This window comes from Macaca nemestrina, chromosome 2, assembly GCF_043159975.1.
Source record: "Macaca nemestrina isolate mMacNem1 chromosome 2, mMacNem.hap1, whole genome shotgun sequence".
NCBI lineage: Eukaryota > Metazoa > Chordata > Mammalia > Primates > Cercopithecidae > Macaca > Macaca nemestrina.
In genome coordinates this window covers 102671574-102729739 of record NC_092126.1, presented here as the reverse complement: position 1 = coordinate 102729739, position 58166 = coordinate 102671574, and the positions used below count along the sequence as shown (strand labels likewise).

The 58166-nt window shown below is 42.5% G+C and overlaps 1 pseudogene; it reads right to left on the bottom strand.

The window, feature by feature from the left end:
• Positions 1-18013: 18013 nt before the first annotated feature.
• Positions 18014-49682, bottom strand: LOC105480612 (rho GTPase-activating protein 7-like; annotated as a pseudogene).
• Between the last annotated feature and the right edge of the window lie 8484 nt (positions 49683-58166).

Below are 58166 nucleotides of genomic sequence, written 5' to 3'. Positions count from 1 at the left end.
AAGTTGCCTCAAGTCAAACATTTAAGAAGTGATACCTGGCCCTGCAAGGTGCCTCACACCTGTAATCCCAGCACTTTGCAACGCTAAGGTGGGAGGATCACTTGTGGCCGGTTCAAGACTAGCCTAGGCAACATAGGGAGATCCTATCTCTACCAAAAAAAAAAAAAAAGTTTAAACAGATTAGCCAGGTGTGATCAGTTTGTTTAAACTTAAATTAGCTGTGTATGTAGTCCCAGCTACTCAGAAAGCTGAGGTGGGAGGATGGATCCTTTGACCCCAGGAGTCTGAGGCTGTAGTGAGCTATGATCATGCCACTGCACTCCAGCTGGGTGACAGAATGAGACCCCTGGCTTTCAAAATCAGCTATCTGGAGTCCAACTTCAGTACTCTTTCCTTGTGTTACACAGACCCAAACATCATGAATGTTCTTAGGCCCCATCAGAGTGATGACACTGAAGTGGCAGAGACTTCCAGAGTGTATTAGTCCGTTTTCACACTGCTATAAAGAAATACTCAAGACTGGGTAATTTAGAAGAGAAAGAGGTTTAATTAACTCACAGTTCCACATGACTAGATAGGCCTCAGGGAACTTACACTCATGGTAGAAGGCGAAGCAGGCACATCTTACATGGTGGCAGGCAAGAGAAAGGGAAGAGCCCCTTATAAAACCATCAGATCTCATGAGAATTCACTGTCATGAGAACAGCATGGGGAAAATGGCACTCATGATCCAATCACCTCCCTCAACACCTGGGGATTACACTTTGTGATGAGATTTAGGTGGGGACGCAGAGCCAAACCATATCACAGGGGAATAAGATCATGGGTCTCCCAAATTGACCATGATCTGGCTCCAAAGCAGTGAGATTCATTGAAAACAAGGTTTTACAACAGGAGCTGACAAACATAAGCCCACGGGTCAAATCCAGCCCACTGCCAGTTTGTGTATGGCCAGTGGGTTTAAACTACTTTTATATATTTAAATGGTTGGGGGAAAGCTCAAAAGAAGCACAGTCTTTTGTTACATATACAAGTTACATGAATTTCAAGTTTGAGTGTCCGTAAATAACATTTTATTGGAACATAGGCCCATTGTTTAACTATTGTCTGTGGCTGCTTTCACACGGCATCTGGGGAATTGAATACAATCTATTCTTGTTATTCGCAGCATTTATGTTCCATAAAGTCACCATTAATACTGAATTAATGAATACTGAACTGTTTCTCCTAGAGGAAATATAGGGTTAGTTTCCTGTAGGCCTCCGGTTACATTTTTGTCTACTGATCAATACGTAATTATATTTTATATGTGATTCTGTTTAAAGGGACTTTGTTTAATATATATTGCTGACTTGTTAACATGAAACTCATGGAAACAGCACTAGAACTCATGCCTGAATGAAGCTCATCCAACACACGGGTTTTCTCCTTGAGGCACCTCACAGCTTCTTGTGCTTAGGAACTCTAGGCAGGACCTCAGCACTATACTTGGGAGTCACTGAAATGCAAAATCACTCACAGAAAGCACAAAAATGCAAAACACATGGGACTAAGTAGATCCTGAGCAGGCGACTTATTTACAGTGCAAGAGTTGAAACAAAAAGACACAACATTGCCCTGTTCAGCATCAGCTGGAAACGTGGGTGTCAGGTGACATATGTTTTTCCAGGAATGAGTGCAAAGGAACCATGTGTATTCATTTTGAGGTTGCAAATAAATTTTAGTGACTAGGTGAATTCGGAAATACAGAATCCACGAATAATGAGGATTGGCTGTGAATCCACGAATAATGAAGATTGGCTGTAGTTGCAGCAGAGACTATACAGATCACAAAGTGTAAAGTATTTGCTTGTGCCCCTTCCCCTTTAAAAAAAAAAAGTTTGCCAGCCCCTGCTCTCCAGATTGTTCAACCTTTCCTCCAGGGGGAATGAAACAGGCACTGGAAGTCCCGAACCTCCAAGGAGAATGAAACAGGCACTGGAAGTAACGAACAATGCCCAAACCAGAGGGAGCTCATAAGGAAAAGCAAAACAACTTCAATTATGGGGTAGAAACTCAAGTAATTAATGTGGAAAGAATTTTCAAGCTCTAGAGCAAAACGGAGTTTCTGCTCTTCGCAGATTTTCTGTTATTCATTCACAAACATTTATCCAATACCCTCTAATTGGCATGACTCTGTGCTGAGTGTTGTAAGTCTTTTAGAGTTACTACTTTAAACCGTAACATTGTTACTTGATCAGTGTTATTGAGAACTGAAGCTGTTTAGAGGAAGGATAGTTGGAAGGAAAGAAGACAAAAACAGATTGGCCAATTTATTACTTGGATCATCAGTCTCTTGAACTGATTATTTTAATTTTAAAAAGTTTTTATTAGTGCAAATTTATGGAGTGCATGAGAGATTTTGTAACATGTATATAATGTGAAATTGATTATTTTAAGCAGGTGTTTTGCTAAACGTATTTTAAATGATATGATTTGGCTGTGTCCCCACCCAAATCTCATCTTGAATTGTGTTATAGTTTCCATAATCCCCATGTGTCATGGGAGGGACCTCCATGCTGTTGTCCTGGTAGTGTGTAAGTTCTCAGGAGAGCTAATGGTTTTATAAGGGGCTTTCCCTCCGCCCCCTTTCACTCTGCATTTTTCCTTGCTGCTGTCCTGTGAAGAAGGACATGTTTGCTTCCCCATCCACCATGATTGTAAGTTTCCTGAGGCCTCCCCAGCCATGCTGAACTGTGAGTCAATTAAACCTCTTTCTTTTATAAATTACCCAATCTTGGGTATGTCTTTATTAGCAGCATGAGAACAGACCACTATAAAAATGTTTGCTTGTGATGACTTAATTTTCAAAAAGGAGTTGAGACAACTTAAACCAAAGCACATGCAAAACTCAGGAGGGAGGCAAGCAGGATAGACAATAAGGTCTGAAAAGTAGTGTGGCACAAGCAGGCAGGACACACAAGGGGCCATGGAATTATTTTATTGCATTTCCATTTGGATTCTGAGACTCCCATCTCAAAAAAATCCCAAGGTGGGGGCAGGGTGGTAGAGTAGGGAAGATAAAATCAGTAATGAGAGTAAACTCAGGGGGGAGAAAGCTTTCTAAAGCTGTTACAAATAAAAGCCTTTTTGGATGAGAAGTTTTTTCTTTTCTTTTCTTTTCTTTCTTTTCTTTCTTTTTTTTGAGACAGGGTCTCACTCTGTCACCCAAGTTGGAGTGCAGTGGTGTGATCTTGGCTCACTGCAACCTCCACCTCCTGGGGTCAAGTCATTCTCCTACCTCAGCCTCCTGAGTAGCTGGGACCACAGGTGTGCACCACCAAGCCTGGCTAATTTTTTTTTTTTTTTTTTTTTTTGTATTTTATGCTGAGACATGGTCTCATTATGTTGCTCAGGCTGGTCTCAAATTCCTGGGCTCCAGCGATCCACCCACTTTGACCTCCCAAAGGCCAAAGCATGAGCCACGGCATCTGGCCTTGGATGTGAGGTTTCTTAGAATAGACGCAGGAGGTGCAGGTGCCCCAGCTCCACAACTTAAGCAGGTCCAAACCAAATGCTTCATGCTTTCTACCCTGGCTCTTGGAGCTTCCCTCATGAAAATGTAACTCTGTCGTTTTGTTTGGAACCTAAGTATTAAGTACCTAGGTGTTTGGTTTACTGATGTCCAACTGTATCCAAAGAAAAATCCTAAAGTACTAAGAAGAGAGAATGAACTAAATAATTTTTAAGTAGTCCTTCCGAGGGAACTTTCTGTCACGCAGCTTTTGGATAAGAGTTGGTGGGCATCAGTTCAAGGGCTTAGAGAGACGTTGTTTTGTGTCCTTATTTGAAGAATGATCTGTAGACTTGAAACCTTAATATGTTGCGTTGGAAGGCGGGGAGGACCTGAAGGCAAAGTCAGGAATTTCTCAGGAAACAGTTTGGGGTCCACCCTACCCCCGGAACAAGTCAGAGCTTTATTCTCCAGAGAGGACTAGAGGTGATTTCATCCTGGAAGATTTTCAAAACTCGCGTCCACCACCCCATGAAAAAATTCCATCAATGCCCGCATTTGTATGGACAAAAAGGCATGTGTCTCCTAAGCCCCTTGTGGAGACTGGTGTGCCTGAAGCCCTTTTATGCTGACCTGACTCTTGGTCTAGGTGACATTTCTCCTTCCTTTTTCCTGACATGGAGACAGAGGTTCAGATAGTTTAAAGCACTAGAATCCAAGAATTCTGATTCCACTTCATGTTTCTATTAATCATATCCTGGTACTCTCAATTCCCCATGCTTAGTGATATCAAAAGTATGGCCATATGTGGAATATTAACTGGGTAACAGCAGTATCACGCTGTTCCCCGTCCACCTTACAGAAAGCACAGGCTGCAGAACTGTGAGCTCGGCCTCCACAGAAATGGAAACTCTCAAGCTCTGCCATGTGGTCGTGACAATCAGTGCAGGGGGTCAGAGCCTGGGGTGACCCCAGAGAGCTAAGGTTCCTACTTAGTCTTTGGTCTCACGATGTGGATTTCACCTGAGAAGTGTCATAAAACAAATTACTGAATTGGGTATATCTACCAAGAAACGCAGTCCTCCCCTCTCTCCCTCCCATCCTGACACTCCACAGGGAGCCTCTGCTGATTTCTCAGCAGCATGGTACGCCTGTGATCAACTACATGCTAAAAGATAAGGCTGAAAATGACCAGACAGTAGACTGTGAGCACATCCACGCCCAGGATTCATTTGAAGGGGTTTGTCAAGTCTGGAGGTCTCATACTGGCTTGGTGGAACTCCAGATTCCCCTGTGGAGTAGACTGGAGAATCCAAGTGTGAAACCACATTTTTGAACTCAGATGCAGCCGCCTCCCTTGACCCTGAAGGTTGATATTTGGAAGCACTTACAAAAGCACAAGGAGGTGTGAATAGCAACTGGATTCTGAAAGCAAAACCTCCTGCCTTCAACCTCATTTGCATGCTTTTCTCCCCCAGATTATTGCAACCAAATTAATTCTCTTCACTGCTCCTGGCTCCTTCTCTCAGAGGTGAGGCATTAGGTGAAGATAAGGGAGTGTGAGGAGACGCCCTTTATCGGGGAAGAGAAATGGAGGATGGAAAACAGGGTGGTGATTCAATTACATAGAGCACATTTCCTGTTCTTACAGACTGATGGCTGACAGTTAAAACAGATTAAAGGTTACCTTTTGAAATCACCCCCTCAAAGTCTGGATTTCTATTTGTGAGCTGTTAGCGCTGGGTGAAATAAATATCTTAAGACTCTGTTACTTGTTATTTTTTAAAGGAGGAGAGCTTGGTCAAGTAAGTAGATAAATGATTTGAGAAGTCAGTTCTTGCACCTACTAAGACACACCTAAAGCAGAGTCCCCCAGGAAGACTGCTGGAGTAATTTGAAGAGGAGACCAGGAATGCGATTACATACAGTTCTAGTGCATGGGTGACTGAAACCTTAATTACAATGAAGGAGAAATATACTTTGTGAGCATTTGGAGTTGAATCTTCCTCTTGCCCTTTGCCAAGAGGAAAAAGAAAAAAAGTAAAAGTAAGGAGAAGAGACAGCAAACACTTTTGTCCACACCTGTCCTAATTTAAATTCCCTCCAGGACCCACTAGACTTAGCTCTGAGAAAAATGCGTATTTAGATCAATTGTCTCACAGGGTCTAAGTAGAAAAGGAGAAGAAAGATACTCAGAGTCCAGTTCCTTCTCCACTTCCTGCATCTTTCATTAAGGAAGAACTTGTTGGCCTCTCAAGATTCACTCTCATGGTATGGCTGTAATAAAAAAATCAAAAAATAATAGATGTTGACATGGATGCGGTGAAAAGGGAACACTTTTACACTGCTGGTGGGAATGTAAACTTGTGCAACCACTACGGAAAACAGTGTGGAGGTTCCTTAAAGAACTAAAAGTAGAACTACCATTTCATCCAGCAATCCCACTACTGGCTATCTACACAGAGGAAAAGAAATCATTATATGAAAAAGATAGTGGCACACGCATGTTTATAGTAGCACAATTTGCAATTGCAAAAATAATGGAACCAACTCAAATGGCCGTCAACGAATGAATGGATAAAGAAAATGTGGCCGGGCGCAGTGGCTCACTCTATAATCCCAGCACTTTGGGAGGTCGAGGCGGGCGGATCACAAGGTCAGGAGATCAAGACCATCCTGACTAACACGGTGAAACCCCATCTCTACTAAAAATACAAAAATTAGCCTGGCGTGGTGGCAGGCACCTGTAATCCCAGCTACTTGGGAGGCTGAGGCAGGAGAATGGCGTGAACTCGGGATGTGGAGTTTGCAGTGAGCCGAGATTGTGCCACTGCACACCAGTCTGGGCGAAAGAGCGAGACTCTGTCTCAAAAAAAAAAAAAAAGAAAAAGAAAAAGAAAGAAAATGTGATGTATATATATCATGGAATACTACTCAGCCATTAAAAAAAATAAAAACATGAAATAATAGCATTTGCAGCAACCTGGATATAACTGGAGACTATTATTCTAAGTGAAGTAACTCAGGAATGGAAAACCCAACATTATTTGTTCCCACTCATAAGTGGGAGCTAAGCTATGAGGATGCAAAGTCATAAGAATGATATAATGTACTTTGGGGATCAGGTGAAAGGGTGGGAAGAGGGTGAGGGATAAAAGACTACAGATTGGGTTCACTGTACGCTGGTTGGGTGATGGGTGCATCAGAATCTCAGAAATTACCACTACAGAACATAACCGAACATCACCTGCTCCCCCAAAACCTATTGAAATAAAAAAATATTTATTCTATGGGTTGCTGGATTTTGTTTTCTAACTAGATGGAGGTTTCAAGTCAGCAAAGGCCATGTGTCACCCTAGAGCCTTGAAGGCAGTAGGTGTCTGTGTTTGCTGGGTGCTGCAGGATGGTCCTTCAAGGCAGGAAAGAGGTTTCCTTATTCAAGTTGCCTCAGACCATGAGGTGGCCCTCCTTCCCCACTGCTTTCTCTTCATCCTCTGTCTTCAGAGGCACGTCTGATTGTAAAGCAGATTGTCTTCTGGTCCATATGATTTTGGAGCCCTGGAAACATGCCAAGTACTATGCTAGGTGTTGGGGACAGAGAGAGGAAGAAGGCGATGTTTGCCTTCAAAGAGGCTATTGTCTAGGAGCAGACCCAGACCCAAACCAAAACAAAGTAACACAAAACAAAAGACAGACCCAGACAATAAAAAATAATGCAGAAAAAATAACAGAGCGAGCCCAGAGGAAGGACACTTAGTCCCTACCCTGGGGGGTTTCTTAGAGGACCCATCACTTGAAGAGTCCCTTGGAATTAGCTAGGGAGGTTTAAATTTTTCCACTCACCTCTTTGACAGAAGTGTTTGGAAGTTTCAGCTGGCAGGACTCTTCCTCACCACAGAGGATGCTGGTGGGGCTTCTGGTGATGCCGCACTCACTCACAAGGACAGTGAGTCAGGGCTGAGCTCTTGTTGTGGGGTCCCAAACTTGTCACCTCTCTGGATAACATTTAATTTTGTTTTATATTTTAATCTCTAGAAACTTCAGGTTTTGAAAATTGATGTCTGTCAATTAAAGTGCATTGACTAAACCAACCTAATTTGCTTTCTCAGAGTTTATAAAGAACACATATAACTGCCAATCAAAGCTTTTGACTATTATAGGATACCCAAAGGAGAATGCGGTGCCTTATGAAATCAACAAAATGTTCTAATTACTGCAGGCAGCCCTTTTGTGCTAGGACAAGATTTGCACAAGCCTGCTCTTGTCTTTCTTGTTTTTGTTTTTGATATTTTAAAGATACTAAAGAAAGCAACCAGCTCTTTCACGCTGGTCAACTCTAACTTCACTTATCAGGGACTGTGCCTGAATATTAGACAGCCTAGGATAATGTGTGACTTTTTATTCATGAGCGAGAACACTTACTCCATTTAATTAAGTTATTTGGTTGACACCAGTCATTCTCTGTTCTCTTGTTTTCTTTTTCTTTTCTTTTTTGAAGACAGAGTTTCCCTTTGTTGTCTAGGCTGGAGTTCAATAGCGTGATCACAGCTCACCACAGGCTCAAACTCCTGGACTCAAGTGACCCTCCCACCTCAGCCTTCCAAGTAGCTGGGGCTACAGGCATGCACCACCATACCCTGTTGATTTTTAAATTTTCTATAGAGATAAGGTCTTGCTCTGTTGCCCCGGCTGGTCATAAACTCCTGGACTCAAGCAATCCTCCGGCCTTGGCCTCCCAAAGTGCTGGCATTACAAGCATGAGCCATTCCACTTCTCCACGACGCCTCCAGCTTCTTCATGGAACAGATCCAAATGGCATTCATTGTCTCCAATAAGCTAGGGAATTCAGGAACCTAAAACATCAAGCTAAGAGAAAAACAAGCAAACTTAGGTTCCTGATAATTACCAAGAAACTCATGTCCCTGTCTTGTGACCCTGGAATCTTTTATGAGGTGACTTCCAGGCAGGTAGCTAGCACTCTGATCCCAGGCAGCCTGGTAGCGACCTCTCTCTTCTCACCCTAGACCAGAACATCTCCGCATCATCCAGGGCTTCAGCTACCCTTTACTCTTCCAAACCCTTGCCTTGGCCAGGCATCTGCTCCCAGGAACTCCTGTCCCCTGTTTCCATGGCCTGGGTCAGAACTCCACTTAGACCTCCTGCAGAAGCCTCAGTAGACTCCCACTTTAACTCACCACCCTTTTCCTTCATCTCAAACCTGTTTCTCCTCCTGCACTGCTTATCTCAGACAGCAGCATACCCTTTCACATGGGGGGTTCAGCTATGATCTGGAGTACAATGCTTATCTCCCATCTCTCATTGTAAAAGGGCTGCTGCTACACGCCAGGGATTCTCCCTCCTCATTCTCTCTGTTCCTCACCTCCTGCTGTTTCTTCCCCACAGCACTCTCTCAGTTTGGGCACTTACCATCTTTTGTGGGTATTAGGTAAGGCTGTCTTTGCCTAAATCCTTTCCAATGAATCCAGCCTCCACACTCCTTGCAGGCTTTTCTTTTATTTTTATTTTCTTTATTTTTTTACAGGCAGGATCTTAATCTGCTGCCCAGGCTGGAGTGCAATGGCATGATCAAACTACTTCCTACCTCAGCCTCCTGAGTAGCTGGAGCAGCTGGGACTTATAGGTGTGTGCCATCATTCCTTGCTAATTTTCTTTATTTTTTTTTTTGTAGAGATAGGGTCTCACTAGATTACCTATCCGGATCTTGAACTCCTGGCCTCAAAGAATCTGCATGCCTCAGCCATCCACAGCTCTGGGATTACAAGTGTAACTTGGCCAGAATTTTCTTTTAAAAACTCAGATCCACTTCTTTGTGGTTGGGCTTAAAACAATAACAATTTATTCTCACAGTCTAGAGGCTAGAGTCCAAAATTAAGATGTCACCTGGGGCTGGGCTGTGGCCTACCAAAGTGCTGGGATTACAGGAGTGAGCCATTGCACCCGGCCTCAGTGGTTCACACCTGTAATCCCAGCAGTTTGGGAGGCCAAGGCAGGCGGATCACTTGAGGTGAGGAGTTGGAGACCAACCTGGCCAACATGGCAAAATCCCGTCTCTACTAAAAATACAAAAATTAGCCAGGCGTGGTGATGGTCACCTGTAATCCCAGCTATTTGGGAAGCTGAGGCAAGAGAATGGTTTGAACCCAGGAGGCGGAGGTTGCAGCGAACCAAGACTGCACCACTGCCCTGAGCCTGGACGACAGAGCCATAGCAAGACCTCATCTCAATAAAAGAGATGCCACCTGAGCATACTCCCTCCAAAGGCTCTGGGAGAATCCTTCCTTGCTCTTGTAGCTGCTGGTCGTTGCTGGCAATTGTGGGCGCTCCTTGGTTTGCAGACGCATCCTTCCAATCTCTGCTTCCTCATCACATAGACTTCTCCATGTGCCTATGACTCCATGCATCTGTGTCGCTTCTTAGATGGAGACCAGTGATTGGGTTTAGAGCCTACCCCATCCAGTGTGACCTCATTTTAACTTGAATTTTTTTGTTTGACTTTTTTTCATTGCAGTTTTTTTGTTGTTTGTTCATTTGTTTGTCTGTCTGTTTTTTGAGATGGAGTCTAGCTCTGTTGCCCAGGCTGGAGTGTAGTGGCGCCACCTTGGCTCATTGCAACCTCCGCCTCCCAAGTTCAAGCGACTTTCCTGCCTCAGCCTCTTGAGTAGCTGGGATTCCAGGTGTGCACCACCACACCCAGCTAATTTTTGTATTTTAGTAGAGACGGGGTTTCACTATGTTGGCCAGGCTGGTCTTGAACTCCTGACCTCAGGTAATCCTCCTGCCCAGGCCTCCCACAATGCTGGGACTACAGGAGCGAGCCACTGCACCCGCCCTCTTTGCAGTTTAATTTTAAAATTTTTAATCATCATGGGTTCATAATACAGTTCTAACTCTATGCTTCCCTCCTTCAAAGCTTCTCAAAGCTTCCCGTTTGCCTGACCCATGACAATCAAATTCTTTAGAATGGTATGCAAGGCTCCTCTCAATCTTCCCATCTCCCCTGCCTACTTCTGCAGGCGCTTCTCCTGCTGAGCCTCCAGAACTGCCTCCTCCAGCCACGCAGGACCCTCCCTGCTTTGTTGCCAGCCTAGACTCCTTCAGGCTACCTATGCCCCCAGCTTGCGCCTGCTTGAATTGCCTCCTGCCCCTTCCTCCATCATCCTTCAACACCTAGTTTAGGTGTCCTCTCTTTTGCTGGGCCACTGGGTAGAGTCTCCACTAAAACACATGGCATTGAAATTATTTCTCTCTCTGTCTCCTTGGAAAGACTATCAGCACCTCCAAGTCGGGAGGGTTGACTTACATTTCTGTGGCTTTCCTCTGTTGGTTCATAGCGGCTACTCGTTTGTTGAATGACTAACTCAGTAAAAAAAATCTAGAAATCCAGTGCTGCTAAATTCCAGAGACTCCATAAGGAGAGGAAGCTGTCGGGCCTTTCCCACCTCACCCACAGGGAGAGCCGCGCAAGCTTGACTGGTAATAATCTTGGTTCGTATGAATCTTATGGGTGTGTATAGTTTGTTTTAGGCATGTGCTTAAACTAAGAAAGAATAAGAAACACATTTAGAAATAAAAATACATAGCGATCATTATGTGTTAGAGTACTAATTTCCTTTTTTTTTTTTTTTTTTGAGATGGAGTCTCACTCTGTTGCCAGGCTGGAGTGCAGTAGTGCAATCTTGGCTCACGGCAATCTCTGCCTCCCGGATTCAAATGATTCTCAGCCTCTGGAGTAGCTGGGACTACAGGCGCCCACCACCACACCCAGCTAATTGTTTGTATTTTAAGTACAGACAGGGTTTCACCATGTTGGCCAAGATGGTCTCAATCTCTTGACCTCGTGATCCACCCACCTTGGCCTCCCAAAGTGCTGGGATTAGAGGCATGAGCCACCGCGCCTGAGTGAGTACTAATTTATTTACTGTTATTACCTCTATTTCCTCGAGAGCACGCAGCTAGTATAAATGGTGGTTTGACCCCAGAGAATCTGGCTTCAGAGTCCACGCTCCTACCTGCTACATGACATGGTCTCTAGTAAAACAATAAAGATAATATCTAACAGATACTGGGCCTTAGCGTGTGCCAGGGGCTGTTCCTAAGTCTTTATGTGATTAATTTCACAGGGAACCCTGGAGAACTTAGCCTAGCTGTACTTTGCTTTCTCCATCTGTAACACAGAGTAATATGACTTCCAATCTCATTGTTTCTTTTGTGGTGAGGGTTAAATAAGATAATACATGGAAAAATTAGAATTGTGCAGACCTACCTGCTTAAATGAACGTTATTCATGCATCCCAGTAGATAGTCATAGCTTTAGGGGAGTAAAAGTAGAGAGAGAGGACACATCGATGGCTGGTAGGAACTAGGGCCCTGCCCTAGGAGAATCTGGGTTTCCAATGAAAGTCAGACCAGGGCACCTTGGTGGAGGTAAACCCTGAAAGAAATGACTACAACAGAAGTGCTTATCTACTATGTTGCTGGGCAGTGGGGAACCAACCTAAAGTTCCTCCAGAATAACTGCTGTCATCCAAACCTGACTTCTAACCCATTTATTGCTGTCATTTAAAACCTTCAGGCAAGGTGTCTGGGTGCGGTGTTTCACACCTGTAATCCCAGCACTTTGGGAGGCTGAGGTGGGCGGATCACCTGAGGTCAGGAGTTCGAGACCAGCCTGGCTAACATGGTGAAACCCCGTCTCTACTAAAAATACAAAAATTAGCCGGGCAATGTGGCACCTGTCTGTAATCCCAGCTACTCAGGAGGCTGAGGCAGGAGAATTGCTTGAACCCGGTGGCCGGAGGTTGCAGTGAGCTGGGATTGTGCCACTGCATTCCAGCCTGGGCAAGAGAGCAAGACTTCATCTCAAAAAAACAAAACAAAACAAAAAATTCTTTGGGCAAGGCAGTATGGTGGCTCCTGCCTGTACTCTCAGCTACTCTGAAGGCTGTGGTGGGAGGATTGCTTCAGGCTAAGAGCTCTAGGCTGCAGTGTGTTGTGATTGTGCCTGTGAACAACCACTACATTCTAGCCTGGACAGCATAGCCAGATCTCATCTCTAAAAACAATAAAACAAAATAACAAAAATAAATAAAATCTCAGCCTCTCTGAGCCTGCTTCTACTTCTAGAAAATTAGATGCTTAGAGTTGGCCATCTTGAAAGTGCCATCCAAGTCAACATTCTCTGATTCCATGACTCCGAAGTCTCTTGCATAGGAAGAGCTTTTTTTACCCTGTCTTTCCCTGCTGTTCCAAAGGAAGGCACGTTCCTGACTTTGATACTCTGCGTATTTCTTTCCTCATGGCACCTTTGCTATTTCCCTCTCCACTGGCAAATGTCCTTTGTCTCCAAAATTCTGCATATGAGCTCCTGAACTTAAGAAAATGTTGCTCAAGTGAGATCACTTGGACACAGGAAGGGGAACATCACACACCGGGGCCTATTGTGGGGAGGGGGTTGGGGGGAGGGATAGCATTAGGAGATCTACTTCATGTAAATGACGAGTTAATGGGTGCAGCACACCAACATGGCACATGTATACATATGTAACAAACCTGCACGTTGTACACATGTACCCTAGAACTTAAAGTATAATAATTATAATAATAATAATAAAGAAAATATTGCTCAAATCTACTTTCTGTAACCACCACCCTGTAGCTGTGTCTTCATCTGTCTAATTTATTGAGGCCCATTGGCTCTCTACATATCACTCAACTGCCTCCTGCCGTATTCCCTCTGTAACGACTTCATACAGCTCTCTCTTCCTAAAGGGGGCAAAGGATAACGAATTTCTCAGCCTATCTAGCAGAGATAGTCTGAATACTTTTGTTTTATTTTATTTTCATTTCTTTTTTTTTTTTTTTGAGACGGAGTCTTGCTCTGTAGCCCGGGCTGGAGTGCAGTGGCCGGATCTCAGCTCACTGCAAGCTCCGCCTCCCGGGTTTACGCCATTCTCCTGCCTCAGCCTCCGGAGTAGCTGGGACTACAGGCGCCCGCCACCTCGCCCGGCTAGTTTTTTGTATTTTTAGTAGAGACGGGGTTTCACGGTGTTAGCCAGGATGGTCTCGATCTCCTGACCCCGTGATCCGCCCATCTCGGCCTCCCAAAGTGCTGGGATTACAGGCTTGAGCCACCACGCCCGGCCTTATTTTCATTTCTTAAAAGATGGGATCTTGCTCTGTTGCCCAGGCTGAAATGCAGTGATGCAGTCATAGCTCAGTACAGCCTTAAACTCCTGGGTTCAAGTGATCCTCCTGCCTCAGCCTCCTGAGTCGCTGGGATTACAGCTGCATGCCACCACTCCTGTCTAACTTTTAAAAAATATTTTGTAGAGAAGGGATCTCACTGTGTTGCCCAGGGTGGTCTCCAGCTCCTCTTCTCAAGCAATCCTCCTGTCTCAGCCTCCAAAAGCACTAGGATTACAGACATGAAACATTGCACCCTGCCAGTTCTCCCTTTTCAAAGGGAACAAAAGATAAATAATTCCTTAGCCTATCTAGCAGAGATAGTCTGAGTACTTTTATTTATTTGTATATTTATTTACTTTGAGATGAGTCTCACTCTGTTGCCCAGGCTGGAGTGCAGTGGTATAATCTCGGCTCCCTGCAACCTCCACCTTCCAGGTTCAAGCGATTCTCGTGCCTCAGCCTCCCGAGTAGCTGGGACTACAGGTACTCACCACCAAGCCTGGCTAATTTTTATATTTTTAGTAGAGATGAGGTTGCACCATCTTTATCCAGGCTGGTCTTGAACTCCTGAGCTCAACTGATCCAACCACCCTGGCCTCCCACAGTGCTGGGATTATGAATACTTTTAAATTAATAGAAACATAAGGTAATTTTTCTTACTTGCAAATTAATGGGAGCCTAAGAAACTATAAGAAACTAAAAATATTTTTTTCTTTTTTTGAGACAGAGTCTTTGTTTTGGCTCCCAGGCTGGAGTGCAGTGGCACAATCTTGGCTCACTGCAACCTCTGCCTCCCAGGTTCAAGTGATTTTCGTGACTTGGCCTCCTGAGCAGCTGGGATTACAGGCATGTGCCACCACGCCTGGCTAATTTTTGTACCTTTAGTAGAGACGGGGTTTCACCATGTTGGCCAGGCTGGTGTTGAGCTCCTGACCTCAGGTGATTTGCCAGCCTTGGCCTCAGCCTCCTAGAGTGATGGGATTAAAAGCGTGAGCCACTGTGTTCCACTGAAATGAAAATTTTTTTTTTTTTTTTTTTTTTGGTCTTGAGAGATCCAGGGATAGGAAGGGAAGGTATATGGAGGTGTGAAAGATGAAGAGAGAAAAACAGGGAAGGGACTGAGGGAAGACACAGGGAGCAGGGACCATTTGAGGCCCCAGGAGGGCCCTGGAGTCCTAAAGTTGGCTTGAAGGAAGCAAGAGAGAAAAAGTCACGGAGAGAAAGAAGGCATTTGTGTGAAGAAACATTGGCCAGATAATGAAAGTCTGAATACCAAGAAGATGAGAAAAGAAGGCCTAGAGTCAGTGTGAAAATTGAAATAAATCGTATTCTCTCAGGCAGCCTAAGAAAGGGAGTCTGCCTGGCTCTTTTGGTGTCTTCAAGCGCAGAGGTGTGATGTAGACTTAGGAATTTTTGCGAGTCTATTTTGATCATGAGAAACCTTGCCCCAGGCGGTGCACTGTGGCTCACGCCTGTAATCCCAACACTTTGAGAGGCCGAGGTGGGTGGATCTCTTTGAGCTCAAGAGTTCAAGATCAGCCTGGCCAACATAGCAAAACCCGTCAAAAAAAAAAAGAAAAAAGAAAAAAGAAAAAGAAAGAGAAAGAATAAGAAACCTTATCCTGGTCCTTCTTTTGTTTGCTTCCTTCCGGGACTGAACTGGTTCTTTTTTTTTTTGCTTAAATGAGAGTTTTGTTTTATTTGGAGGATGCTGTTTTTTATATTTCCTGATTTTATCTCTATTTGTTCTTTTCTTGGGATTAAATAGGTTTAGAATCAGAGGAAACTAGGAAGTGAATGAAAGTAAACAAAGGAGTTAGCCTTTGAAATGGTTTTCTTTTTTTTTTTTTTTTTTTTTTTTTTGAGACGGAGTCTCGCTCTGTAGCCCGGGCTGGAGTGCAGTGGCCGGATCTCAGCTCACTGCAAGCTCCGCCTCCCAGGTTTACGCCATTCTCCTGCCTCAGCCTCCCGAGTAGCTGGGACTACAGGCGCCCGCCACCTCGCCCGGCTAGTTTTTTGTATTTTTTAGTAGAGACGGGGTTTCACGGTGTTCGCCAGGATGGTCTCGATCTCCTGACCTCGTGATCCGCCCGTCTCGGCCTCCCAAAGTGCTGGGATTACAGGCTTGAGCCACCGCGCCCGGCCTGAAATGGTTTTCTTATTAGGTCTCCTATGTCATGAAATGGCTCTGTTCAAAAATCACCAAAAAATGCAGTTCTGAAATTTAAATGCCCACCGGTCCTCTGAAAGGCAGCTTGACCTTAGGCTGAATGAGCCACTGAAGTCATTCATGCAAAAGGGATCTCTCAGAGTAGAAGGCCACTGGGTTATGGGATATGCCCGTGGTGGCAAATATTAATCTGATCCAAGAATGTTTGTGGGATTAGGTTGGCTAAAACAAAACAAAAAGCAACCCAAAATCCCCACCAAATCAAGAGCTTTACCCTCATCCTGCCTTACCAGCCAAATCTGCTTTCTTCCAGAATTTTAGTATCTTCTTTCCTTTCCATCAGGTCGCTCAGAAACGTATTCTATTTTCAGTATTCTGCAACTTGGGGTGAAATATTCTCTAGCTCTTTGAGATAGTTCAGCATTTTCTTCTTTCTTTAATAATCGTTACAGACTGTGTGACTTAGAATTTCCTGCTTTCTTGGAATGATATTAATGATCTATTTATATGCTAACGTTTTGAAACACTGCAACAAAATAGAGCTCTGCTTATCTTTGTTATTGAAAAAAAAATACATCCTATCTGCTGGCCCCGGAAGTAAGGAAAACTGTTTTCTCTGGGACAGATGTTAAATCCCCCATTTCCTTGGTTAATCACCTCCTGTGCTGAGTGCTTGAGAGAGCCAGGAACTGTCCCTGTGCTGCAGACTTGGGATTGTTGAAGTGAATGGCCTTGGACAGTCTTGAGATTTAAAAAAACAAAGTTTTTAATTTTTAATTTTTGTGAGTACATAGTAGGTGTATATAGTTACGGAATACAGGAGATGCTTTGAGGCAGGCATGCAATGTAAAATAATCACATCATAGCGAATGGGGTGTCCATCCCCTCAAGCATTTATCCTTTGTGTTGCAGACAATCCAATTACACTCTTTAGGTTATTTTAAAATGCAAAGTTATGTTATTATTGATTATAGTCACCCTGTTGTGCTATCAAATAGTAGGTCTTATTCATTCCTTCTAACTATTTTGTTTTTGGACCCGTTAACCATATACACTTTTCCCCACTCCCCTTCCCAGCTTCGGTAACAATCCTACTACATCCATTAATTCAATTGTTTTGATTTTAAGATCCCACAGCCTTCAGTTTTAAAAGCCTTAGAAAACTGCTTTTCACGGAGAACACTTAAATTGTGTGCCAATAGAAGTTATTTCACATTTCTTTCTGAGAGGCTTCTAGCCTTAACAGTTATAAATAATACGTGTACACACTGAAAATAAGAAAATGAATACATTACTTCCTCGAACAATTATACTGTGTAATATGAGAAATATTTGAAAACTGTGGAAAAGGTGGAGCAGGTTAAGGAATATAACAAAGATCCTTTGGAGGCGAAAGTCTAGAAACCACTACGGAAGATGTGTCTTTGTCTCAGAATTGTTACTGCTGACTGTCGGGTACAGACCTCTCTTACCGAACCTGGATCAGGAACTCCTTCCATCAAAGCTGACTCTGGGCTCTGAATGCTGCTGTTGAATGGCCAGTCTTACCAAGATGAAAAGAAGCCATGATACCAGAGACAGGGGAACAGACACACAAAATGACAGGAACAGACAGGAACAGACCACAAAATGACAGCTGTGGTTGCTGAAACAGCAATGTCTGTGAGAGTTGCAGTGAGCCAAGAATAGTCTGAATTATTAGGCATTCTTTTTGGATCAGCTGCATCTTTATCTCTAGTCTGGAGATGTGTAGATTCCCTAGCAGCAAACAAAAGAGGTTATCCAACTCTGGCTTGAGAAATGTGGGGGCTGGTCATAGGTGGTGGAGATGCCATTTTAGTCTTGTGGCAGGCAGAATGTTGAGTTGATGTCATCTGACCTGAAATATGGCCAGTTAGGTTTTTACAAATATTTACTGTATTTCTGTTCATTCCTTTTATTTTCTTTCTCTTTCTCTTTTTCCTTTCTTTCTCTCTTTCTCTTTCTTTCTTTCTCTCTCTCTCTCTTTCTTCTTTCTTCTGTCTTCCCTCCCTTCCTTCCTTCCTTCCCCTCATCTCCACTCTCTTTCTTTCTTCTTTTTCTTTTCTTTTTTTTGAGATGGGGTCTTACTTGTTGCCCAGGCTGAAGTGCACTTTTCAGAGAAAAGAAAGAAAAGCAGATGCATCATTTAAGTTAGAAAGCATGGAAATAAAATGAGAAACGTCTGTTTGCTAGTTCAAATGCATAAAATCTACCATTTCCTGTGGCTTTGAATTCACAGCCGAGCTACCATATTTGCTTTGCTTTAGAACTACATTTTCTAAGGGATCCAAATTAGGAAGTGGTCGCTGGAAGACAAACAAACATGAAACGCTACTTTATAAACACCACTCTTCATGAAGTCACCAGGAAACAATGATGCGTTCATTTAAGGCATTCTTTGCATTAGACAAAAAGTCTGAATTTCCTTCATGACCCTTACCATATTAAAAAAATCAGAATCAGAACATACCTTAAGTCAGCTCTGCACATTTAGGTGAGTTTGGATTTTCCTGGCCCACAGGGTTCAATCAAATACCTGAACAAGAGTACATTAACCCTCACAACCACCACAGGAGCCCGATTGTGATCCACAGAGGTTAGTAAAAGGGCACAGGCTACTCTGGGTAAATTAGTCCTCCAGGTTCCGTAGAGACAAAACCAGAAGCGGAATGCAATTTCATAGAAGCCAAGTTTAAAATCGTGCTTCACTCTTCACTATTTGCAATGGGGTGAGGGGTCAGGTTCATTGGCCGTGCTGTATGACCCAGGTCTAGGTAAATGGCATCCTCTAAACTACTTGCTATGGTGTACATGTGTTCCCCAAAAATCATGTGCTGGAGACTGAATACCTAACACAACAGTGTTGGGAGGTGGGGCCTAATGGGAGCTGGATTAATGCCAATTATAAGAGCTTGAGGCTGGGTTCCGTGGCTCACGCCTTTAATCCCAGCACTTTGGGAAGCTGGGGAGGGAGGACTGATTGAGCTCAGGAGTTCAAGACCAGCCTGGGCAACATAGTGAGACCTCATCTCTACTAAAAATAAAAAATATTAGCTGGGCATGGTGGTGTGCCCCTGTAATCCCAGCTACTCAGGGGTCTGAGGTGGTAGGATTGCTTAAGCTGTAATCATGCCACTGTACTCAAACTTGGGCAACAAAGTGAGACCCTCTATCTCAAAATAAATAAATAAATATATAAATAAAAATGGCTTAAAGCTGCACATTTGCTCTTTTGCTCTCCCTTGCCCTCTCTTTGCCCTTCCACTATGGGATGACGCACTAAGAAGACCCTCACTAGGCTGGGCATGGTGGTTCATGCCTGTAATCCCGGCACTTAGGGAGGCTGAGTTAGGAGGATCGCTTGAGCCCAGGAGTTTGAGACCAGCCTGGACAATATGGTGAAACCATGTCTCTACCAGAAACAATCAAAAAGTTAGCCAGGTGTGGTGGCACATGCCTGTAGTCCCAACTACTTGGGAGGCTGAGGGGGGAGGATTGCTTGAGCCTGGGAAGTGAAGGCTTCAGTGAGCCATGAGCGTGCCACTGTACGCTAGCATGGGTGACAGAATGAAACCATGTCCCCAAATCAAACAAACAAATAAACAACCAGATGCAACTCCTTGATCTTGGACTTCTCAGCCTTTAAAACCATGAGCCAAATAAATATCTGTTCATTATCAATTGCCCGGTCTGTGACATTCTGTTAGAGCAGCATTATATGCACAAAGACACGATACAAAGACTCCTGAATGAGGAACTCTGCACAGAGCCGCTGTTACAGAGGGTTTATGTGCTCAGACAGTCTCCTCTGAAAAAAGAGTCAATCTGAAGTGCAGCTTAAAACCATTTTTTCTATTTCACAAATGTCTTGGAACACAGACACCTAAAGGAGCACTGGCTGTTTGAAAAGGTCTGGACTTCCCACGTGACATTTCCTCAAAGATTTTTGGAATTCTTCTTTCAGTAATATCTCGAGAGAATTTATGAATTACACATAAATCAGCCTTAATCACATCTCTCTTGGGATTCAAATGTTATTTCCTGGCTTATTCATTCACTAGCTGTTTCTGACAAGAAAATCTATCCTAAAAGAGGCAAAAATCTGCTACCAATGAGCATATTCATTGGAAGGCACCTCTCTTTCTGAGCTCAGTTACCAAGGAGTTCAAACCATTCTCAGTGAGGAACACATTGCTAGAATAAATGTAGATCTGTTTTCCATATTTGAAGGTGTTCACTACTTTTCTGGAGGCATATGTTTTGTTTTGTTTATTTAGAAACAAGGTCTTGCTCTGTTGCCCAGGCTGTGGTACAGTGGCATATTCACAGCTCACTGCAGCCTCAAATTCCTGGCTTAAGGGATCCTCCTGCCTCAGCCTCCCGAGTAGCTAGGACTACAGGCATGCACCACGACATCTAGCTAATTTTTTTAAATTTTTTGTGGAGATAGGGTCTTGCTATATTGCCCAGGCTGGTCTTGAACTTCTGGTCTCAAGGGATCCTCCTGTCTTGGCCTCCCAAACTGCTGAGATTACAGGTGTGAGCCATCATATGCCTGGCTTCTACTTTAAATAATTATACCATCTTGTAAGATCAGTGACATATAGGCTTGGTTCATATATGGAGTCATCCTTGTCACAAAAAAACAATTTGGAAGTGCTCACCTTAAAACAACGTAGTCTCGAGCAGGATGAGGTGCCATACTGTTTTGGACATACTGGTAAATTTCAGTTTGGCAGTATGTCCAGAATTTCAATCACTTTTGAATCCAACAGGTCTATGTCCCAGAGGTGCTGTTCTTTAAGTAGGCGCTTTAAGATTTCCTCTGGCACAGTAGGGACTTCAATGGTTGACCTCCAAAGCCTCAGAGGGGGTCCTTCGCTCACCTGGAAAAAGGATATATTTTTCAGTGCCAAGGCAATCCATACACACCTAGTTTTGAAGTCAAATTGTTAAACTAACAATTTTAGTCACGTATAATCAATGTTAATTGATTATATAAATCATATAAACAATATAATCAATATATAAATATTGGGGGGTTAATAAATCTATGACTTAAATAGGCTGCTATTCCTAGGCTTTAAGAGCAAGCCAGAAAGTGAACAAAAGCTGTTGTCAACTCTGGTCAAAATTATGACATTTGGGCTGGGTGCTGTGGCTCATTTCTGTAATCCCAGCACTTTGGGAGGCTGAGGCAGGTGGATCATCTGAGGTCAGGAGTTCAAGACCAGCCTGGCCAACATGGTGTAACACTGTCTCTACTATAAATACAAAAATTAGCCAGGCGTGGTGGCAGGCACCTGTAAGTCCAAGTACTCAGGAGGCTGAGGAAGGAGAATCACTTGAACCTAGGAGGTGGATTTTGCAGTGAGCCGAGATCACACCAATGCACTCCAGCCTGGGTGATAAGAATCACTCCATCTCAAAAAAAAAAAAAAAAGATGACATTTGTTTTGTTTTTCTGGGACCTGTATCAGGGTGCATGCAATAAAGAAATATCAGTCACTGGCCGGGCGTGGTGGCTCACGCCTATAATCCCAGCACTTTGGGAGGCCAAGGTGGGCAGATCACAAGGTCAGGAGTTCCAGACCAGCCTGGCCAATATGGTGAAACCCCATCTTTTCTACTAAAAATACAAAAATTAGCCAGGCATGGTGGCAGGCACCTGTAGTCCCAGCTACTTGGGAGGCTGAGGCAGAAGAATCGCTTGAACCCGGGAGGCAGAGGTTGCAGTGAGCCAATATGGTGCCACTGCACTCCAGCCTGGGCAACACAGCGAGACTCCATCTCAAAAAAAAAAAAAAAAAATCATTTGCACTCATTTCCAAAGCCTGCAAGGCCACCCAACCTACTCCCATTGTGTATTTATTTTCAAGACGGTACAGGCGGCATCAACATATACCTCCGACGGACCTATCCTGCTGAGCCTTACAAGATGCCTCTGCCCTCAAGAGGTTTACTAGTCCTAACTGGAATTAATTTCCCCCTAAGGATCCCTGCTCATTAAAGGGCCAAGAGAACAGTAAGAACAGAGAAGAGTGCAAAGGGTTTCTGACCAAATTATGGAAAAATCAAAGCGTGTCATAGGATGTTCCACAGCTCAATGCCATTAGCAAAACTCTAGGGAAGTCTAGTGTGAATCTGTGGAGCCAAAGGACTTCATTAGAAATAGTTGAAATCCTCTCCCAAGTGTTACACAGGATGAAAATTACTCTTCCTTTGCCCGGTTTCCACTCTCACCAGGGGCATCTGACTCACCCGGGTGCCCAGCTCTACAAGGCAGGGTGTGGGCTACAGATCCCCAGAGAGATTAGTTGGCAAAAGCATGTTATCTCTGATGGACCCAAGCCTCGACACCTGGACTCAAATAGCTGACAACAGGGTGAAGCCTTACCTTCTTATAGGACAGCTCAGCCTGCTTCGAAGTGGAGTAGCTGACCCAGTCTTTAAACTTCTCTTTGACTTCTTCAACAGGCCATCCACACAGTCCTGGAGGAAGTGTTGGTAGTCAGCTGAGTCATCATTTCCCAGGTGCCCGAGTGCCTCCACAGTGAGGGGCTTCAGCTCTTGTTCAGTATAGGAATTACGACATCGGCTCATTTCCTTGGGAACCTGTGCGGAACATGACAGACAGAAAGGAAGTGAGTCTGCCTGTACTCAGTCTCAATGCCCATCAGTGGAAAAGGCTGGGCAGGAACAGTGGCCTGGTCCTTAAAGCAGTGCAGGCATCTTTCCGCCAGAGGTGGGCTATAATGCTGACTTCACGTGGTACCATGAGGATATGAACAGATCACCTCCATAGATGTATCTGAAATTGTATTCCCATGTAAGGTCTTCTTTGGAAAGTTAGAGTAGGGGAAGTGAATTACATTGATCAAAGCAGGTTTCTCAAATTCAGAAGTGGATACAGAAGTTCAATTCCAGATAATTTGTTGCCTTTTTTTTTCCTTTTTCTTTTCTTTTTTTTTTTTTTTTTTGAGGCAGAGTCTCATTCTGTTACCCAGCCTGGAGTGCAATGGCAGAATCTTGGCTCATTGCAACCTCCACCTCCCTGGGCTCAGGTGATCCTCCCATCTCAGCCTCCCAAGTAGCTGAGACTACAGGTGCACACCACCATGCCTGGCTCATTTTAAAATTTTTTTTTGTAGAGATGAGGTCTCATCATGTTGCCTAGGTTGGTCTTGAACTCCTGAGCTCATGTGATCCACCCGCCTCAGTCTCCCAAAGTGTTAGAATTACAGGCGTGAGCCACAGCGCCCGGCTGCTTTTCCTTTCTAAGTAAAGGGACAATTTCATTAAACATGATTAACTCTAGCTGATACATTATAATATATGTAAATAAGACATTCTTGGCTATTTATACCATCTCCAGCTGTGGAAAAGGTCTTCAGGTAAGACATGAACAAGTATCAAGCCTAAGACTTCGTACCTATTCACATTATCCTTAATAAAGGAGCCAACCTTCTCAATTCCTTCCTGGAAAAGCTTCTTGCACTCAGCGATCATATGGGCCAGCCCTTGAGTGGCAGCTAGGTTTTCATTCAAATCTTTCTGATCTGGTTTGCCCAAACTTTGTTTTCTTTGTATTACCCTAGATAGAAGAAATACAGGAGGGGAACAGTTCAAATATTTATATATTTTTCATCCAAGTATTATTCAAGGAAACCCAAAGAAAAGAGAAAAAAAAATTTTCACTGGAACCTGTTTATTGTTAGGTGGATTAAGAACGTTTTTACTTTGCTTACCAGAGTATCTCAGAGTTTTGTCAACAACACACAAAAAACATTAAAGAGATATGCTTTTGATAAAATCAAGGTGATTAAAACTATTTTATTAAATAGGTTACTATTGGGACCAGGGCAGCTTGTAGGGGCTGTGTTTGCATGGTGGGGGAGCAGCTACTGAGAAGTGTGGGAAAGGAGTCCCTGGGAGTTGGGGTAAACGGTGTCACTGTCTTTACCTGCCTGAATACACAGGCCCCCTCCCACAGGTGAGGGCTAAGTCCATTGTTTCCTTGAGCTTTTGTCTTCATCTTATTTGATCGCTCTCCTCTACTCATCTCTAGTTCTGTATCCCATTGCAGCTGGATTGCCCCAGTCAACTTTAAGAACTATTTAAATGTGGCCGGGCACGGTGGCTTACGCCATAATCCCAGCACTTTGGGAGGCTGAGGCAGGTGGATCATGAGGTCAGGAGCTCAAGACCAGCCTGGCCAACATGGTGAAACTCCATCTCTACTAAAAATACAAAAATTAGCCAGGCATGGTGGCGCATGCCTGTAGTGCCGGCTACTCAGGAGGCTGAGGCAGGAAAATGGCTTGAACTTGGGAGGCAGAGGTTGCAGTGAGCTGAGATTGTGCCATGCACTCCAGCCTGGGTGACAGAGTGAGACTCTGTCTCAAAAAGAACTATTTAAACATACATTTAAACATTGTACAATTTTCAGAAGCAATCTAACCTTCACTAGCATAACTAGGTCCCAGGCCTCTAGCTAAGAAATACTTTTCAAGTTCCTTTAGAGCTGAGGAAAAGGATCAGTTGGATGGATTTAGTCTGTGGGGGTTAAGTCCAGTGAGACTATTTTCTCATGGACACCAATAGACCAGTCTCAGGTATGTCTTTATTAGCAGTGTGAGAATGGACTAATACAGCGGTCTTTCTTCCTTGTTTCAAGAAAGACTCCCACAAAACCACAAATACAGAGAGTCCTAGAAGAATGCAGGCTGCCCCCTCTGTGTACGCACCTGTCATGCAGCCCGTACCTGGGAGAGGAATTCTCTCTTCAGGGTGTTGAGATGGAAGAGGGAAGGCGCTAAGCACATGGCCAGGTTGGTTGGGGTCATCTGGTTTTCTCTTATGGCTGCTGTGACATCGCTCAAGAAATAAAGCAGGGTCTACAGAACCTCCCGGTGCTTGTCAGGCAGCAGCATGATGGCAGCCTTGATGGCCTGCAGGCGCTGGTCCTTGGGCACATCTGCACGACACCAGCACTTTCCCCATCAGCTTGGTGAATTTGCATGGATAGTGCAAGGAAATGTCCCAAAGCAAATATCGGCATCAAATACCTCAGCCCAGTACTGAACAAGCACTTGTAGAAAGTGTACTAGAGGTTAATATGGTAAAAGTTATGAATTGCCACTGTCATCACTACCCTCAAGTATTTCCTGCCTCGTGAAGGAGTGAAAAAAATTTTAAACACCCACGATACCCAAACACTCTTAAATCCACCTCAGAGTTCGGCTCTAGAGGATGCCTGTTCTTTTAGTTTACAGAACAGTTTTTTCTTTCCGAAGCATGAGAAAAAAAAAATCCCTAATTTACCAATCTCAGTTATTGAAAACACTATACACTTTTGTTTAGTGTCGATGAAAAATCTTATCTGAAATATGTACAAGAATGTAAGAACGGAGACCTCTCAGCCTTGAGTACAAAATGTTCAGTATCTCTGGAGATTTTCATGAGTTTAACTGATTTCTTCATCCTTGAAATGGGAAAAGTAAGCTGCTAAAATATTCAGTTCTGAACTGAATTGAACTGAAAATGTTCAGTTTAATTAATAAATAGAATACATTGAATTAGTAATATTTTAAGTTTTAGAAAGCATGCTTGAGAGGCTGTTATAAAAATGCATATGAATATGCAAATACATAAAAATGCAAATAAACCCATAAACAATCTACATGTAGAAAATGCTGATCCCAATCTTCAGGTCTCCTTGAATAGACAACTCTTTAAAAGAGCATGTGGTGGAAAAAATCAAGTCACTCAAATGTAGCCCCATAGGACAAACTGATTAAACAGCTCCATGGTTACAACACATAACAAATACCTTGGCAAGGAAAATGTGACCTGTGTTTTTATAAAATATGAAAGGATGAAACAACTAATGAAATAATCTAGACCAGCTCCATTTCTTATAAAATAAAGTCCACTGTGCCAGTCCTAGAGACAATTTGAGCGCTAAGAGAGGCTGCTTTTAAATTACATTGCTGTAATACCACACCGAGCCAAGAAAAACACAAAGCTGTAAAAGCCATAATCCTGATCTTGATCATTAATTTAGACAACTGTTTTCTTTAAGCTTTACATAGTAAGAAGGGCATGGGTATTGTTTTCCCAAGTATTTCTGGCAGCAACTGAGATGAATAACATAAAAAGATTATTTATTCATTTTACAGCAAGATAAAACACACAGACACCTGTGAAATTTTAAATCCAACAGCCCGGCAAGAGGGATGTGAAGCAACTGAAATTTCTGTAGACAAGGTGGAGAGAGAAAGAGATCCTGGTACCTGATCTTTATCTGAGTGCTCAGATAACACTGTTCTAGAAACTAATGAAAGCCTAACTTGGATCTGCTGGTAAAAACGTACAATTGCGTCAGTCATTAGAGACTGGGAAATTTATTTTCGCATCATTCAGTAACTATACAGAAACCTGTTCCACAAACAAGGAGGCAAGGAAGAAAGTGATGACGTGGGTTTCCAAGAGGTCACCATGCAGACCCTCTTGTCAAAAGAACGCTATCAAGGCCAGGTGCGGTGGCTCGCACCTGTAATCCTAGCACTTTGGGAGGCCGAGGTGGGAGGATCACTTGAGGTCAGGAGTTCGAGACCTTCCTGGCCCACATGGTGAAACCCTGTCTCTACTAAAAATACAAAAATTAGCCAGATGTGGTGGCACCCTCCTGTAGTCCCAGCTACTTGGGAGGCTGAGGTGGGAGAATTGCTTGAACCTGGGAGGCAGAGGTTGCAGTGAGCTGAGGTCACGCACTGTACTCCAGCCTGGGTGACAGAGCCAGACTCCATCTCAAAAAAAAAAAAAAAAAAATGCTATCAAGGAAGCTACAAGCTTCAGTGGGTCCTATTTTTCCCCAATGCCAACAATCAAGATCAAAGGACACTCACATTGGTAGATCTGTAGAAAGGTTTCTGAGAGTTTGTTCGTCATTAGTGGCTTAGGAAGATCTCAAAAATACTGCTTCAGCATGTCTGCCACGTCATAAGCAGACTGTTCTTCATAGTTGACACAGTCTACGGCACCTTCATTCATCTGGCGCAGAGCCTGAATCCAGGACTTGACCCCCGATTTTCTGAAGAGCCCAACCTGTCGGAAGAGCAACACTAAGTGTGGGGTACATTCACATGGATGCAGTGTTCACACCACGCAACTAGAAGAAGCTGCATGTAATCCAAGCTCCCCTGAGTGCGTGGACCCACAGGCAGCACTCTCACCTGATCCAAATAATGGTTCTGGAGGTATCGCATGGCCTGCTGGATGCTCTGAGGCAACGGCTGTCCTGTGCGCTGCACACTGACCATCAGTGGGACCCTGAACACACTCCGGTCCTTGCAGTCTGGAACCTTGATCCTCTTCATGAACTTGGGCACGGCCCTGTTAAAGAACACAGAGATGGTGGTGTCGGGGGAGACATGTTAGCTTGTCTGTCTACACTTGTCCACTTCTGCAGGTAAACCCTGTGGGCTCCAGATCTGTGCTAATATGGTGGCTACTTAAATTTAAATTAAAATGACAAGTTCAGTGCCCCATTGGCTCTGGCCACACTTCAGGTGCTCCTTCGCCTTTTGTGCACAGTACCTACTGTATCAGCTTGTGCAGATAAAGAACGTTCCTATCATCCAGACAGTTCTCCCGGACAGTGCTGTTCTAGATCTTCTAAGAGCTGGAGTTGTGAGGTCTAGTCTCATTTCCTCAGTTGGGAGTGTCCTTCCACCTTGAACCTGGAGAACTAGGGTCTACAGTCTTAAGGAAGCTGATGGATTTCCTTATAGAATGGCAGTATAGGAAGGAACAAGCAGAAAACAACGTATAATACCCTAATTAGGTGCTTCCAATAGATTGTGAAAACAAGGTCTCTTTTGTCTTGACAAAAGGATAAGAATCACTTCTGAGTTCTTGATGAGATCCAAAGCATTTAGGGTCAAAAGATGCAGGTAATACATGATGGGAAAACAGCAATGAGAGCCTAACACAATGGGAGCCAACTCCAGAGCTCAACAGTGAATGACCTGAAGTCAAAATAAATTCTCCTGCTGATGACCCGCAGAACATTACATTTTTAGGTTTCTAAAGGAGGATGGAAAAGGAACAATGGGGGTTTTGTGAGCCGACCCCAGGCTCCCCGGTGTCCTGAAACCAGGTCCACCCCAGCAGTATACGCAACAGCAGGAAACCCATGTCATGCATTTCAGGCTGTCAAGCAGAAATTCCAGCTCTCCAAATGACCTCTCTGAACAGGACCCGAAAGGGCAAGGCCAAACAGGAAAAGAACCTTGTGTAGGATTCCTCCCTGCTCCACAGATCCCATCATGTGAGGCTTTTACAGTTAGTTTTGAGTCACTGGAAACGCTGACCAGAACTCAAGAAGTATTATGGACTTTCAGATTCTTGAGGGTTTGGTGGCATGGGGGTAGGCAACTCAAAAATGAGAATCTAAAATATGCAGTTTTAAATAGCCAGCAGGGAAAATATTACTCTAAGCACAGAGAAACTCTAGAAAAGACAGACCGCTTAGCTTTTTGAATGCTCACCAGCAGCCATGGCATGTTACTGTTTATAGCTCCAGGAAAGGTAAAACGAAAGAGCAGAGTTAAGGTTGTATTTCCATACAGTTAAGTATATATTGGTATCACGGCTATAAGTGTGCATAATACTCGCTTTGTTGGGGGAGAAAAGCCCGATGGCGGAATGTGAAAAGAACACGTTACGATCCCCACCGAGAATCTGAAGCATGTGAGGATAAACCGGTCAATACTTATTTCTGTCATTCAGAACAAACAACTTCTGTATTTAGCAGAGCTCACATAAAAACAACCTTTGAACAGGAGGTGCTTTGATGCTGAAGTTAAACCCACTATGAGTCCTAAGGAGAGGAGGAGCTGAAGACAGAACAGTTTCCTTACTTTGCCGACTTTCTCAAGTAACTTGCGTTTGCTACAGTGTGCTACTAATAAAATGGGTGGCTTCTCCATTTTTATCAAATACAGTAGTTGTGCAACTGGATAATAAACACTCAGATTACTGAAAAGACTTAAGGATTCCCAGCTGACACTGAAAAATGCACCGAGATAACAATCTAGAAACATTTCTCTGCTTTGCACTGATAGCAGAAAAATTAAGATGTATCCAAATTAGGTAATATCCATGACCCATCTAGCCTTACAGTCTACCCCTCACATTCCATATACTAAGGAGCTATATTTTTCAAAGTAATTATCAACAATTTGTACAATGCATTTCATCTCTACATTTGAGTCTATAATATGTTAGAGTAGTGAATTCCTTAAAATAAGTATTCACTGTTTGAGAGTCTTTGCTAGAAAAAAAGTAACCTGAATTATTTAGCACAGGTAGATTTTTTAATGATGCTACAAATATTTGCATTGCATCCAAAATGATTCTTTTTTCTTTTTCTTTTTTTTTTTTTTTTTGAGACAGAGTCTTACTCTGTCGCCCAGGATGGAGTGCAGTAGCCTTATCTCAGGGCTCACTGCAACCTCCACCTCCTGGGTTCAAGGGATTCCCATGCCTCAACTTCCTGAGTAGATGGGATTACAGCTGCGTGCCACCACGCCCAGCTAATTTTTGTATTTTTAGTAGAGATGGGGTTTCTCCATGTTGGCCAGGTTGGTCTCAAACTCCTGGCCTCATGTGATCCACCTGCCTCAGAATCCCAAAATGCTGGTATTACAGGCATGAGCCACCACACCCAGCCCAAAATGATTTCTACAAAAAGGCATGAATAGGGTTATAAGACCAGGTACTGTAAATCAAGAATTTCAAAGATGGTCTCATTAAATCTTAATGTTTTCCTTTTCTTCCGTCCAAAAATATGATCTGATACTGTGCATATATTTACTTATAGTGGATTATTCCTAATATTGGGAAGGAGGTGCCTATACCACGTGATGCAAGAGTAATGCATTCTCTCCCCCATCAACTGGCAATCTGTCACTCAGAGAGCTGAAAACTCAATCAATCAACCCACGCTGATAATTTCCTAAGACTCCACTGGCTTCAACAATATCAAATGTGGCCTCAAGAATATAGAGAGTGGCTGGTGTGGTGGCTCACACCTGTAATTCCAGCAACTTGGGAGGCTGAGGCAGGTGGATCTCTTGAGCCCAGGAATTCGAGACCAGCCTAGTTAACATGGTGAAACCGCATCTCTACAAAACAGAAGAAAACAAAACAAAACAAAACAAAAACAAAAAACAAAAAAAACTAGCCAGGTGTGGTGGAGAGCGACAGTAGTACCACCTACTCGGGAGTCCAGCCACTCTGGAGCCTGAGATGGAAGAATCGCTTGAGCCCAGGAGGTCAAGGCGGCAGTGAGCCAAGCCTGTACCACTGCACTGCACTCCAGCCTAGGTGACAGAGCAAGACCCTGTCTCAAGAAACAAAACAAAACAAAACAAAATGCAGAGAAAGTGATTAGTGTCATAGTTTTACTGTGGGGACAACCTCAAGGAGCTGACTAAAAATATCTTTCTTTTTTTTTTTTTGAGACAGAGTCTTGCTCTGTTGCCCAGGCTGGAGTGCAGTGGCGCCATCTTGGCTCACTGCAAGCTCTGCCTCCCGGGTTCACGCCATTCTCCTGCCTCAGCCTCCCGAGTAGCTAAGACTACAGGCACCCACCACCACGCCCGGCTGAGTTTTTGCATTTTTAGTAGAGACGGGGTTTCACCGTATTAGCCAGGATAGTCTCGGTATCCTGACCTCGTGATCTGCCCGCCTCAGGCTCCCAAAGTGCTGGGATTACAGGCGTGAGCCACCGCACCTGGCCCCAAAAATATCTTTCAAGGACAGTTGACTGATTGTTTAAACTCTTACCAGTTAAAACCATGCTTGTTAGAAGGTGTATATTTCTTCAGCAGGGCTGTTAGCTTCAGGAGTGAGTATTTCTGCAGCAGGTTCATCTGGGCCACAGACTGGTAGTTAATCTGTAGTGATACAGAGTTGAGGCTCGGCCGATGTGAGCTCTGGAAACTGTGCCATCTCAGTCGGTGCCTGCTAGAGAAATGGAGAGAAAAGTGAGTGTGAAGGCTTTTTATTTGATTTTATTTATTTGATTTTTTTCTTGCTCTGTTGCCCAGGCAGTGGTGCCATCAGAGCTCACTGCAGCCTTGAATTCCTGGGCTCAAGTGATCCTCCTGCCTCAGCCTCCTGAGTAGCCAGGACTGCAGGCCTGTGCCACCATGTCTGGCTCATTTTTAAATTTTTTGTAGAGATGGAGTCTACCTATGTTGTCCAGCCTGGTCTCAAACTCTTGGCCTCAAGTGATCCTCCCACCTCGGCCTCCCAAAGTATTAGAGTACAGTGAGCCACTGTGCCTGGCCCAAAGGCTTTTTAATAGGTAGAAGCAACATTAGCAACGGGCTGCTTCCTGGCATCTTATCTTAGGAACTGAGAGGACTTGATTTCTATTCCATGCTTTAATCCTCATTATGGGAAAATATACACACTATAAAGTGTACCGTTTTCACCATTTTTAAGTGTGCAGTTGAGTGGCACCAAGTTCATTCTCATTGTGTGACCATCTCTACCAACCATCTCCAGAACTTTTTTCATCTTCCCCAACCAGAACTCCATACCCATTCAATCATATCCATTTTTTTGAATTTTGGTGCTTCCTGGTCTGACACCTTCCTTAGGAATGGACATGGCTAAGAATGCCAGACTTAATCCCATTTCCTCCCACAGAACAAGCACAGGCAATCTCTTTCTGATCCCCATGCCTCACATCTGGAGGGAGGAGAAAAATTGTTACCTGCTGGACCTGGTTAGGGAAGCCCCAACCCCAGAATCCCTCCTTTCGGGGATGTCAGAGGGCTCTTCCGGTTCATTCAAGGAGTTGCCTATGCTGTCCAGGTCGCTGGGTGTGGTTCGGTCGTTGTCCACATCCAGGTGTATCTGTTTTGGAAAGGATGGGCAGGGAAAGACCGAGTCCAGGGCTGAGTCCGAGTCTCCCTCATCAGAAAACTTCTCCAACCACTGATTGACTATCCGCTGCATCCCCTTCATGTGGTAGAGGATGTCGTCCAGCTCGGGGAAGATGTCCTCCTCCAGATCTGCCAGGTCCCCTGAACTGGAGTAGAGGGTGGAGCCCGGCACGTTGTCATAGATGCTCAGGCGGCTGCTCACGTAGCTGGAAGAATTGCGCCTCCAGTTCCTTGGGGCTGTCGCTGCTGTTTTCCCTCCTGAAGCTGATGTGGCCAGGGCCGTGGAAGCTTCCCGTCCTCCAGTTCACAGAGCCTTACTCCCTGAGGGGGAGAAACTGCCATTGGTGAGAGCTTTGGGGGAAAGTGCCAGGCTTGTGATCTTCAGGGATGTAGAACACTGTGTCCTCTGGGTAGCTCTCGTGGTTCTTTTTTTTTTTTTTTTTTTTTTTTTTTGAGACGGAGTCTCGCTCTGCCGCCCAGGCTGGAGTGCAGTGGCCGGATCTCAGCTCACTGCAAGCTCCGCCTCCCGGGCTCACGCCATTCTCCTGCCTCAGCCTCCGGAGCAGCTGGGACTACAGGCGCCCGCCACCGCGCCCGGCTAGTTTTTTGTATTTTTCAGTAGAGACGGGGTTTCACCATGTTAGCCAGGATGGTCTCGATCTCCTGACCTCGTGATCCGCCCATCTCGGCCTCCCAAAGTGCTGGGATTACAGGCTTGAGCCACCGCGCCCGGCCTCTCGCGGTTCTTAAAATTCTGCTCCATCACGTTGTTAAATGTTGACTGACTGAAAGGATCGAAGCCCTCTAAGTATACGCCCACCCGCTTGTTGCAGGCACTGAGGCTCCGGGTCCTGGTAACAGGGCTGGGCGTGCTGACCGCGCTGCTGGTCTCCGACTGGCTTCTGCTGTTGCTGCTGGTCTGCGTGGAGTTGGAAACGCTCCTCTTTCGTAGCATGGGGCCGTTGACGCCGTTGCCGTTGAGGGCGGAGATTTCCACGCAGTTGAGCTGCTTCAGCTTCTCCTCATCCACCCCCTCTTGCAGGATGGGCCCACTGATGATCAACCCCAGCTTTGAAGGCGCTTTGTGCTTGCTGTGGTGGGAGCCCTTGAGCTTCAGGTTCTCCATCCGTTTCAGCAGACTGCGTGTCTTGGACTTGGCAGTTTTTTCGTGGCCTTTCATGCTGAAGCTGAAGCTGGACAGTTCCTTGGGAGACGGCAGGCTGCCGAACTTGGCACTGCCTGCCAAGTTGCTGGAGGAGCAAACGCTGATGACGGAGTTAGTCCAAGGGGTGGCAGCATCCTCGCTGGGGGGCGCGTGGCTGGGGAGGCTGCCAGTGCTGCTGAGGCTGCGGACGGAAGACACCTCCTGGCGCTCGCCAAGGTCCATCAGCATGCCTCCGGGGCTGGCGCCGTCCTTCGGGTGGGAGTCGTCTGGGGACCCAGGGACTGGGTCTTGTTTTGGAGAAAAGACATCAAACTCTTCAAGCCGGGACCATCTCTTGCTGCCCCTTTGGAAAGTCCATTTGCCACTGATGGCACAAGGCTCATCCTCGTCTGAATCGTCACTCTGCAAAGACAGAAAGGAGCCATTCACACACCGGGGCTGGCAGCCAGCAGGGAGCAGGGCATGAGCAGGAGGCTGCTCATAATATGCCAGTAGTGTCAATTCTCCCCTTGTACTTTATAATTTTAATTTTAAGGGTTTTATTTTTTCCTTTTTTTTTTTTTTTTTTTTTAGAAATAGGGTCTCCCTCACTCTGTTGTCCAGGCTGGAGTACAGTGGCATGATCACAGCTTACTGCAGCCTCAAATTCTAGGGCTCAAGTGATCCTCCCACTTCAGCCTCCCTAGTAGCTGGGATTACAGGCAAGTGCCAACATGCCCAGCTATTTTTTTTTTTTTTGGTAGAGATGGGGTCTTGCTGTATTGCCCAGGTTGGTTCTGAACTGCTGACCTCAAGTGATCCTCCCACCTGTACCTCCCAAAGTGCTGCGGTGACAGGGATGAGCTACTGTGCCCAGTCCCATTTACATACATACATACATATATATATATATATATATATATATATATATATATTTTTTTTTTTTTTTTTTTTTTTTTTTTTTTTTTGAGACGGAGTCTCGCTCTGTCGCCCAGGCTGGAGTGCAGTGGCCGGATCTCAGCTCACTGCAAACTCTGCCTCCCGGGTTTACACCATTCTCCTGCCTCAGCCTTCCGAGTAGCTGGGACTACAGGCGCCCACCACCTCGCCCAGCTAGTTTTTGTATTTTTTAGTAGAGACGGGGTTTCACCGTGTTAGCCAGAATGGCCTCAATCTCCTGACCTCGTGATCAGCCCCTCTCGGCCTCCCAAAGTGCTGGGATTACAGGCTTGAGCCACCGCGCCTGGCCCCATTTACATATTCTTTTTCTTTTTTAAATTTTTTTGTAGAGAGCAGTAGTCTTACTATGTTGCCTAGGTTGGTCTCAAACTCCTGGCCTCAAGCGATCCTCCCACATGGGCCTCCCAAACTGTTGGGATTACAGGCATGAGCCACAGTGCCCAGTGTTTTGTTTTGTTTTTTAAATAACAAAGATGTATTTAAAGAATTTAACAGGAGAGTGCCTGACCAAATGCTGCAAGTTTAAATAAGAACTATTTTATGGAAACTCTGGGATCTGCAGGCTGTTCTTTAATTGCTCACAGAGGAAACCTCCCAGATGGTGAAAATTCCAGGCATGCAAAATATTCTGAACTGAAGTCAGCAATGAGCAGGACTGCCTCTGGGCTGCCTTCCGTTGTGCTGTCTTTTGTTGGTGTATGTTTATATTCCCTCTTGCAATTAAAAAGGTACTTTTCAAACACTAAGAAGAGTAGCAACTCAAATCTCTAGACACTAAAAATTTATAAGGTCTTCCACTGGAATAAAGGGGCCCTGGATCAAGGTGGGTCATCACGCAGCTTCAGTCCACTAAGTGGCAACTCAAATCTCTAGACACTAAAAATTTATAAGGTCTCCCACTGGAATAAAGGGGCCCTGGATCAAGGTGGGTCATCATGCAGCTTCAGTCCACTAACAGGGCTTTGGAGACTCTTACCAGTACCTTTTCTTCACCTCCCCTACAAGACATGAGGGCTAGCGCTCAGGCCACAGCTGACCTGTGAAGTTTCAACCTCAGTCATGCTCTAGCCAATTGAACAAGGCTTCACAAATACCCAGCCCTGACAGCTAGCGGTATTCATAAACACTAAGGAACGTCTTTGCTGATTATGCCTGATTTATGTACAGGACTCAGGGATATGCTGTCACATGGACTATTGCATCTTGGCCTTTTCGGCAGGATATCAAAGGGCACAATTCAGTATGATACATGTCTTTTCCACTGGTGTGGAAAATATCCTATGGCTCAAGTTTCACAGGACAATGAGTGGAAAGCATGGAGCGCTGGCTTCTAGGGCTCTTCTGCACAGTTCAGTGGGCGCCGAGGTTCCAGTTCATTTGTTTAAAAGCTTTGACTCCCCAAGAAGGCAACTTTTTGCAGCTCAGGGACTCTGGCATAATTCAAATTTGTACCCAGAAGTCAGAAATATGTTCTTTGACCAGACTCATTCCTGTTTACTCTGATTTGTGACACTTACTCCCAGTACTACACCCACCTCTTCTTCTAAGATCTCACAAAAAGTCTTCACAACTCACACACAGAAGAAAATACCATCCAATTTGGTTCTGTACCACCATTTGACTAAACTGTGTGGGATTTCCTGCCTTCTCCTCTTCCTCCTCCAATTCCTTTCCACCCTCCAAATCTCTTATTATTCTTCAATATTGCACAAATCGGCCTTCGCTTTCACCTCTATGGCTTTGAACCACAGTTACTGTTATATTTGGGAAGACAAGAGTTGGAAATAAGCTTTATTTCCTCTATAAGCAATGCAAAAATCCACCGAGATTCCTTAAGCATGATCCCTTTATTATGTAATAGGCATTGAGTTAATAATTAGGCAAAATCATAGCTGATGTGATCAGGTCAAAAATAATAGATAAAATAATGTAATGGGCTAGTTGCAACTATTGGCTTCAACTACATAAGGCTATCGAGTCTAGGTGATACAATTCAAGATGTAGATGCTTACGGAACAAGAAACTAAGACTTTGAGAAAGAAAAGCTATTACAAAACACATCATTCACTTTTTTGTTTGCCCCTTTCCCCCTCATTCTATTATGCAATTTGTATACTCACTCGTTTCCGATGAGAACTAATTTCTAGCTTCATCACCGCATATTTGTTTAAAGTATTTAGATGCCTACAGAGCAAAGAAATAACGTTAGCAAAGATAGGCAACCACTCTCTAATCAGTGGATAAACATCTGTTTTTTAACAATTCATATATCTAAGGAGTTTCTTGGAACTCAGTAATATCTAAAACCTAGAGGAGTATTAGAAACTTCTTTAAAAAGTGAGTCGTTTAAAAATACCTTGGCCGGGTGCGGCGGCTCACGCCTGTAATCCCAGCACTTTGGGAGGCTGAGGTGCGTGGATCACGAGGTCAGGAGATGGAGACCATCCTGGCTAACATGGTGAAACCCCGTCTCTACTAAAAATACAAAAAAAAACAAGCCGGGCGTCTTGGTGGGCACCTGTAGTCCCAGCTACTTGGGAGGCTGAGGCAGGAGAATGGCCTGAACCCAGGAGGCGGAGCTTTCAGTGAGCAGAGATCGCGCCACTGCACTCCAGCCTGGGCGACAGAGCAAGACTCCATTTCAAAATAAATAAATAAATAAAAATAAAAATACCTTTATGTTTCTTAAGTTTTTCACTTTAATTTTTATATTTTAGTGTAAAATGGCACACAGCTATGATACTGTCAAGTCTCTGATTCTTTAACTCTCAATGAGTTGCTCTTACTGAGAAAAATCATTCTTCCAGTAACTCTTAGGTTGAGTCATTATGGACTGCCACACGTGGTGCCAAGAAAGAAAAGTTTCTGACTGGGCACAGTGGCTCACGCCTGTAATCCCAGAACTTTGGTAGGCCAAGGCAGGCAGATCACCTGAAGTCAGGAGTTTGAGACCAGCCTGTCCAACATGGCGAAAACCCACCTCTACTAAAAATACAAAAAGTAGCTGGGCGTGGTGGTAGGTGCCTGTAATGCCAGCTACTCGGGAGGCCGTGGCAGGAAGAATCGCTTGAAACTGGGAGGTGGAGGTTGCAGTGAGCCAAAATTGTGCCACTGCACTCCAGCCTGGGCAATAGAGCCAGACTCCATTTCGAAAAAAAAAAAAAAAAAAGAAAGAAAAAAAAAGAAAAGTTTGTGATGTCTCCTTTCACAGAAATAGAAACAGCGCAACAGCAACAAAGAACCAAGTAGAGTTTTTGGCAAAATAAACAGTGTCTTGTATTTCAAATTAAAACTCAAATTTTAAAAATTAGTTTTAGTTATCTCTGATGAATCATAATCTTGGACAGCCTGCTTAAAATTTTAGAGTCCTTGCACAGAATGGAAGTTGAAGCCCTCTTTAATATCCAATATTTAGAACAGCTCCCTGTTAGAGGACAATATAATGTATGCTATAGTCATGGCAATAGAATAAATGATCATTTAAATAATTTGCATACTGTAACTTCAAGGATCCAAATCTTACTGAGTTCAAAATTAAGCACTTAGGTCAGATTCTTTTTTGCAACAGGCATACTATTGTAATTATGATACCAATACTTTGACCTCTGCCAAACAATTTAATATCAATTTAAAATTAGGGAAATTCAGTTCCATTGAAAATAAAATACTTACCAAAAAAATCCAAAGCCTCATGGAGAAATAATGCAATAGTTGAAAAAAGAAATTCTTTAAGTATGCTGAACTAAATGGTATGTACAAATATAAATGACAGCCCTTCAGGCCCCAATTTTCCTGCCATCTCCCAGATGGTCATCACTCAGTCTTCCTGAAATGAACTTGTAATGTGTCTGTTTGCTATCTGCTGTCACCAGTTTTCCAGTTTTTCCTACAAATTGCGGGATTCTTACATTTTCATAAGATAAGATCATTTAATTCACACAAATTCCTGGGAACCAAGAGACCACCTCAGGGCTTTATCTTCCTGATCCTGTTCTTGCAGTTTGCCTAACAATGTGGACGCAACGAATAGAAAGTATTTTTCCCTGCCTGATAAGCCCAATTTCAACTTCATAGCTTATGTGGTAGCCTGTTTATAGAATAAACAAAGATAGCACAGAGTGCCTATGTTCAGAAGAATTCTGTGTTGATGGGGAGGAAAAGAAAACAAATAACTAAGAAAAAGTCTGCATACTTTAAAATGAATGGATATAAGGTCCCTCTATTGGGGGTATCAATTACTTAAATGACTTACACCCACAGTGTTTTAGTTCTCAAATGTTTTCAAGATTTAAAGAATCCGGAATAGTTACAGTTAGTCTTAGGTGTGGGTTCCATTAATCAAACCTGTAATCAAATACTCACTTGACTTCATTTGGGCTTTAATGGTTGAATGGTCTTTATAACCAAATTTACTAGTCACAGAGGCCTATGGGGCTGGAGAGGGGTTTAGCTTCACAAACTCTAGATTTTAGTCGAATGAAAAAGACCCAGGAGGCCAGTTCTATAAAGGTCAACATTATCTTTTTATGTTGGTAGCACAAATCTAATGGCATTACAGACCTAAAGCCCAGAGTTATACCCTAGGGTTTCTGTGGTTTTCATTTGTCCCGGAGGACCCCCAAATAATGTACTGTGCTGGGACCTTATTTCCTTACAGGGACAGTACTGATATCAAATCATAGTTCCAGCTACACAAATGAGGCCTACTACGGGCCAGGCACTATGCTAGGCACTTCCTATGTATGACTTCATCTTCCCAACAAACCTATGGTATAGATATTATGATTAACCTTCATTTTACAAATGAGGAAATGGGGCTTGGGGAGGTCACAGATCTTGTCTAAGTCCACACGATTAAAAACATGGTGACTCTCAAACCCAGCAACTTCTGTGTTCCTTTCTTTTTCTTTCTTTCCTTTTTTTTTTTTTTTTTTTTTTTTTGAGACAGAGTCTTGCTCTGTTGCCTAGGCTGGAGTACAGTGGTGCGATCTTGGCTCACTGCAACCTCTGCCTCCCAGGTTTAAGCAATTCTCGTGCCTTAGCCTCCTGAGCAGCTGGGACTACAGGCGCCCACCATCACGCCCAGCTAATTTTTGTATTTTTAGTAGAAGTGGGGATTTGCCATGTTGCCCGGCTGGTCTCGATCTCCTGAGCTCAGGCAATCCGCTCACCTTGGCCTCCCAAAGTGCTAGGATGACAGGCATGAGGCACCGCGCCCAGTCATCTGTGTTCCTTTCTAACATAAATATTAATGGTAGTAATAAATGAAAGCAACTTATATCCTAAGGGATTCCTCATACAGTGGCTGAAATGCTGGTTTCATAACCCATCTGTCCAGAAACCCGGGCCTTTCCCATCCCTCTAAGAACCCTCCCAGGCTGGGCTCCACAGGAATGTGTCCCTCTTATCTCCTGGGCAACTTGTACCCTGCTCTGAAGAGGGAGGAGCACAAGGCTGGCCTATCGAAGGTTCAAGAGCTTCTCTGCATGGAGCTGCAGGAACCCTGATAAAAGCACAGCAGGTGGGGACCTGGGCCCCATTGTATTCAAAGTAAAAACAGGCCAAAAACAAAGAAGAGAAGAGGGAGAAGAGGGAAAGAAACAATTTTCCAAGTAAGACTCTCACAAAAATGGTTACAATTCTTAAAGATATTTTCTTGGAATCTGTACAATTGCTTTAAAAAAAATTATATGCTACTCCCAGCCTTTCCTTTTCTTTCTTTCTTTCTTTTTTTTTTTTTTTTTTTGAGACAGAGTCACTCAGGCTGGAATGCAATGGTGCTATCATGGCTCCCTGGAGCCTGGACCTCCTGGGCTCACAGGATCCTCCCACCTCAGCCTCCCAAGTAGCTGGGACTACAGGTACGCGCCATCATGCCTGCTTAATTTTTTTTGTTTTTTATAGAAATGGGGTCTTGCCATGTTGCCCAGGATGGTCTCCAACTCCTGGAGGCTCAAGTGAGTCTCCCATCTTGGCCTCCCAAATTGCTGGGATTACAGGCGTGAGCCACTGTGCCCGGCTACATGCTTCCCTTTTAACAGACCAGAAATTGTGACAAAGTTAAAATCTGCTCTAAGGTGGGCTGCTGAGCATGGCTCAGGCATCTGATGGGCTGCTCTACAACAAAGTGCAGATGACAGTGTGGAAATCTATTTTTCATTATACAACTGTCACTTAAAGTACACATAATTCTTTGCTGTGTTTATAGAAGGAGTCATTTTTAATTCCCAAGGAAAATAGCAATTTGGAATCGTTTTTAGAAGCTTTAGAAAGGCAAACAATAGAAAGAACATTTCACAAGAGGTATCCTGGTAGTGAATCATAGTTCACAATACTACCTGCACATGCTTCAAGACAAAGTGAATCACTCCTCCAGGATTACTATTGAGTATAGTTCTCATAATCTTGGCCTTACCACTGGAATTGCATTATACAGTAAAGCTAGCAAGATCAGGCCAAAGCCACTTCTCCAAGCCACTTCTCTCATGTATCTCCAAGGGCAGATATATGAACCCCTTGCAGTGTGAATGTAAAAATGCTGGTAGCAATCTAAATCCAAAAAACCTATAGTCCCACACTTGTAACTTTTGGTTTAAGACAATGTCATTGCTCTCAGAAAACCCATTAAGTCTACAAGTCTTCTTGCCCTGAGTAGAAAAAGAAGCCCCTGCTTACTTCTTGACCAAAGGAGCTGTAAGATCTGTAAATGTCACAGGTACATGAACACTCTAAACTAAGAATAATGCTAGAGTATATATGAGATCGCTTTTAAGATCCCTGCATAAAATATGGTCCAGTACAAGAGGAGGAGGTAGGCGGGAAAGATTTTGTAAAATGTTTAAGCTGAATTTCTGCAACCATATTACCACATGTATTTAAAATCAACTGTTCAGAAAATATCAACAAGGCAAAGACAAAAGTCTATAAAAAGTCTGTCAGTCTAGAGGGAACTTCCAAATCACAGGGCAAAATTTCAAATAATACTGTAGCTTCATTATTTGCTGGCCCTTGAATTCCATAGGCCAAAGGTATTTGGAAGAGGCAGGTCTAGCAAATGAAGTGACTATCACATGATCAGTACAATAAGTATCTCCACTACATTATGCGGCTGACAGCTCAGAACTTGTAATGTGTTTTAAAGAAAGGTGCTGGCTGGGCGCAGTGGCTCACACCTGTAATCCCAGCACTTTGGGAGGCCAAGGCGGGTGGATCAGGAGTTCAAGACCAGCCCGGCCAATATGGTAAAACCCCATCTCTACTAAAAAAAAAATACTAAAAATTAGCTGGGCCTGGTGGCGGGTGCCTGTAATCCCAGCTACTTAGGGGGCTGAGGCAGAGAATTGCTTGAACCTGGGAGGCGGAGGTTACAGTGAGTCAAGATTGCGCCACTGCACTCCAGCCTGGGTGACAGAGCGAGACTCCATCTCAAAAATAAATAAATAAATAAATAAATAAATAAATAAATAAATAAAATAAAGGAAGGTGCTTGAAATACACCCAATAGAGGTCCCTTTTCTTCCGAACATTTGTTTAGGCCTCTCAAAAGGGGCACCATTTTCATGAAAAGTCCATTTATGTGAACTTGGGGATAAGAGCCCTGGGGTTTTCCATTACAAACCAGTTGATGACTATTACTGTGTTCTGAAGAATTTCCTTTTTTAAAAAAGAAAATCCAACCCTAGGCCTTTCTGTACTTACTCAAATTTGGGCCTGATAATTTAAGTTTTAAAGTGCTCTGACATCCATCACTGCATTTCCTATGAGGTGTTATTCTATGCAGGAGAGAAAACTGAAGTCCAACTAGCATATCTGGCAGAGTCTGCTTCTTCTAGGCTTTTCTTTTTGCCAAAGATCTAGCAGCACAGATTTATTTGCTCCAAAGAAAGGTGGCTTCCCAAAAGGTACTCAGAGCCAGTGTAAATTGCAAAGTACAGAGGATGCTTTTTCTCCCAGAAATGGAAAACTACATTTCACAAACTGATATTCTGAGAAAGCATTCAAGAATTTAATCATGACCCTTTGGACTGAAATGCTGCAGTGATATTTTTACGACCCAAGAATTCCTAAGCTATTGCTGCTGTCCAGAGCACCCACTCTCTAACTGGCTTAAAATGTATGAAATGACGTAATGCTTAAATATTTCCTAAGATGCATCTCAGAAGTGACCTCATGCATATGCATGATCACCAGTGATGGATTGAAAACAGATTAATTCTGCTCCACAGCTAAGCACGAAAACATTAAAAAAATGTCTGGAGTAGTTCATATTCCAGATGCAGACTCCTTCCCCTCCCGAAACTGCATCTGTGACATTTTCTTCATTCCCAATGACATAGTTATGATATTGCACTCCATAGTGAAGTTCTTGGAATTAGCTTTCTTTCAGAAAATGGGTACATACCCTGTACATTTCTATCAGTCATTTAATTGGACTAGAAAAGTGACAGTATTTCTGTGGTTAAGAGGACTCTTTGTTTTTCCCTCTCTTAAACCATGAGAACTAGTCTAGTCTGTATACTATTCTAAATATCCCATCTATCTGCCCCAAACCACTGCTTACTTTGGCTGCTTCAAATAACACTGTATTATATGAGAAAGGCAGAAAACAGAACTACCACTGCTTTCTTTGTCTACAAAGAGGAAAGAAATACTGGATGTCATTTTACCTTCATGATGTTTTTCCAAATTAAAAAAAAAAAAATACTGAGACAGGGTGTGGTGGCTCACTCCTTTAATCCCTGCACTTTGGGAGGCCGAGATGGGTGATTGCTTGAGCCCAGGAGTTCAAGACCAGCCTGAGCAACATGGCAAGACTGCATCTCTACAAAAAATACAAAAATTAGCTGGGTATGGTGGTGTGCATCTGTAGTCCCAGCTATTCCAGAGGCTGCAGTGGGAGGATCACCTGTAGCTGGGAGGTCAAGGCTGCCATGAACCATGATTGTGCCACTGCACTCCAGCCTGGGTGACAGAGTGAGACCTTGTCTTTAAAACAAAACAAAACACAACACACACACACACACACACACACACACACACACACACACAGGCTGGGTGCGGTGGCTCACGCCTATAATCCCTGGACTTTGGGAGGCTGAGGCAGGTCAATCACCTGAAGTTAGGAGTTTGAGACCATCCCGGCCAACATGGTAAAACCCAGCCTCTACTAAAAATACAAAAAATTAGCTGGGCGTGATGGTGGGCGCCTGTAATCCCAGCTACTTGGGAGGCTGAGGCAGGAGATTTACTTGAACCCGGGAGGTGGAGGTTGCAGTGAGCCAAGACCGCGCCATTGCACTCCAGCCTGGGCAACGAGAATGAAACTCCTTCTCAAAAAAAAACAGAAACAAAAACAAAAACAGAAAAACCCTGAAATTAAAATAATACTTATTTAGTTTCATAATCAAATCAAACTATGTGAATTTTGTCTGTGTATAATTTTTTCCCCCGGAATTCAGCTTTTAGGGATTTTAGTTTTTGAGAAAAATTAGAAAGGATGAAAAATGTCATGAAGAGCTTGAAAGGATTATCAGTGTCCCATCATTGTCTGCTACAGGTTTTATTACCTCCACCTCACTAAAACCTACAAGCTGCCTCTTAGCTTGAAGACCCAAAAGCACAACCATCAAGAATTTCTGACAGTTTTATTCAATTTCACATCATTTAACTGCCTGTTGCCTATATGTTAAAGACCACGCTGAGTTATTTTATAGCCTTATTTCATCCTATCATTATTTTATACAAGGGAAAACTGAAGAGGTTGAGAGGAACTTTCCTGGAATGCAAGCGATGCTCCTGTCTTTATACGCCACCCCCCATTTATTCCTCTGAACATGCTAAATTTCCATCCTGCCCTTTTAGAAAACCTTAATCCAAGTTTCCTAACCACCTTAGAGTTGTTACTTGTTATACCAATTATATCATATCAAATATGGAATGCTATTATTTGAGTACTTCCTAGGACAGTGTGGATGCTATTTTAATGGAAATACTAAATAACAATATTTTACTTAATTTTTAATTAAAAGGTCTACGATCGCTATATGGCTTGCCAATAAAGACCTAACACAATTAGCAAGAACAAAAGCAAACAAAGCCCATCTTAGTGATAAGTACTGTGTTCTTAAAAAATAAAAAAGGAAAACACTCTCCATTTACCTGCATAGAGCCTCAATGGCATCTCTGTCCAAAAAATCATGTTCTCTCTTGACCAAGGAAATATAGATGGGGAACAGGAAATCTATAAGAAAAATAAACAAATGTATTTGTTGAGTGCCTATAACCCAGTTTGCCAAATAGCCAAGTTTACCAAAGCGGGGAAGAAACTCTTCAGCACTGTACTAAGCACCTCCTGTAGGACGCCTCATTCCCCATCAAGTTCTACGGGACAATAAGGCAATTCAAGCCAATCCTGCATCACTGTCCCAAAGGAGCTTCACCTTTAAAGTGGTGGAAACTCAAAATATTGCTTCTGGTCAAGAAGTGGTTCAGAACATGGGTTTTGTTTTGTTTTGTTTTGTTTTTTTGAGACGGAGTCTCGCTCTGTCGCCCAGGCTGGAGTGCAGTGGCCGGATCTCAGCTCACTGCAAGCTCCGCCTCCCGGGTTCACGCCATTCTCCTCCTCAGCCTCCCGAGTAGCTGGGACTACAGGCGCCCGCCACCTCGCCCGGCTAGTTTTTTGTATTTTTTAGTAGAGATGGGGTTTCACCGTGTTAGCCAGGATGGTCTCGATCTCCTGACCTCGTGATCCCCCCGTCTCGTTCTCCCAAAGTGCTGAGATTACAGGCTTGAGCCACCGCGCCCGGCCCAGAACATTGTTATACCCTTAAACAAACCAGCGGGCAATAAGCCTCCAGTATAAATTATAATATAAGCCACAATGACTGTCAGAAGAATGCTGCCTTTTAATGTGGCTGGGCCGTGTGTATGTGTGTATCTTTGCTCACGTGTGATCAGGGAAAAGGTCACAGAAGAAAAACTGAGCCACAGAAAGATCTAGAGAACAATGAAAAGTGGTAGGAAATGGAATGTAGTCCACTCACGTGGCATCAAGAGCTAAGGAGAATTCAAGATAGGCTTTTTTAAAAACAAATATTAGCACTGCAATATGGCCTCATAGGAACTGATATAACTCCCCTAAAAAGAAAGGGTTGGCTATAAAGTTGCTATAGAACAGCAGAATCTCAACTCCTTTAATCTGTAGAAGAGTTCATTCCATTCTCTCAAGACAATGAAGAAGTTGTATCAGAATTGAAAACCACAGAGGGGGAAAACAGTCAACTCAATGGAGGAATTCCTTTCTCTGGACGGCCTAAAAAGATCCCTTGGTAAGTAAATATACCCAAGAAAAGCAGAGTGGAAGTAGCCACTGTGGAAATTTACAACAGCTCTGAAATTGCCACTGGATAAAGGCAAGTTATCACCCTCTTGGAGTTCCAGTTATGAGGGCAAATCATGGGCCTTCTCAGTAGAATGCTACTACAGTACCAGGAGGAGGAGTGTCTCGGTGTGGGGTAACTCTTTGGACCAGACCTGGGTGAAATCAGTCATCACAGCAGGAAACTAGAATCACCACAAGCTAAAAAATTCTCTTTGGCTGGGCACTGCGGCTCACATCTCTAATCCCAGCACTTTGGGAGGCCAAGGAGAGAAGATCATTTGAGCTCAGGAGTTTGAGACCAGCCTAGGCAGCATGGCGAGACACTGTCTCTACAAAAAAAATTTAAAAAAATTTTTTTGGGCATAGTGGCACGCGCCTGTGGTCTCAGCTACATGGGATGGTGAGGTGGAAGATCACCTGAGCCCCAGAGTTTGAGGCTGCAGTGAACTCTCATTATACCATTGCACTTCAGGCTGGATGACAGAGTGAGACCCTGTCTGAAAAAAGTAAATAAAAAATAAAACATCCCTTTGGCCTTCAAAATGGCTAATGCCACACAGTGGAATAAACATGGCTGTCAGCAGTTTTGGAGATGCAGGTAATTAGTCCTGTTTCAGTTCTTGTGGGTACATAACTGTTCATTATGTTTTTATTATTTCTTATGATCACTGGTTTTATGGAATGATATAGAATTCCTTATTCTTAGTAATCTATTTTCTAGAGATAATATATCAGAATGAATATAAACTTAGAGTCTATCCTTTATTTTCTGAAGGCTAGAGTTGGATTACCGACATTGTTCCCTAAATGATAATATAGGCAGACCAAGGAAGTGGCTAGTCCAAAGATTTATGAATATACAAAATTTAGTATCACAGAATTACATTTCTTCACTAATTTATAGACCAAGTCTCTCTTAGACAAATGATTAGTGGAACCATTATAATGGAAATAGAAAGATTTATAGTCAATGCAAACTGGAGCATTACTAAATGAAGCAAGACAGGTTGTAACACTGTTTGAAGGTTGTGACACTGTATTTTTGTTTGTTTGTTTGTTTGTTTTTAAGTTTTTAAAATAGAGATGCAGTCTCACTATGTCGGCCAGGTTGGCCTTGAACTCCTGGCCTCAAGCAATCCTCCCACCTCAGCCTCCCAAAGTGCTGGGATGACAGGCATGAGCCACCATTCCTGGCCTGTATTTCACTGTGAATACACACCAAGATGAAATAACAGAGCTGATATTAAGGAATATTTTTTAATATTTACACAGTATAACATCAGATGTATAAATGTAAAGTGAAATTTTCACATGCTTGTTACCTATATGTGAGAAAGTAACTATATTATTTTAGGAATTTCTAAGTTAGTATACACAGAGCAATATTTCAGATTCCTTTTCTAATCCAAATTAACAATTTTTTAAAAAATCTGGTAGGTATTAAATGCAAGTGAGGAGTGAAAGAATTAAATCAGTAATTTTCTTTTAATTTGCCTGGACTGGCTTTTAAAAGATGATAGTTTACTGATGTACAGAAGATGTTCTCTGAATTCAACTTCCACTGTGGGTTGAAAGGCAGGAAGTATAAATTGCCAAGTACCCAAATCAAGCTAAACACGGGGGCATGTGTGGGTTGGTATGGCATGTATGGTGTATGTACTCACCCAGCACACGGTGGCAGGAAAAACGGCGAGGCGACAGCCCAGAACAATACGCAGTATTCCCCAAAAATAGGCTTACGCTTCAAAAGACTTGGGAACATGAGGGGACCCCAAATGTAACCTGTGCAAATGCACCCTGTGGTTTAGGATTAGGAAAGAAGTGACACAGGGACTGGAATTGGGTCTTAGCAAACATACATATCACAAGAAAGTGCTACCTGGCAGCAAATCAATGCCAAAAATGCGCATAATTGAAGAAAACTTAATTTCTAAATAGGAGAACAAAAGGACAGCCGCTTTGGTGTCACTGCCAATGCAGTTATCTTTCCTTATCTCCGGTAAAGCTATGAATTGAAAATCCAATAGAATGCTGGTCCCCCTTCCCCCAAAGCCCTTTTAAATGTTAACAGGTTAAAACTTCTCTCTAAAGGAAAGACAAGCAACTCCACCAAAATAAGCATGCAAGTTAATCAAAAGAAATTGGTTGGAAATATTCTCTGTAATGAAGAAACAGTAAGATATTTTACACAGTCCAACAATAAAACAATTCAGAATCCATCTTCTTGGAAAAAAATATCATACAATCAATCTAGGCTGCATAAGGAAGACCGGGTATTCTAACTTGAGAATCACTTTACTATTCACCCAACCTTTGTTTGAAAGTTACCCATAAAACGCATTAGTTCATAGCTGTAATTATTTTAAACTGACTTCATATAGAGAATAATGAAACTCCCATTTAAATGAGCAGCCTAGGCCAGGCGTAGTGGCTCATGTCTGTAATCCCAGCACTTTGGGAGGCCAAGGTGGGTGGATCACCTGAGGTCAGGAGTTCAAGACCAGCTTGGCCAACATGGTAAAACCCTGGCTCTACTAAAAACACAAAAATTAGCCGGGCATGGTGGCACACACCTGTAACCCCAGCTACTCAGGTGGTTGAGGCAGGTGAATCACTTGAACCCAGGAGGCAGAGGTTGCAGTGAGCCAAGATCGCACCACTGTATTCCAGCCAGGGCGACAGAGCAAGACTCTGTCTCAAAACAAACAAATAAATAAATGAACAGCCCATTTATCTTGACATGCATGGAGCGTGAGCACTCCCCACGGTATGCAGAAGCTGAGAGAATGATCTCAGTATCCAAGAAATCCCCAGGGCACTGCTAAGAAAATGAGATGGTAAGAATTCAGCCCAGATCCTATATTTTTTTTTAACCATTTTTCTCAATTGAAAAACTGAATGCCACAGAAAACATAATATTCATTAAAAGACGACCTAGAGAAAAGTGAGATGCCCAATTACAAATGGTGGGAAAGGTATCTGCAACACATGACCAATGAAAGATTAGCATTTAGAAAAAAAAGAGCTCTTATAAATCACGCAGAGAAGCATAATGTGAACAAACAAATGTGGCCAAGTGACATGAATAAATGCTTCTTACCATTAAGGATTAGGGAAATGGCAGTCAAAATCTGTATATCATTTTATATCCATTTGGTTGGCAAAAATTAAAGTCTGACAATATCAAGTGTTGAGGGAATGTGGATACATAGATTGGTAAGAGTGAAAATCGGCACACGCACTTTCGAAAAACTTGCATTGTAAAATTGAACATACATATTCTTTATTACCCAGTAATTCTGCTCCTAGGGATAGAAGTGAGATGAATTATTATGCATGTACCACAAAAGATAGATGCAAGAATGTTCACAACAGCACAGCTTATAAAAGCAAAACAGAGAAAGCCAAAATACCTGCCAACCAGAGTGTGGATGTGAATAAACTGTGGTTTCTTGTGTAATACACAATGGTGTATTACACAGCAGCCAAAGCAAATGAGTAACAGGCCATACAGTATAGAAGAATCTTTTTTTTTTTTTTTTGAGAGGGAGGGTCGCTCTGTCGCCCCGGGCTGGAGTGCAGTGGCCGGATCTCAGCTCACTGCAAGCTCCGCCTCCCGGGTTTACGCCATTCTCCTACCTCAGCCTCCCGAGTAGCTGGGACTACAGACGCCCGCCACCTCGCCCGGCTAGTTTTTTGTATTTTTTAGTAGAGACGGGGTTTCACCGTGTTAGCCAGGATGGTCTTGATCTCCTGACCTCGTGATCCGCCCGTCTCGGCCTCCCAAAGTGCTGGGATTACAGGCTTAAGCCACCGCGCCGGGCAGAAGAATCTTAACAATACAATATGAAGTGAAAAATAAAAACCCCAAGAGATTACATACAGCACAGTACCCTCTTTATAAAGGTAAAAATAACTTTGTAAAAATGTACTTTTCAGGAAATGCAATAGAATTATATAAAAAGAAAAGAAGAAAATGATAGTCTTCAGGATGCTGATTACTTTAGGCAGGGAGTGGCAGATGGGGGAGTGGCAGGCGGCAGACGGGGGAGTGGCATGGGCGTGTTATCAAGGTGCTAGTTTTTGTTTTCAGTGGTGGGGGCCTTGCATGCTTACTACATTTTTTTTTTTTTAAGTAAAACATTTAAACTATAAAACTGCTGAAAATAAGTCACAGATCAGTAATGTTCGCGAACAAAGGATTACGATTATGCCAACTTTAAAAAATGGCATTCCCAGCTTACCTTCATAAAGTTGTGCATACTGGGGGAAACCAGTTGCCCGTAGCCAATCACAAGCTTCCTTGGCTTCAATTTCTAGAACAGAATTAGAAGAAAAACAAAATTAGCCGTGTGTACCTCAGCATGCTTATTTTCCCTGAATAAGCTTTGATTTTATGATACAAGCAAAACACGACTACCGTAGAAAATACAGAGAAGCAAACAGACATACACGTTTAATTCAAATGGTTTACATTTTGTATGCGTCTTTTCTGATTATTTTCACACGTACATGAGGATGTATTTTCCCTTTACGAAAAGTAAAAATGGGGTCCTGGGAGCAAGTTACTCATTTTGTGCTGCTTCCGAAGTGCTCTGATTACAAATGGTTATGAAAATAAGGCATCATGAGAAAGTTGAAGAGAGATTAAATAACTCATTTTAAGCCTGGCCGGCCTATTATACTACTTTTCACTTCAACAAAAGGCCACAAAGTACCTCCACCAACATGCTAAAATAGAATTTATCTGAGTAAAGTCACAAGCTTTCTGACACCCAGGGGTTGGGTGCTTCAAAAGCCCCTGACCTTGCGTTGTCTCACTGTTGAGTGCTCAGGTACTCATCGGGTATTAATCCAGTAGGAGAGGCCCAGGCTGTCAAGGAACATGGAGGGCACGAAGTCAGTAAATCCCACAATCTTGGCAGGCAGAAATGGCTAATAAAGCTTCTACCTCCCTGTGGTTTAACATCTTGTAGATAGTATCGATAAACAGAAAGGCCAAGAGCAACTGACATACTGTGTTAAAACTCACTGGAGCACATATTTACAATCCTGTTACAACTGACTCCTAGGACCTCCTCAGGTTTGTAAATGCACCAATCAGTGCTCTGTGTCTGGCTATTCTAGTGGGGACTTGGAGAACTTTTGTGTCTAGCTAAAGGATTGTAAATGCACCAATCAGCACTCTGTGTCTAGCTCAAGGTTTGTAAACACACCAATCAGCAACCTGTGTCTAGCTCAAGGTTTGTAAATACACCAATCAGCACCCTGTCAAAACAGACCAATCAGCTCTCTGTAAAATGGGCCAATCAGCTCGCTGTAAAATGAACCAATAAGTAGGATATGGGTGGGGACAGGTAAGGGAATAAAAGCAGGCTGCCTGAAGCCTGGTAGACTTGCTGGGTGGCTAGATCCAGAAGAGAGATAACAATTACTACACTTCAGCTGTCAGGAAGCCCCATCCATAGGAAAAGGGGGAGGCTGCCACATCAAGGGAACACCCCATGGGACAAAAGAATCTGAACAACAGCCTTCAGCCCTAGGCCTTCCCTTTAACAGAGCCTACTAAAATGAGAAGGAACCAGAAAACCACCTCTGGTAATATGACAAAACGTTGGTTAACACCCTCCAAAAATCACAATAGCTGACCAGCAATGGACCCAAACCAAGAAGAATCCCCTATTTATCTGAAACATAACTCAGGAAGTTAGTTATTAAGCTAATCAGGGAGGCATCAGAGAAAGGTGAAGCCCAACATAAGGAAATCCAAAAAAAAAAAAGATACAAGAAGTGAAGGGAAAACTATTTAATGAAATAGATAGATAGCATAAATAAAAAGCAACCAAAACTTCTGTAAACAAAGGACAAACAGAAATGCAAAGTGCTCTGGAAAGTCACAGCAATCACAGTGATAGAATCAAATAAGAATAATTCAGAGCTCAAAGACAAGGTATTTGAATTAACCCAATCCAACAAAGACAAAGGAAAAAAAATAAGGAAATATAAACAAAGCCCACCTGAGAATCAGATCAAGAACTCAACCCATTTTACAATAGCCGAAAACAAAACAAAACAAAACAAAAAAAAACAAAAAAAACAAACTTAGGAATATACCTAATCAAGGAGATGAAAGACCTCTACAAGGAAAACTACACAGTGCTGCTGAAAGAAATCATAGGTAACACAAACAAAGGGAAACACATTCCATGCTTATGGATGGGTAGAAACAATAATGTGAAAATGACCATACTGCCAAAAGCAATCTACAAATTGAATGCAATTCCTATCAAAATACTACAATCATTCCTCACAGAATTAGAAAAAACAATTCTAAAATTCATATGGAACCAAAAAAGAGCCTGTATAACCAAAGCAAGATTAAGTAAAAATAACAAATCTGGAGGCATTACACTACCTAATTTCAAGCTATGCTACATATTCACCAAAACACCATGGTACTGATATAAAAATAGGCACACAGACCAACGGAACAGAATAGAGAACCCAGAAATTAACCCAAATACTTACAGTCAACTGATTCTTTGAAAAAGCAAACAAAAACATAAAGAGGGGAAAGGACACCCTTTTCAACAAATGGTGCTGAGACGGTTGCCTAGCCATATGTAGGAGAATGAAATTGGATCCTCATTTCCCACCTTATAGAAATCAACTCAAGATAGATTAAGAACTTAAACCTAAGACCTGAAACCATAAAAATCCTAGAAGATAACATTGGAAAAACCCTTCTAGACATTGGCTTAGGCAAAGAGTTCATGACCAAGAACCCAAAAGCAAATACAATAAAAACAAAGACAAATAGGTGGTACTTAATTAAACTAAAGAGCTTTTTCATGGCAAAAGGAACAGTCAGCAGAGTAAACAGAAAACCCACAGAGTGGGAGAAAATCTTCACAATCTATACACCTGACAAAGGACTAACATCCAGAATCTACAATGAACTCAAACAAATCAGCAACAAAAAAACAATCTCATCAAAAAGTGGGCTAAGGACATGAACAGACAATTCTCAAAAGAAGATATACAAATGTCCCAAAAAAATGAAAAAATGCTCAACATTACCAACGATCAGGGAAATCAAAATCAAAATCATAATGCAATATCACATTACTCCTGTAATAATGGCCATAATCAAAAAAATAAAAAAATAGTAGATGTTGGCATGGATGCGGTGAACAGGGAACACGTCTACACTGCTGATGGGAATGTAAACTAGTATAATCACTATGGAAAACAGTGTGGAGATTTCTTTAAAAACTAGAAGTAGAACTACCATCTGATCCAGCAATCTCACCACTGGGTATCTACCCAGAGAAAAAGTCATTAAATGAAAAAGATACTTGCACATGCATGTTTATAGCAGCACAATTTGCAACTGCAAAAACATGAAACCAACCCAAATGTCCATCAATCAAAGAGTGGATAGAGAAACTGTATATATACAATGGAATACTACTCAGCCATAAAAATGAATGAATTAATGGCATTTGCAGCAACCTGGATGAGACTGGAGACTATTATTCTAAGTGAAGTAACTCAGGAATGGAAAACCAAACATCGTATGTTCACACTTATAAGTGGCAGCTAAGCTATGAGGATGCAAAGGCATAAAAATGACACAATGCACTTTGGGGACTCAAGGGGAAAGGGTGGGAAGGGGTGAGGGATAAAACACAACAAATAGGGTTCAATGCACATTGTTTGGGTGATGGGTGCACCAAAATCTCACAAATCACCACTAAAGAACTTATTTGTAACCAAACACCACCTGTTCCCCAATAATCTATGGAAATTTTAAAAAGTTAAAAGCAAACAAATATATAATAATAAACCAAAAAAATGTCATCTAAATGCCCACAAGTAACAAGCATCCACAAGGATAGAGCCTAGCTAAAGTTTCATATCTCTATACTTTAGTAGTTCACAACTGGGGAACTACTAAATGTCCCCAGGGGACATGAGGCAATGTTTGGAGATATTTTTGGTTATCACAACTTGGGAGCAGAGGTAGTGCTACTAGCATCTAGTGGGTAGCCAGGAATGCTGCTAAACATCCTACGATGCAATGTCAACAGCACCGAGAATTATCCAGTCCAAACTGTCAATAGCACCAATACTGAGACATTGCCACACAGATAGAAGCCTTTGTTTAAAAATCCCTCCCTGGGTCAAACAACTATGATCAGAATAGCAAGATCAAGGACAATGAAGGAGTGACGTCTGTAAGGAATCGCTCCGAAGGGGACAATGTATTAGAATAGAAAATGATTGGCCTAATATGTCCAGATAACACAGAGCACCCTTTTTTTGGCTATCACATATTGTTTTTTCTCATACCTCCATCCTTAGGACCTCTACTTGACTGAAAGTTAATATGTTCTAATCTCTACGTGTTTCTCTTTTTTTTTCTTACGGATTATATTCATATACACATAGAATAGAATAGAATAATGTAGACATCACCCAGCTTTACAAAATATCAACATTGGGTCATTGTTCATTCACCTAGGCTTCTACCACTTTTTTATTAGTTTTCCTAGGGTCTCTAAAAGCAAATCTCAGACAACATATTATTTCATTCATTAATATTTCAGTTTCTCCCCTATATATTTACTGCTGAAGAAAGATGTTCAGGATGAACTGGGTATGATCAACTTAGTAGTGGGCAATGATACAAAGAAATGAATCAGATCAAGCAAGGAGGCGAGAGGAAAGACCAAACGAAGATCCCAGATCCAGACAGGAAGAAAAGTAAGCCCTTTATGTCTACAAGAAGTGAGCCAAGGGATGCACACCAAAATATGGTAAAGGCCAAAGCATTTATGGTAGCTGCAATCAGATAAAGATCCAATAGCTAAGACCCATACAGAAACTAAGGCAGAGTGAGATGAGATCACATAGATGACAATGATAAGCCAAGTGTCTGGATCAGAAATGTTAGTAAGTCCCAATGCTACTGCCAACTCTAACAATTTGATAGCTACATGTAGTGCTACAGTAAGGATTCTGGCACTCCAAGGAGTGGGAAAAATCCAGGATGAATGGGGGAATAGGCAAATGGTAGCAACTATGCCACAGAGTTGTCCTATATTATCTGGGACTAAAGTAATAACACCTGAAGAGGGAGCAAAGCTTCCACGTAAAAGGCAAGTGATACCTGAAAATCCAGGAGGCCACGTTGAAGTCTAGTCTGCTCCTTGGCATTCTGCCTATTCCCTATGTAGGTTTCCCTGCATTCACAAGTTTGGTCAAAAAATACTTAGAACCTAAGAGCTACATACCTTTCAAGTGTGCTATTACTATGTCAAAATAAAAGTCGGACGCTAAGACTCCACATATGTGCTTATGGGAAGGATTTTAAACCACTGGTTTAAATCAAAGATGCTCAACTCATAAACATACAGACCAGAGAAAAGACATGTACACCTGCTCTTCTGGTATTCAATCTCCAAAGAGCAGCCTGAATATTCTTTTCAAAATTCAAATATGATCATACCATTCCTTGCTTAAAACCCTTCAGTAATTCTCACTTTTCTCCCAAATGAAGTCCCAAATCCTAGCACAGCCTGACTTGGCCCTTACCCACTTTCCTTCCTCTAATGGCACAGCACTCTGCCTTACTCTCCATCCACATTGGCCTTATCTTCCTTTCTCAAATAAGAATTATGCTCTTGTTATGCTCCAGGCACTGTGTTAAGCACTTTACATACATTCCATTTAATCCCCTCAAAATCTTATGGCATAAGTATAATTATTGTCTCAACAAGAGAGGCAAGTGCCTTGCCATGAAAGAGCCACATAGTGTCTAATAAAAGCTTCACTACACATGCTTCAACTATAGCCTTCTGCAATAGAGATTTGTCAAAAGTGTAAGAAATTTGATTTTAGATCACAAGTAAGCACTAGTCTCAAATCATTGGGTTGTTTTTTTTTATTAAGTTAGCTATAAAAATACAGTAATGCCCCCACTTAACCCAGGTAAGACCTCTGATCATCTGTAGCTTTGAACTAGAAGTTGGCTTAAAAAAAGAAATAAAAAGGCCAAAAGGTCTATAGTGAAATCCATGAACGTTATATGATAGGACAAGCAGAGTTGCATGCAGGCTCCAACAATTAGGTGAACCGTATCATGGTAAATTACATGTGGACACAATGGCCAGTGAGAGTAAGAGCTGCTAGACAATTTAGAGAGTAGGCCAGATCTTGTCTTCTTTATATTTCTTCTGTACGATCTGAAAGTATTTGATTTTAATAAGTGATAATATAATGCACTTAACAATGTGTCAATGCATCACAGCTTAATTCAATATTTGAGATTCATAAATCTAACCCTGAATCAAATAGGACTTAAGTTGGGAAAGTATTGTGCAAATGTTTTCATTCTAAATAATTAAAATGTAAGTTTTTATTCTTATAGGTTTAAGCTTAAGTTTTTAAAATTCTGCATTATCTCTATGATACTGGTTAAATGGAATGTTATTCTGCAGTATAATGGCTAGTCATCTACAAAAACGTAAAAGAACAATTTCTTTGAGAATTCATTGTCCTAAGTATGGGACATAGTCTTTTCTGTTAACGGAGACATATATGAAGTCTGCATCTGTGTTGGAAAGTGTGTATATAAGTTAAAACACAAAGCATGAATAATTTAGAACCATTTTATAAATCTCAGGAAGTGAACAAATCTTATAAATTTTAGATTCATTTATTGAGGAAAACAATATATGTTGACTTCTTTTCTCTGTGCTATTTCCAACTTTAACAATCATATTATATATGTGCATGTATGTTTTTTTTAATATTTATTGCTTTTCTAATTGCAAAAGTACTGAAAATTCCTTGTACATACTTTTGAAAATGCAGAAAAGGGCAGAGAAAAATTTTAAAGACCAGAACCCAAAGATGACTATTCTGCTAAAAACTCTGATATATATTCTTCCAGATTATATATCTATATATAGAGAGAGTATATATTCCCTTTTATAAAACTATGAAAATATTATAAAAATTTTTGTATAATTTTTAGAAGTGTAACACTTACCTTTCCGTGTTCTTAACTATTTTTCTGGAACAAAGCTTTTAAATAGCTATGTGTGTATTTTTATTGTAACCTAACTCAATACTTTTTTGAACATTGTGGAATATAAAATATAAATACTAAACCTCCTAGCATAATATTAGTTTAATCTGATTTTTATCATTATTAAAAGGCAAAACAACTTACCTTCTATTGTAAATTAGAATAATTTGAAATATGAGACTTGAATTTAATTACATATTCAAATTATTTAATGGATCAAGAACTCTATAACATTCAGATTTTTCAACCAAATAATATGGTATTCTGAAATCATGGAACCAAAACTATATTATCACAGGTTTTAAAATATGATGATTAGATTGATGAGGATTGTAAAGACTTTCTTTTACATAAGAAAAATAAATAGCTCACAGAATTCAGAGCCAATCAGTACTGATTTTAAGTGGATTCTTTATGAGGGAGGAAAATCGTAATTCTCCAAAAGAAGCAGAAGAGGAAATGACAGAGCATGTAAATTACAGTAATTTTTTAAGCTTTGTATTTTGAAATAATTTTAGATTTACAGAAGTGTTACACAGAAGGTACCACTTCCTTTTATATTCCAATCTTAATATTTTACATAATCATGGTACATTTATCAATACTTAAGTTATTGAAATGGGTACACTATTAACCAAAGTTCAGATTTCATCAGTTTTTCCAATAATGCCCTTTTTCTGTTCCAGGATCCAAAGCAGGTTACTATGTTGTACTTAGACTTGATATCGCCTTAGTTTCCTCCAGTCTCTGAGAGTCCCTCTGCCTTTCCTTGTTTTTTCATGACTTTATAACTTTTGAAGAGCACTGCTGTGGTGTATATTTTGTAGACTGTTTCACAATTTGGGCTTCTTTGATGTTTTCTCATGATTATAACAGGGTTAGGAATCCTTGACAAGAATTCTATACAGATGAAGTGCCCCTCTCATCACATCACACTTGGAAGTACATATCAGTATGACTTATTACTGGTGATGGTAAATGATGTGGTTTGGATCTGTGTCCCATCCAAATCTCATGTTTAACTGTAATCCCCAGTGTGGGAGCTGGGGCCTGGTAGTAGGTGACTGGATCATGGAGAAAAAGGGATGACATCTGTTTAGAAAGGAGGTTGGGGCAGGGCTGGTGTCCTGAACTGCCGTGCAATGTGGATCATAATAGCCAGGGGGAGAGAGGGGGTTGCTATTACTCCCCATATCGCAGAGGGTGCCTCACCCCCTTGCGATGTGGATTGTAATAGCCAATTACTCCCCCCTGCAATGTGTGTCCATTATTAGCAGTCTCTTTTGTTCAGGATATTAGGAACAATTTCACAGGTTGTGTGTTCACAGCTTGCGATAGGAAAACGAATACCATCCTCTGCACCTCCGGATATTAGGAACCATGTCACACAATGGATGTACACTTTTTGGGAGATTTGGGGTAATGTCGTCCTGTGTTTCCCTGAATATTCGGAGAAATATCACAGGGCGGCTGTACACCCACTACTCTCTTGGCAGGAACATCATACTTTACCTACTGGAAACTAGGAGCAGTATCACAGACTGGGTGTCAAGCCACTGTCATATTGGAAGTAATATCATGCTCCCCCCCACAAGTTATGAGGAACAATATCACAGGGGGGTGTGTACCTTCTCCGGTAGTGGGAGTAGTATCATCATCTCTTCCTTTTGATGACAGGAACAATATCACAGGGTGGGTGTACACCCCGTGTATTTTTGGAAGCAATGTC